Source organism: Labeo rohita, unplaced genomic scaffold (assembly GCF_022985175.1).
Source record: "Labeo rohita strain BAU-BD-2019 unplaced genomic scaffold, IGBB_LRoh.1.0 scaffold_290, whole genome shotgun sequence".
Taxonomy (NCBI): Eukaryota; Metazoa; Chordata; class Actinopteri; order Cypriniformes; family Cyprinidae; genus Labeo; species Labeo rohita.
In genome coordinates, this window is record NW_026129207.1 from 24,071 (window position 1) to 77,769 (window position 53,699).

General features: G+C 38.6%; 3 protein-coding genes across 3 annotated transcripts; all 3 read right to left on the minus strand.

Annotated features, from left to right (window-relative positions):
- Window positions 1–6,490: 6,490 nt before the first annotated feature.
- Window positions 6,491–12,760, minus strand: LOC127160129 (uncharacterized). The gene is made up of 6 exons (XM_051102781.1): window positions 12,684–12,760; window positions 11,143–11,457; window positions 10,722–11,020; window positions 7,272–7,329; window positions 6,721–6,801; window positions 6,491–6,546 (listed from the first exon to the last, which is right to left on the minus strand). Exons 1-6 carry the CDS (start codon window positions 12,742–12,744, stop codon window positions 6,491–6,493), a joined length of 870 nt encoding a protein of 289 aa, XP_050958738.1. The 5' UTR covers window positions 12,745–12,760.
- Window positions 12,761–21,775: 9,015 nt separating this feature from the next.
- Window positions 21,776–38,939, minus strand: LOC127160130 (uncharacterized). The gene is made up of 10 exons (XM_051102782.1): window positions 38,888–38,939; window positions 37,555–37,869; window positions 35,071–35,091; window positions 32,901–33,209; window positions 32,531–32,575; window positions 32,102–32,182; window positions 26,278–26,340; window positions 25,981–26,058; window positions 25,214–25,294; window positions 21,776–21,870 (listed from the first exon to the last, which is right to left on the minus strand). Exons 1-10 carry the CDS (start codon window positions 38,937–38,939, stop codon window positions 21,776–21,778), a joined length of 1,140 nt encoding a protein of 379 aa, XP_050958739.1.
- A 6,528-nt stretch (window positions 38,940–45,467) lies between these two features.
- On the minus strand, window positions 45,468–50,770 carry LOC127160132 (uncharacterized). The gene is made up of 9 exons (XM_051102783.1): window positions 50,710–50,770; window positions 50,104–50,415; window positions 49,692–50,000; window positions 48,933–49,025; window positions 48,002–48,058; window positions 47,491–47,583; window positions 46,674–46,702; window positions 46,344–46,412; window positions 45,468–46,148 (listed from the first exon to the last, which is right to left on the minus strand). The coding sequence occupies exons 1-9, from the start codon at window positions 50,768–50,770 to the stop codon at window positions 46,038–46,040; spliced, it is 1,134 nt and encodes a 377-aa protein (XP_050958740.1). The 3' UTR covers window positions 45,468–46,037.
- Window positions 50,771–53,699: the final 2,929 nt, after the last annotated feature.

Below are 53,699 nucleotides of genomic sequence, written 5' to 3' on the forward strand. Positions count from 1 at the left end.
GAAAGTGTAGTGTGAGAGCGGCATTTTTGGGTTTTTGCGAAGGGTCATGTCATGGTTGGTCGAAGGAAGGCAAGGAAGATGAAGGTAATCCACGTAAATTATTTTAATTAGAATCCACACGATACATGAAAGGTAAATATTTCAGGTTAAACAAACACATGTGACACTAAACAATGACTGACAGTCAACTAAACAAAAAGGAGACTTAAAATAAGTTAGCTGACGAGGGCAAAACAGGTGATGGGAGTTAACTAATAATGAACTAATGAGAACAGGAACATAACCAAATAAGGACAAACAGGAACTGGAAGAAACCAACACAAAGAACTAAACCAATACTATGTGAAACAAACCACAACAAAAGAGTTCAGAACTGTGAGAGTTTGCCCCCTCCTAGAAGGCGCTGTAGAAGGAGCAACCGTGGAGGGAGGGCAGGGGTTCAGAAGGAGGGGCTGAAGAAGGGCAGGCAGGGAGTCCCGCAGATGACCAGGGTGGCTCTGACGGAGGGAGGAGTCAGAGAGGAGATAGGAGGGACCACAAAGGCTTTGATGGAGGGAGGAACCAAGGAGGATCCCTGGAGGACCAGGTGCAGGAGGAGTCAGGCAAAGCCCAAGCCACCAGGCCACCATAGTGATGGTCCACAGTGGAGCTGATGGAGGGAGGAGCCATGGTGAAGGAAGGGCTGAAGACTCCAGGGGACAGACCGGCAGCGGCAGAGCAGGTGGTGGTGGAGCCTGAGGTGTAAACGGAGAGCCGATGAGCCAGGGTGAAGCCAAGGATTTGGAGGGGCAGGGTGGAGTGGGTGGCTTCGGTGACAGAGGCGTAGGCAGAGATCCGAAAGGCCGTGGCGGAGTGACAGAGGACTCATGTGGAACCCGACGGAGCCAGAGGGTGCACGAGGCACAGCCGGAGGAGTGCAGTCCCGAGGTGGAGGTAGGGGGACGACTGACCAAGGTGGAGCCAGAGCGACAAGGGAACCTGGTGGAGCTGGAGGACTGACAGACTCCAATGGAGACGAGGGAGCTGGAAGCCATGGTGAATAACATAGGTTTCATAGAAAATTGGACAAGTTTTTGGGGCAGACCTGACCTGTTAAAAAGAGATGGTCTTCATCCCTCCCTGGGTGGTACAACATTCTCTTGAACAGACTTGAAAATTATGTTGGCATTAGTGGTAGTGCATTGGCATGGTTCAAATCGTACTTATCTGACCGCCATCAATTCGTGGCAGTAAATGAAGAGGTATCATATCGGTCACAAGTGTAGTATGGAGTACCGCAAGGCTCAGTACTAGGGCCTTTACTTTTTACGCTTGACATGTTACCCTTTGGAGATATAATCATGAAATATGGTGTTAGCTTTCACTGTTATGCTGATGATATTCAGCTCTATATTTCTTCGTGACCAGGCAAAACATATCAATTTGATAAACTAACGGACTGTGTTAGTTTATCAAGTTTATCTGAACTGTGTTAGTTTATCTGAACTGTGTAGTTCAGATAAAAAACTGGATGACAAGTAATTTCTTACTGCTAAATTCTGAAAAAACAGAGGTGTTAATTATTGGACCTAAAACCTCTGTGTGTAATTACCTAAAACACTGTCTAATACTTGATGGCTGTTCTGTCAATTCTTTGTCATCAGTTAGGAACCTAGATTTGCTATTTGATGGCAATCTTTCCTTCGAAAACCATATCTCTAGTATTTGCAAAACTGCATTTTTCCATCTCAAAATATATCTAAATTATGACCTATACTCTCAATGTCAAATGCTGAAATGTTAATTCATGCATTTATGACCTCAAGGTTAGATTATTGTAATGCTTTATTGGGTGGTTGTTCTGCACACTTAATAAACAAACTCCAGCTGGTCCAAAATGCAGCAGCTAGAGTTCTTACTAGAACCAAAAAGTATGATCATCTTAGCCCGGTTCTGTCAACACTGCACTGGCTCCCTATTAAACATCGTATAGATTTTAAAAGCTTGCTAATTACTTATAAAGCCCTAAATGGTTTAGCTCCTCAGTACCTGAGCGAGCTCTTATTACATTATAGTCCCTCATGTCCACTGCGTTTTCAAAACTCTGGCAATTTGATAATACCTAGAATATCAAAATCAACCGCGGGCGGCAGATCATTTTATTATCTAACGCCCAAACTCTGAAACAATCTACCTAACACTGTTCGGGACACAGACACACTCTGTCAGTTCAAATCTAGATTAAAGACCCATCTCTTTAACCTTGCTTACACATAACACATCAACATATTCCTATAATTCAAATCCGTTAAAGGATTGTTAGGCTGCATTGATTAGGTCAACCGGAACCGGGAACACTTCCCATAACACCCAATGTACTCAGTGCATCGTCAGAAGAATGGCATCTATGCTAATATTAGTCTGTTTCTTTCTTATTCCGTATCCAGATCAGATGGTCACTGCAGTCCCCCAGATACAGTCCGTACCCAGCCCAGACGGTGGATCAGCACCTAGAGACGACCTCTACAGCCCTGAATGTCAGCGGAGACCACATCGACTAGATGAGCCCCAGAGACAGATCCCCAGTGAAGACCTCGTCACCTAGACGGCCGTCGGCACAAGACCACGGGAACCAGATGAGTCCTCTGCATCTGGCCAAAGGAGAACTGGCCCCCCGACTGAGCCTGGTTTCTCCCAAGGTTTTTTTCTCCATTTGTCACCGATGGAGTTTTGGTTCCTTGCCGCGGTCGCCTCTCACCTCTCGCTTGCTTAGTTGGGGACACTTTTTCTTCACACGATATTGTATTTTATTTGAACTGAACTGAGCTAGATGATGACATCATTGAATCCATTGATGAACTGCCTTTACCTGAAAATTGAGTGTTTACTGTTGCCCTTTTGCGTTATTGATGCACTATTTCCTATCTGATACTGTACAGCTGCTTTGTCACAATTCTGTATTGTTAAAGACGGTATATAAATAAAGGTGACTTGACTTGACTTGACTTGGAGCCGCTGGGTCACAGGATTGAGTCGGAGTCTGCGCCTCAGAGTCTGGAGGTGGAGTCGAAGGATCCTCCAGACTCAACACCAGTGGAGCTGGAGATGGGCAGATCCATGGCGAGCCCACGCCACAGATGGAGAGAACAGGGGCAAGTTCAAGCTCAAACTGGTGTGCAAAGTTTTGCTGCGGTTTCCGGGTTGAACGACATGTTTCCTGGAAACGGTGTGCAACGGGATTTGAGATACATTTTCTCTTGTTTGATGGGTGTGTCAAAATGTCAGCCCAATTAGCAGCAACATGTATATAAACCACGCGGTATTAAAGAGACACTGATTAATGTAACATAACAATACTATACATATTTATATATTTTGTTATTGTATTGTGGAGTGACACTTTTGTAAACTTACTTCTCTGATTATGTAATGGTAAATATTACAATATCATAGCACAACAACAGTGATCAGCAAAAATGATAAGCCTAACATTATAACACAGTCTCGGAGGTAAGGAGTGGATTATCCTTCACCTGAAATGTTTGTCTTTTCATCCTGAAATGTGAGGCAAATGTTGGATTACAATAATTAGGAACCACAGTTTCCACAAACCCCTTCACTCGACTGGGATGTTCTCTTTTTTTCTGGACGGTAAGGGCAGCGACTGTAACATTGGGTGTATTTTGCAGTATTAAACACATATTTATACAGACTTCATCAGGCTCTGAAAATTCTTCAAAAAGAACATAAAAAATGGCCTTCTCAGCTGCCATAGTCGCAACAGAACAGGATGTTCAATGCACCACCATTTCTGTTTGAAAAATGTTTTGCAACATTTTGTCAGGGCTGAAAGCAAAGATGGAACATAACCAAATAAGGACAAACAGGAACTGGAAGAAACCAACACAAAGGAGTAAACCAATACAGAAAACAGAACCTATGTGAAACAAAAGATTTCATAACTGTGACAGGTCAATTGCAATTAAAACAGTGTGTCACCTAGTCTATCTGTAATAAGGCCAAACATTCAAGGGTATGTAAATCAGGGCCATTTGGGTGAACACTGTTATGTTTATGATTTTAAAAGGTGCCAAATAACTTTATATATGATAATAAATGGTTTCATATGATCACCATCTTTAAATAAAAGACAATAAAAGAAAATAAAAGTTTTTTGCATGATCAGTCATATTTTCAAAATCATTGCCAAAATTGCACAACTTCTGCCATGGTATGCAAACTTTTGAGCACAACTGCAACTGTACCCATCAAAAACAAACACGCTGTAAACACAATTTATCTCAGTAACTCAACCATCCACCAGCTCTCAAAACACACAAGATGACTACCAAAACATTCAGGTTTAAAAATGTTATAATCAGCAAAGTCAGTAGTCTGTTAAGGAGCTTCAGATGTTGCCTTGCCTGCTAAGTGTTGTGTAACTAAAATGCAGTGGTAAAATGCATTTATTTATTTATTTATTTTGGAGCTTAGACTCAAAGGTGAAGGTTTCATCATCTCTGAACCAAGTTTAGACTGATGGCTGTGAATTTTCACATATTCTGATGCAGTTCCTCTTTTTTCTATAAGTGTTTTTCCTTTTATATATGTGCCTTTTTAGTTGCTATTGTTGCTACAAAACATTTACAAATGACTGTCAGTTTCAGTGGTGCAATGTCATAATGTTTCGTTACAAGTTTGTATCCAATAAAGCTAAAAAGTTCAAATTAGTTGATTCAGGTTTGTTTATTACAGTTAGAACTAAACTCAGTAAAAAGTGTCTCTCCTGGACCAGGAATGATAAACTTGATGTAAAGTCTGGTTCTGTGCACATACATTTTTTCACATTTAAGTAGTGGTTTCCAAACCTGTTTCTGGCGTTTAATAATGCACATTTGCATGTGTCCTTTGAATAAAACAAGCATTTCAGCTCTAGGAGTCTCTTTTAATAAGCTCATAATATGAATCAAGTGTGTGCACTGAGAGACACAAAAAACTTTGGTTAATGAATTAATAAGTAATAATGCTTAGTCATATGTGTTTAATAAGTTCATAATTAATATGAATGATATATAATGCATAATTATTTGTGAAGGTCATAGTAACCCATAAGTAATGACATCATCTTGAACATCCTTATTTGTCACTGACAAAGCATTTTTTTTTAAAGACCAGCTATAGATGGTTAAATAGATAAAGAGAAGGCCAATCACAATTCACCATACAAATATGCTAATGAAAAATATGCTAATTATATCACAATGACTAGTCAGTTATTGAACATCAGACATTTTATTTGTGTAAATCAACAGGCAATTTCCAACTTTAACCTCAGTTTCTTAGAAGTATAGTCTGAAAATATAGTCTGAAAGTAGGAAATCTGTACATTTAGCGGTTTGGGGAATTAATTGCAGACATTACATTTATTTGATTATGGGTTTAAAATGAACTAGAAAGTTCAGCACAGTGCTGTCCTGCAAAAATTACTAAAATTGTCATTCAACAAATTATTTGTCATCTAATAATGTTTCTGCCTGTGTTTGCGCTTTATTTCCTGAGAGTTTGATCCTAAAAAATCCTGGGGAGTCATACTTAAAAGTGTCTCCATGGGGGTGCCAGAATCCAAAAAGCTGAATCCACAAACTTTAACACTAGTACAGAGAAAAGCCAAAAAGCAAACTGGATTGTGGGAGTTAAGATGGATGCAGAAAAATAGTTGAGTGCAGGTGTTGTACTATAATGCTGACAACATGTCTCGCTTGGCCCAGATAAACTACAGCTTAAAGCAGCCTTGTTGTCTTACTCTGATTTCAGGACTTTACCTGGATGGGATGAAGAGTGATCCTCTCACTGTCTGCTCATATGAGTTTAACACTGGCAAATGCTAATGTGCTAGCTCAGTTATTAGCTGCAGTTTCTAGAGACATGGTAAATGTCTCAGATTTAAGACATATGGGGATATTAGGTCATCAAAGGTCAGATAACAACAAATATTTTTAAAGTTTTACATCGGTGTCTGCTAAATGACACATCATGATAATATGAACTACAATTTAAATTTAGTTTCAAGGAAATAGGACAAGGAGAAGTATTGATTAATTCTTCAAATTTATTCTCAATTGCAGGCCAGGAAGTCTGAGTCTGATATCACATTTTCACCACCGTTTGTAAACCAATAAAATAAAATACATTTATATTTATACTTAAAATACTTAACATAAAACATTTTAAAACATGTAAAATCTTTTTGCAAAAGAATATTTAATTTATTTTGAAGATAAAAATAAAACGACAATTTATATTATGATTTCTGTCTGTGTAAATGACCAATTCAGGTTTATGAATTCAAGGTACCTGTCTTTGTTGATCACTGTATTTAATATTGCATTTAAAGCAGTCTGTATAATATAGAGCACTGGAAAATGACATTAAAAGCTGTATGAAAATGTCTATAACATCCATATATATTAAAATAAATCTTGCTGTAATCTTATAATTTATAGAGGGTGTTTCATTGTAATACTGTAGCCATCTCTATTTCCTCTGGGTGGTGGGAGTTCTTCTTTCCTACAAAAAACAAAAACAAAAACAAAAAACAAAACAAAACATAACAAAACAAAACAAACAAACAAACAAAAAAAATACCCACCTCTGAAAGAATTTTTTTTTTTCCTACTGTCATGATTGCAGAGTGTTAGAGATTAATGTGAATAATTAGTTTTTGTGATGTTCAAAACTCACCAGCTCTAATTGCACAGATGATCTGAAGAAGAATCACAGTAGGAACAGCAAACACTGCAATCTCAACAATAATCACAATCACTATAGGAAAGATGTGTCGACAGATAGAAAAAAAAAACAAGAGAATGAATTTGTGAAACTGTAAATTGCTTATTAACAGGGTATGAAACAATAAACAATTATTAAACAACCATTCACAAATTCACTGATAGTTTCAATACATGCAAAGCCATTTCATACCTCTGAATAATGATCTGTGGATTTTGATCATTAGTTTAGTTCAAACATAATGTGACATGAGTAAGGCATGCATAAATACATTGTTGTGTAGTAACAGCAGGTGTGTGTGTGCAGCTGAAGTCATCTCAATGTTTGAGTTAGTGATTCATTTAATTATGTAGCTGTACAGTATGGAGGTTGGAGTTCAGATGCACCGTTTTGTGCAGCTATAAAAACCACCAATAATAAATACTAATTTTATCCCTGTATTTAGCTTAATTACATTATTTAATTTAAAAAAAAGTCAGTGTAAGAGACTTGAGAGGCTGAACCTTGTTGTGTATGAGCTGCTGCTGTAGTTTGGCTTGATTTCTTCTCAGATTTTGGAATCTGTGTTGTTGAATCAGTTAAACCTGCAGGGCATGAAAGTTAAGATGCATCATACTGTTGAACATTAATATTATATTTTCATACTTGATGATTATATCATGACATACAGTTTGTGATCCATCATTAATTTTGGTGTGCATTACCATCATGGCTGTTTATAGAAAAAGCTGCCAGGTTGTTTTTCATTCATTCATTCATTCATTCATTCAAATATACTAAAAGCTGCAAGTAAGACTTGTCCAGCTGTTATGGCTCAATTAGAAATTTCAGGACAAGGAGGAGAAGCGCAGACATAAATGTATAAATGTGAGCTGCTTCCTGGTTAGATGGAGTTTATTTGTTGTCATGCAGTACATTTTAAAAACTAGCAAATATTTTGTAGTTTTTCGAAGGGACATGTTTTCAGGGGTGCAGATGGCCCTAGGGACGGGGGGACATGACCCCCCCTTCCCCCAGATTCATAGTGACCCGGTCCATCCCCCTCATTGTCCCTGCCGCCACTCTTTGATTATTGCCGCCACTGCTTCAGAATCAGTTGCAGGCTGACCCCAATAGAGTCTGGCTGCACCTGCACTCTCAGACACCTGCACTTCCGGAAGTGACGTCATTTGCAGTCTATTTTATTTTTTACTTTCTTTTATATATTTATTATTTTTTCAATTGAATCTCTCAACATTTTACAACAGTAGCCAGGTGGTGAAGACAGGAAAAATAAACAAATTACAATGTCACTCTCAATCGCCACCTGCACGCTCAGCTACCTGCGATGTCACTTGCAATCCACACAAATGTTGCGTGTTGCCAGTGGAGACAAGAAGCTGTGGTGGTTAAACGTTCAAAACTAATTTAGCATAACATACAGGGTCCTGCAAGTCATCTGTAGGAAATAAAAACAAGACCCGCAAATCCGTGGCCACAGAACAGCAGAATATGAACATGAAGCAGAATATGAACGAAAGAATATGAAGTCTCTTGTTAAGCGTTTTCCTCCCGTAGAAAACCATTAAAACTTAATGTTGCAATTAAGATGCAATTAAAAGATCAAATTCGATATACAGGGTGGGCCATTTATATGGATACACCTTAATAAAATGGGAATGGTTGGTGATATTAACGTCCTGTTTGTGGCACATTATAAGTGGTCAGAAACTTGTAAATAACTCATGAAAGAATAAAGTTACGTTAAAACCAAGCACACCATTGTTTTTCTTGTGAAATTCCCAATAAGTTTGATGCGTGATGTATCCATATAAATGGCCCACCCTGTACAGTTTATTAATATAATGTATATGTAGGCTATATAGTGTTTTTTCCAAAACGTGGCATAATGATAAAGACTAAACTCAGTATGCTCCTATTCATTATTAAAACAACTACACACAAGCAGGTGAGCCCAGAATAAACGCAATGCCGCGTACATTCGCGTTTTCCCATAAAGAATAATCTCTACAGCTGTTTTATATCATTGTCTTTTGTTTATATTGATTTTCTATGGGAGGAAAATGTCTATTTAACGCATTACGTTCTGGGCACGTCTGCTTGCCTATGCAGAGTTGGTCCTTTTAATATCATCTAATGCCTTTCTTATGGCGCGTTCATACCTGCTGGTATATTGTTTGACAACAGTAAGGTTTATATTGAATTTGATCTTTATCATCTTAGTCCATTTTGCCACATTAAGCGTTTGCTGGGCAAGTATAAAAGTGAAAGTTTGCGCATTGTGTTCATGGTCATATGAAGTACATTAAATGAATAAACTATATTACAAATTTGATCGTTTAATGCCACTTAATGTATCTTAATACATTAAGCCATATCAAATCATGGTTTTGTACGGGAGGAAAAAGCTTAATGAGAGACTTTGCGCATCGGGTTCATATTCTGCTGTTCTGTGGCCACGGATTTGCGTGTCTTGTGTTTATCTCCTACAGATGACTTGCAGGACCCTGTACGTTATGCTATTAAATTAGTTTTAATCGTTTAACGACCACAGCGTCTTGTTTCTATTGGCAACATGCACCATTTGTGTGGAGGTAGCTGAGAGTGCAGGTGGCAATTGCGAGTGACATTGTAATTTAGTTTCTTTTTTCTTGTCTTCACCACCTGGCTACTGTTGTAAAATGTTGAGAGATTTAATTAAAAATAAACAAACAAATAAATAAATAAAGTAAAGTAAAAATAAAATCCACTGCAAGTGACGTCACTTCCGGAAGTGTAGTTGTCTGAGAGTGCAAGTGCATGTCTGCAGCCAGACCCTTCTCGGCTGACCAGGGCTCTAGACTCATTCTTTTTACGGGTCGCTCATTTGCGACTTACTTTCTCAGTCAGGAGCACATAAATTGGTCGCTTTTTTTTTTGCTATATTAACTTTAATCAGCCCATGCTGATTAACTTTTATCATAGTTTTTAGTTCTATGGTAACGAAAGTGGTTGACTCTCAACCCGTATGCTTTTTTTTTTCATCAGTAGTATTATTTTTGGTATGAATTTTGTAAACGGGACTTTTGCTTCAGTCGGCTTCAGATGCTTTCACTTTCAAATTCGCGATCTTGTCATGTTTTACAAGAAAAGATTATTGTCTGTTTTGCTTACATTTATACTCCTTTCACTTTTTAAGACTAAAACAAAAGATGGATTCACTGGTAACCTATTCTTTATTAAAAGCATAACAACAATAAAACGGGCTACAAAACGAATAAGATGAAGCATGGCATACACCACATGCTGTATGGCCTATACAGACCAATACATTACAGAATGTTTATTTTCAAAATGAAAACAAAAAGAAAAGTGGAACTCTGTCGGTGACAATGCTTGCATGTTTATTCTCCCACAATAATAACAACATGTTCACCTTCTTCCTCAATATTCGAGTCATTTTTGCCGCGAGCTGCGCGCACCTTCGCGCTCATGCTGACGGGCTAGTGGTATAAACCAGGCTCTACATCCGAAGCGATCGCATTGAATGCGCCTCTCTTTACGTGATCATTGAATTCTGACTCCTGCATTTGCTGACAGCTTGGTCCCCCCCAGTTAAAAAATCCCATCTGCGCCCCTGGGCATTTTTATACAGTACCTAAGTAACTAATGTGTAGACATGACGTGTAGCTATGAAGGCATCACTCTTGCCTCCATAAAGAAATTCTGTTCACTGATAATTGAGGTAAGTAGGATTTTTTTCTGAGGAACCCCTTATGCTTAGAAATGGCCCTGGTTACAATATAAACACATGAAGTTGTTTATATCGCATTTATATGAGCAGTGATCTGCAGCCCATAAACAGTCAGTCTGTCCTGAATGAATGACATTAATAATCATCATGTCATGTCTCTGTATTAGAGACTCTTCTGAAATTGATTAAAGAAATGTAGTTTCTTACCTAAATACTTGACAGTATATGTGACTGAGGTCTTTAGTTCATTCTTCTGTTTAACCTGACATCTCCACTCTCTGTTGTGATCTTCATTCAGGAGTGTTGTAGTCAGAGTGCTGTTACAGTGTGTTGAGGAGAATGATATCTGATATCTAGAGTCTGTCTGCAGATTCACACCAGCCTGATTCACCCAGATCAGCTGAATTCCCTCAGAACGGATCAAAATATCACAAGAGACTCCACAACATAAATACAACTGACAGGAGAGAGTCACAGAGCTGCCTGGTCTGATCTCAGTCTGTGAGGATGATGAAGTGACTGAAACAGAAAATAAGACAGAGATTGTGTGACAGACCTCACTGATTTCACTGAACATGTGAGTTTAAAGGTGTTTATTTTATAATAGAAAATTTAATCATAAAAATTGAAGAAACACTGACCATGGAGAAAATGCAGATAAGCAGGTGCATCAATTCCATTTTGTTGTCCATTCACATATTGTCGGCAGCTGTAAGATCCATAATCTTCTTTTGTGACTTTCTTGATGTTCAGAGAGCAGTGAGAGCGCAGACTCAGTCTCTCATGTCTCTCTATGTCATTCTTTTTTTTTCCTCCAGCAACCAGTTCAACTGTCTCTGAATGGTTGCTATAGATCCATGTAGTTGATGTGCAGTCAGAAAGAGCATTATTACAGGGCAGACGGACATTTTCACCAGAACTGCAGAACATATGAGTGTCATCCACTCCACTGCTACCTACGTATATATACATATATAAAAATAATAATAAAATCTGGGTTAACTACTTAATCTGAAATGTAGATATGGTCTTGATTATGAAATACAGTCTGTAAAAAGCACACTCTGTGCTTGCAATATCGCTGTGAGATGTATGACTTTTTTTTTATTTTAATTTTTTTTAATTACCTTATGAATGCCTTATGAAGGATGTGTGAGATGAGAAAAACATAAATAAATTAGATTAAAATCAAATTAACATTGCTTTATGCTATAATTGTGCCTTATGATTAAACAATAAAATATATAGATAAAAAATATATAATATTGTGTGACATTTGTCACACCGTCTGGGTGCTCATTAACAGGGGACGCACGTCCTAATTTTGCTAAGTTAGACGTGTTCCTGGGTCAACATATTTTGTTGACCCTGGAACAGCATTTTAATCCAAAAATTTAATCTTCCCCACAGGTAAACGTGATTTCGCCAAGTACACCATGTTCCTGGATCAACATCCTTGTTGATCCTGGAACAACATTTCAATCAGCCAATCAGAATTGAGGGGTAACTTTTCAGGAAATATGACTTTTAGACTTTCAATAACAGTTTGATGCTTCTACACCATCATTAATCAGCTATCATTTCCTTCTGATTTTAGGAATAAATTGTGGTTATGGTTAGGTTTAGGGGTAGGGATTGGGTTAAGTCTATATTTTTGGACAGTAATGTTGATCCAGGATCAACAAAACATGTTGATCCAGGAACATGTCTTACTTGGCAAAATCACGGCGACCACTGCAACAGGGCGACACTAGTGCTGAATACCTCTAAAAATGAACTAATAGGATATGACCTGCTCCAGAGCCGATTATGTTCAGAGACTGGGTTGCTATGGCTAAATACTCTGAAAGTTACTTCAGCTTTTAGAGCCAAAGTTGGATTATCTGTTTACTTAGTTGTAAACTTACCCAGACATGTCACATAACCTGCTATCTGGAATAGACACTCATTTTGAGTGTGACAGCAGTATACACACAATTCTAAACCTTCCTTTCAGAAATAAAACAGTATTTACACCACATGACTCTGAGATAATAACTAATTTACTGACTTAATGAATTTCATCACAATAAAACCAAACTCCAGACACTATGTCAGGGCAATTAAAACAAATTGTTTGGATAGATGGTTGTTCACATTATACACATCCTTTCTCTTATAGATCATACACAGATTTCTTTACCTGTGAGAAGCAGACAGAGAATGATCAGTCCCAGCAGACACATGTGACACTTATTAGCCATTTTCTGTTTCTGTCAGTCTTTCTTTTCATTATATAGTTACAGCTCTTACTTCTAACACCATCAGCTCCTCCTGTAGGTGTTAACTTCCTCTGATCTCACCAGCTGATTGTTTAGTTCTCACACTATACAGCTGCATTTCCCTCACACTATACTGATGAAGAAAATGAATGTCATATGATATATAATGCATAGTAGTTACTCAACCATCCACAAGCTCTTAAAACACACAAGATGATTACAAAACATTCAGTTCTAAAAATGTTTTAACCAGCAATATTTTTGTTTTGTTTAAGGAACTTCAAATGTTGTCTTGCATGATAATTATTGTGTAACTAAAAAGTAGTCATGTTTATTTATTTATAATTTTAATTTTTTTGTTCCTCATCAGTAATGCCTTTTGTCCTCTTTATTTTGTGGCCTGCTAAACTCCAAAAATAATGGTTCCAAAATGGTGTTTTTGCAGTGATGCCATAGAAGAACCATTTTTGGTTCCCCAAATAACCTTTCAGTGAACAGTTCCTAATATAACCATTTTGAAGAACATTTAAAAAATCTAAAGAACCTTTTTCGACTATGAAGAACCTTTTCTGCATTTGAAAGGTTCCATGGATGTTCAAGGTTCTTCACAGTACCAGGGATGCCAATAAAGAACCTTTTTTTTAAGAGTGTAGTGCATGGTTCTATTAACTTATTATTATTATTACTATTTTAAGATGTGACTCTCTGTGGAGGTTTGGAATCATGTTACTACAGATTGTGAGAACTCAGTTAGTTTGATCACTCTGGTTTAACCCACTGTGAACAATCTGGTCATCTCTGAACCCTGTTTAGACCAATGGCTGTGAATTCTCAAACATTCTAATGACAGTTCTTCTTTTTTTTTTTTTTATAGACCAGGAAGCTATATGCCGAGGCAGGACGGCAGTTTTGGTTGTGCGGATTACACATAGATCTATGGATGCAGTAGAGACGGGCTTGCCTTTTCTCTGCCATTCTCCATAGATCTAACACTCTCACTTGGGTTCGGAAGCCCACGCTGAGGTTCTTTCCCCTTTGAGTGAGAGCTTGCGGCGAAGCGGGCTGTGTCAGCTCTCGAGGGAGCTGACTGCCTGCACTCTCACCACATATGCTTTGCTCCCAGAGCTCTTTTCATGAGGGAGCCCTCATGATTCTCACGGCTCAGGTCCCGCTTTGCCGAGACGGAGTGGCGGCTGTGGTCGTGGGGATCACATATAGATCTACAGACGCGTAGAGACTCGCTGGCCTTTTCTCTGCCTTTCTCCCTAGATCTAGCGCTCTCTCTCGGGGTCGGAAGCCTGCGCTGTGGTTTCTTCCCCCTTTGAGCAAGAGTTTGTGGCGAGGCAGTCTGTGCAGCTCTCGAGGGAGCTCTCTCTTGTGACTCGGAAGCCCGCACTGCGGTTCTTCCTCCTTTGAGTGAGAGCTCGTGCTGCTGCAGCTGTCTTTCTCCGGGGAGATTGACGCTGTTCACTCATGAGCAGACTGCATATTAGATTGCCCTGCCTTCACAGGGGTGGGGATTCATGCAATTTATGTGTGGCTTGTTTGGGAGCTGAGTCTGCCCACCTGAAATAGCACAGTCCGCTCTTGAGGAGGACCCTCTGAGGAGGTTGATGTCTGGGCACAGTGACTTAGGCTGCTGGGCAGGAGCAGCCTCTGTAGAGCGGCCATTTACTGCACTCTCACCCTGTACTTTCACTAAGTGTGTGAATGCTGCTCTGGCATCTGTATCTGAACTATATTGACTTTTTGTCAATATTAGCTCATTCTGAACATCTGATGGCTCGACACTGAGATGTCGTCCTTGCCCATATGAAAGAACTGGGATTGCAACTGAACACCAGGAAAAATGTGCTTTCTCCATTACAAAGAACCACTTATCTGGGCATGGTGTGGGATTCGACCACGATGCAGGCCCATCTGTCTCCTGCTCGGATCGAGTCGATCCTCACAGCAGTCAAGACAGTGAGAGTAGGCCGGTCACTCGCTGTCAAACAGTTTTCAGAAACTATTGGGTCTGATTGCAGCTGCTTCCAGCGGTATATCTTTTGGCCTGCTGTGAGACCCCTGCAGTGGTGATTCAGAATCAAGGGTTTTTTCCTGAGAGGGAAACCCACCTCGCATGATCAAGGTCACGCGGTGCTGTCCACTTAGATTTGGAGAAAGCATTGGTTACGGTCTCAGGGCCTGGTGTTGGGGACTCGGCAGTTGCCTCCCTCACCAGTTGGTGAGTGGTCATGAGTGGCTGCTCACACTGTGGTCGGAGATGCTGGCCGTGTTTCATGCTCTGAAACACTTCTCCCGGATCTAAGAGGTCATCATGCATTCTGGACACCTGCCGTCTAGGACGTCTGAGGCCAGGCCCCTCTGGGGAAGAGCGGTGTACACCTCATCATTCGGTGCCCATCTCTCCTCAGTGCCCTCAGGAGATCAATCTGTTAACCCTGCCACCTCAGTGCTTCAGGGCAAAGCGGTCTCCAGCGAGCGTCCGGGTTCTACAGCCGTTACTTCACTGTTCCGAAGAAGGATGAGCAGGCGACTTGTCAAAGCCTGGGGGAGACTCCACCCGAGAGGGTGGCACTCATTTGGAGGAAGTTTGGCCGGTCTTAAGTGGATTTGCTGCGACTCAGTAGACTTCGCACTATCCCCTCTGGCCTCTCTGACTCACCCAGCTCCTCTTGGACTGGTTGCTTTGGTATAGACCTTGCCGAGGCTTTGTCTGTACGTCTAGGTAGAGCCCTACCTAGACGGTGCTCCCCCCCCCTGTGAGGGTTCCAAGTAACAGCCCACTCTGTGTGGTCTAGGTAACCTCCACTCCCCCTTCTGGTAGCCTTCCAGGCACATGGCTGAGGATATCTATGTGTTAGCTTGTGATCACTCCCCTTTTTAGGGTTTTAAGTAGTGGTTGCCCTGAGCTTTGCCTAGACAGTGCTATCTTCTCTGCTGGGTCATGAGTAGGTAGCCCACTCTCTGTGGCCTGGGTTTTGCAGAAGGTTTACCGAGAAGTAGTTTCCTTCTTCAACGTAGGTAGTCCCTATAGTATGCTTTGGGAGCAAATTGTATTGCTTGGGTTCTTGCCCTTGGCCTCACACTCTCACCCCACTCTTTTCACATTTTATGTAACATTGTTGTTGTTGTTAGCTCGATCAGAGCGATTGGTGGTCCAGCACTGAGATGCTGTTCTTGCCTACATGACAGAATTGGGGTTGTGACTGTACATTGAGCCTTTCCTCACCGCAGTCAAAAGAGTCAATAAGGCCAACTGGGCGCTAATAGGGTTGGGTGTTGTTGGGCTTCCTCTCGCTAAGGGAGTCATCTTACAGAAGCCTCTGTCTTGTGGCAGTAATATAACTGTAGGCCTTTTCTCTGAAGCTTCACGATCTGCCTCTGGCGTTGAGTGTATCTAGGTTTCCTCTCACTTAGAGGGTAGGTATGCTGAGACCTTCACTCTTAAGAGTTCCCCTATTAAGGCTGACTGTAGTTAGGCTTCCACTTGTTTTATTAGTCATTCTGCTAAAGCCTCTGCTCTGCTTGGCATCCCAACCAGGGAGCAGACTGCCTGTCAGGCGTCTGGGGGGGAAACTCCACCTTACGTGGTGGCACTCTTTGGAGAAAGTCTGGCTAGTCTTAAGTGGATTTGTTGCGACTCAGGAGATTTTGCACTATCCTCTCTGGCCTCTCTGACTCACCCAGCTCCTCCTGGACTGGTTGCTTTTGTACAGACCTCAGCGAGGCTTCTTCTGTACATTTGTCCCCCGATCGCTCTGCTCCAGGGAGTTCATAGCCTTCGGTTTCCCAACTGAGGTTGCGAAAACTGTTCTCCACTTCACATTTTGAAGTGGCCTTTCACTTTTTGGTGTGGCAATCACCAGTTCGACTCAGTCCACAGTCCACTGCCCAGTTTGTTCAGTGCTGAAGTTCCGGCAGAACCGGTTGCCATAGGGTTGACCTACTCCACCTTTAAGAATGTGGCGGCTATAGCTGGGAAGATACCCTCCCCTTGCATGTTTCCTCCACAGTACCTGTCCGATACGATTAGTGTCCCTATAGGGGACCTGCCGTGGCTAGAGGCTCTGCCCCCGTGAGACTTCTCGACACTAGTTGTCTTCCTTCTATCCATCTCTTCACTGAAGAGTTAGTGACTTCAGGCCCTTCTGTGGCCCTTTCTTTCTGTCTTGTGCCTGGTGGCCAAGCTTTTTCTAGTGCTTCCTCCATGCCACGGCCAATCATACCTCAGGTCTCTGCCTTTCCGGCCAGTAAAAGCTTAGTGTATGTGTCCAGTGCGAGCACTGACATGCACGTCCACAGATGGTGATGCATTTCTTCTTATTCGAGTCCTCTGATCTCTGCTCTCCTGGGGGTCAAGACTCACTCTACTGCAGTATGGCTTAGGTCTTCCTGTTAGTTGTTCCTGAAAAGACCTTTGTAATCCCATGGGCTGGTCCGCGCTGCTTCTGTGAGGTTCTATTCCTCAGTGTCTGAGAAACTCTGGCTCCCTGTTTCCACCCTAGTTGTGCACTCACACACTGGGCAGGGATTTGCAAGTCTGGTGGCATGGGCATATTGTTCCCAAAGCATTTTTCAATGCAGCTCAAGTTCCTGAAGGGGAACGTCCCGGGTTACGTATATAACCCTAGTTCCTCGAGGGAACCACACACTGTGTCTTTGAGCCCTTCTTCCAGCATCCCTGCAGTGCTTGCTTCTCTATTCAGAAACTGCTGGCTGCATTCGCTGCATGTGCTTTATAGCTTCCCGGTCTCTATGTCACCCCGCCCGTGACGTCTCACTTCTCTATTGGACTGATTACACATGTTTCTGAGCGTGGTTACCCTGAATGTGTTCCCAAAGCATTTTTCGATGCAGCATCTCGTTCCCTCGAGGAACTAGGGTTACATACATAACCTGGGATGTTTCTGGAGCTTTCCCAGCAGTGCATATTTTGAATCTGTCATTTGAATGAAACAACAATTTCAGCTCTTGGAGTCTATAATAATGAGATGATGACCTGAATCAAGTATGTTTAGTGAGAGATGCAATGTGTATACACTATTGGGAAGGATCCAGAAACAAGTTTGGAAAACAACTGGTACTGAAATGTAAAATATCTACTTATTCACAGTATTTCTTTGCAAATGCACTATTCAGCAGAATAACAGCAACAGATTTACACTAATTCAGATATGACACTGTCAAAATCTGTTTTCTAATGGTTTGAACCCACTCAATCAGAGGTTTCTCAGGAAGTTTCTGTGTGATGTCTACAGAGTTTGCAAAAGAATATATACTTGCACTCAAGTAAGTTTGACATGTCATTTATTTTTAATAAATAATAAAAAAAAAATGTTACAAGCATTAGTGAAAGAAGCTGTTCAAGCAAACTTATTATTTCTAACATATTGTTATAAACACTTACATTAAGTGTCTATGCCTATTTTCTTAATTAGCACAAACTGACAATTAATTAGTCTGCAGTAATCACTCAAGAAAAGTGATGACTTAATGAAAATGTTCTAAGAAAGAAACTGTCTTTCATTTTCTAGACTGTGCAAAGATGCAGATCCACACATCTACCTGAATTATTATAAAGAGACTAATTTATTGAAAAACAGACAGTTAATATGAAATAAACATCCCAAACTGACCAAAATACTAATAAATCACAGGGGTCTGTTTGGGAAAGGGACAGTTCACCTAAAAATCATCATCACCCTCATGTTGTTTCAAATCTGTATAACTTTCATGACAAACTAAGATTTTTTTAAAAGATATCCTCTCATAATTTTTGTCTATCCAATGAAAATCCAGGCAATCTAAATTGGTTTTGTGTTTTCAAGCTCAGTGTCTTATGAGTTTAGAACCACATGAGGGAGTAAACAATGACAGAATTTTAATGTTTGGGTGAACTATTCCTTTAATATATGGAAGACATTATTTACAATGACACTGAATTGAAATCTACGGAGTGAACTGACCCTTCACAAAAACGTGCCCTATTTTGTTACTGTTGTTATGTCTGACAAACAATGCTGTTCTCACACTACACATCACGTTTTTACACAGTGAAAAATACATCAAGGAGCAAAGAGGAAACTAACAACACGCCGACAGACAGAGCAAGTTACTTGTGGTAAGATGTCATTTTTGAAGGAATTCAAACAATAAATACTATTTTGTGGCTGTTTAATGTGTAGTGACAGTTCACTGTATTGCCTTATTAGATCAATCGACAGTTGAACTGATTGTCTTTTCTTATTGAAGCACAACATTAACATGAATAGACATCAGAATGTATTTTATTTCAACCGCAGAAAGACATAAATATACACAATTTGTCAAGTTTAAATTTACTGTAGTTAATCTACTCTCCTGTCTGTCTTGTTTAAAAAGGAACAAAATGGTGTTTCTGCATTATGATTGGTCAGATTGCCTGTCAGTCAAGCTGTTTGTGAAGGGTCAGTTATATAAGGTTGATATTCCTCTACACATGACACTATAATTGTATAATTATTGACTGTTTAACTTATTTGTGATGGTTCTTGTTCACAGATGCATAAAGTTGACTGCAGTCATCCTAAGGTTCAACTGTTGCTCCTCTGATGGAGGAATAAATCACTTTATCATCATCATACACCTGAATCAGCAAATTGAAAAGGAGTTGATAATGTTGGATGAGAAGTTTCAACCCACAATTAACACAGCATGTTGTGAAATGCTTAATTTTAAGATTTTGAAGAACTGCAAGTAAGAATAAAACAGATTTAGGTATCCAAGTTTAAGTTTAAGAAGATGGATGGCATCAGTTAACAATTTAGAAAAAAAAACAAAACAAAACAAAACAAGGAAGTGTTTTACTCACCTCTGCCTTTTTGTCTTGGATTTTACTATATGCAGCAACCTCAATATAAGTCACATCATCTTTCTGCTCCTAAACAGAAATCAATAAAAATATAGTAAACCAAGCTATTAAAGACATATCCATCCCTAGACAATGCAAGTTGGCCTGATTACTGTCAGAGTTTTGGACTGTTGTGTGTTGTTTGGTTTCTCACGTGTTTCAGGTCCTTGTTCTCCCCTTTGTCCTCCCATGCCCATATTTGGTTCTGTTCCTGTCCCTAATGCTATAGGGGTTCGGCCATAGTGGCCAAGCTGAGGGTCGAGGTTAAGGCCATGGAGGCTGCTCCGCAATGGCCTTAAGAGCTCTCTGACCCGCCATGGCTCCCAGAGTTGCCTGCTCCACTATGGGACCTGGATCCAGTACCGCCTTGGAGGCATTTTGTACCATCTAAGACTGTACTGAGGGACCTCCAAGGCGATTGGTTATTAAGGCACACGTGATCCATGTTAGCCGTTATGCTTTCTCCAATAGTAAGAAATACAGGCCCTCTTATCTCCCTATAGTAAGAAAATTTCTGGTTGAGAACACCTGTTTTATATGAATACAGTAGGTTCCTAGTGGCCACAATGACTTCAACTTCATTTCTACAGTGTTTCATACAATACAAATTCCATATTAAAGCAGCTTTACATAGATAACAACTGTGATGGAAATTTTTATTTAATGGCCTTAGAATACATTAAAAGGGTGTGTCCAACACAGACTTGTTTAGAAAAGTGCAGTCTAAGTGATGCTCAAACCAAAGACCATGTCTCCATGATTAAATAATCTATACTTACCCAAAAAGTGCTTAAACAGTAGAACTAAGTCATATGACAAACCAATGACCAGATCAGTGTAACCAATTACAGTGAAGAAGACTTCAGTGATATTGATTTTTACTCAACTACAAGGTATAAATGTACATATATCTTTCTGTTCAGGGAGTCTCTCTTGGCTGTTGTGACCAGTGGGCTCCCGGCCGTGAATAAAACATTCATTCCTGCAAAGAGCAACTTGGGAGTGGTGTCTGGTATGCTGCGCAGCTGCGGAATAGGAGTACTAAAGACTCAACGCTCAAAAGACCACCACAAAGACAGTGATAGTGTTGGATGACTATAGAGCCGTCCCTGAGCTGAGGTAACAGCATATACAGCTGAGAAGGGTGGTGAGAGTGTATAGATACTAAAGACCTGCATGCCTATGTGTGATTGAGGTAGTGATAGTAGCTTCTTGACGGGACACCGTCACCATATTTCAGGGAAGTATTGGATTATACTGTATTCGAGGAATTCTGGGAATTACCCCGAGATACTGTAGTTTATTTAGTTGTTTGAGTTGTCTGTGGTGAAGTCAGATTAGCTTTGAGAATTTCCACGACACAACTAAATAGCAGAATCAGTTATGGAAACTCAGCTATGGAGTCAGTAAAGATTCTGCTGTACTGCAGCTCTAAATGACAATAGTGTCATTATTTAGCTCAAGACAGTTCAGATCAGTACCAGCATGAGCAAAAGGCAGAAATGTCATTATTCAGCTCAAATCAGTTCAATGTTGATTCAGTTCAGTTCAGTACCACTGTTGATGTTGCAAGGTGCTATTCAGTAATAACAATAAAACAATACCAACAATATCTTCTTTTATGTGTGTAAAATGCTTGATTAGTTTAGAAACAAATCCTAAAATATTTGTTTAAAATCATAACACTATAAGTCAAATGTTATTTTCATATTTTAAATATCACTTTCAAATTCCTCATGATGATGTTATTCATTTAAGAATACTGATCCAAATAATTATTAATTCGTTCTGATGGATTTTGTAATAATTATTTTGTTATAATTTATATGTTTTTACTGTAGCATTTTTACAGTCTTTTACCATTAAAATCACAATAATTTTTATAGTGTACAATACGGCCCACAAGAAAAGTACCACAGAAACTGTTAAAAACAAATATGAAAATATACACAAATTACTAAAGATGAATCATAATTTTCACTTACATTATCACTGGGAGTAAGATGAATGGAACTGCTGATTGTACCATTAGTTCCATTATTCTTGTCTGTGAACTTTAGACGAGAAACAGTGCAAATATACTAACTTGTAATCTAGTTGATTTGTTAACTAACGTGACTAATAAGAGTGCACATTTTTCAGCTTATGGAACATCCTCACAGATCTTTGGTTTATGATACTTACCACAGAGCCATTAGTCCCTCTTCTGTTATCTGAAAAATAGGAATATTAGGAATAGGTTATCTGAAATTGAAATATTAATGATTACATACAGAACAGCGATGGTGCATCTTAATCAGCTTCACAGCTCAGGAGTCAGCACCTATATCGTGTACACATATTTGGGCACTGCTAAGGACACTGGCTCACTGTGCATTGGAACACTTGTTTCAGTAGCAACAGGCAGGAAAAATGGTCAAAACAGTTGAAAAATCTTAAAAAACAACCACTAGTAATGTAATTTAATGAGCAATCAATTTTGACCAATAGGTGATGCTGTTATCAAATCGATGTGGTGTGTTCAGAGAGAGAGGTGAGAATGACACACAAAGTTTGGTGTCAATATGTTGTTTTGCAAAGATAAAGCCTCAGAGTAATTTTGTCTCAAATTTGTTGCATTGCTATACACAAAACGTTTTCGTCTATCGACACAAAATCCATAACTTTGTGTCAGCACAGTCTGAAGATGATCTGACTCAATTTTGGTGAAAATCGGATGAACAGTTGTGGAGGAGTTATGTTAAAAAAGTAATTTTTTAACATAAATCAAAATGGCAGACAGGAGGTTCAGCCAACAATGGCATAATTGGCATCTATGTTGTCGGCATGACCCAAGGAATAATTTGAGACCAGTTTCATTACAAATACTAATGCTAATATAAACAAAAGTCATTAGGATTTTTGGAAATTTCATTATTAATGTTAAACAAATGGTGTATTACTTCTAACCAACAGGAGGTACCAAACTGATGTGGCATGGCAGTGTGAGATGACAATGGCACATACAAAATTTGTCAAAGCTTTGCAGAGATACAGCCTCAGATGCAGTTTGGCATCTTTTTTTTCTAGCCAATTTGTTGATGAACGAAAGCCGTTTCGTATATCGACATGAAATCCAAAACTTTTTGCCAGCATGGTCTGAAGATGATCCGAGTCAATTTGATGAAAATCAGACCAGCGATTTAGGAGAAGTTTGAAAAAGTAGGTTTCATCATTAATCAAAATGGCGGACAAGAAGTTGGGCCAATTTTGGCATAATTGGTATCGTTGTTCTCGGCATGACCCAAGGAATATATTGAGATCACTTTCATTACAATAGGCCAATTTATCCAAATGTTATTAGCATTTTTTAAAATTTCTTTATAACTTCTGGACACAAGGTGGCACTGCCCCTAAACATTTTGAGTGCTGTCAGGACATAGTACTGAAGACACATACTGAGTTAAGATACACCAATGAATATAGCATATTACCACAAAACTCAAAATGGCCGAAACCCAAAATGGCTCGACTCAGCATTGTCCACCAAATCTGAAGAGACCTGCAGGGCTGCTTTTGTAACTTTCTTAACAGAACGTCATTCTTAAGTTATACCTTAAGTTGTACCTTATCCTTAATATGTGTTTCCCCGAAATGTTTTTAGTTAAGTTTACCTTCGATAAGTCATAGTTTTGTAAGGTGGTCTGGACCATTCTTAGCTATACCTCATCACTTTTGACAGTTCACAGTTCTTTACATCTCAGAATATGAATATAATTCTTAAAAAATATATTAGCATAACATATAATGACTCTTTTAAAAACCAGTGAAGGCATAGTCCTATTGCCAGTTAATGATACATATGTTTGGGCATGAGGTTGCTGGCTCGAAATTATATAAAATGTTCAGGGTTGGATTTAGTTTGAGATTTGGACTATTTTTATAAGACCCCATGAGTCCTGATAAATGCAATTTCAACTAATTCTGAACTGCTTCTTGTTGGAAAGCACTCTTACCCAAATGTTTTTCTGTTGGACTTGTGTATGTATGTTTTTTTCCTCTTTGTTAAAGGAGACCTCCAATTTCAGAACAACAATTTACACAAAATTTACTCACCCCCTTATCATCCAAGATGTTCATGGAACGGAACGGAACTTAGGTGGAACTACAGACCTAGTGTTTACAAAGCAAATGCGCAAAGACTAAGGAAGTGCAAGTAAGTCAAACACTGTTTACAAACAAAAAGGTACAACAATGTCGGACAATTCTTAAGTTGTAGGAAGAAATGAGATGGAGTTTTTTCGCCATATTCTACTTTTTTGAGCCGGAGTACACAGACGATGAACTTAGACGTGATTCGTAGTGTCGTGGATGCGCATCTCAGACCCTGTGCTACATAAGCTTTTGTGCTTAAAAAGTATATTAATTTTTATTTTCTGAAAAAAAATGGCTGATCGTTTTTACTAGATAAGACCCTTCTTCCTCAGCTGGGATTGTTTAGAGCCCTTTGAAGCTGCGTTTAAACTACATTTTAGAAGTTTAAATTCGGGGCTCCAATGAAATCTGTTATATGGAGAAAAATCCTGAAATGCTTTTCTCAAAAAACATCATTTCTTCATGACAGACAGAAAGACATGAACATCTTTGATGACAAGGGGGTGAGTAAATTATTTGTAAATTGTTGTTCTGGAAGTGAAGTTCTCCTTTAAAAGCTGTTAAATTCTTAAGCAGTGTCTCATGTACGTTTGCTCAGCGCATATATTTTTCTTTCTTCTTTTTTTCCCCTGACGTGATGTATATTGCAAAGCGAAAATAAAAGTTTCCCGCAAGTTTGCTGCGTTCTAACAGGACAGAGTGCCATGTATTTATTTAAAATCAACATTGATTTTATAAAGAACACCGCTTTCTCTCATAACGCACTAAAGCAGACCCTGCATAGAGTGAATAATCGATTTTTGAGCCATCGATATCAACCAATTTTTGGTTTCAAACTTGGTTTCATATAGGACAAGTTCGAAAAAGTATGTTTTTTGAACTATTAAAAATAGTGTAAAAACTAAACCATACAATTTGTACATTTTGGTGTTCTTTCTAACTCGTCCTAGATGGTTTGTCTGATTTTCACCAAAATTGGCTCAGATCATCTTCAGATCATGCTGGCAAAAAGTTTTGGAATTCAAGTTGATTAGTCAAACCGTTTAAAAAACTATTAAAGATAGCGAAAAAACTAAACCATACAATTTTTACATTTTATTGTTCTTTCTACTCTGCATTAGCCAAGGATTCAGAGGAAATTTTCCTTCTGTGCCTAACGGTTAAAAAGTAATTAGTAAGTGAGTAATTTCAACAAGTGGTGGCATAAGACACTTTGAGTTAGAGACTCCAAAATTGCTGTGGTTAATGTTCAGACTGTCCTCTACTGTGCCAAATTACACAACCTTCCCACTAACTCACTGTTTTTTTTTCACTTATCAACGGAATTCTGTCAAAATATTCACACTATACATTTATCCTAAAGTCACATGCTTTTAAATGTTTGTCTGTTGTTGCAAAATAAGGGAAACTCAACAAACTCACCAGCTTTTTTTTTACAAATCACACAGAGAATAACAGCAGGAAGGAGAACAGCTATCACAGCAGCAACAACAATCCCAATCACTGAGGAAAGACATATAGGGACACATACAAGATTCATCAGTATATTTACTTTATATTATTGTTTAACTAAATATATAAAAACAACATCTATTGACAGACAAATTATGAATAGCATTTGACAGCATAATTATCCATATTTATCATACTTATGATTGATGGTGATGATTTTTATAGAACGTTTCTACCAGAGTTTGTTAAAACTGTGACTGAGGAGCCTCATGGTCCTATACATTATATTACATTTATGCATTTAGACACTTTTATCCAAAGTGATATACAAAACAAGGGGGAAACACCTTTTTTTCATGGAATTTGGTGTGGTATGTGCAATTATAATAAATGTGGCGTCTGTCACTGTAGTTGATCTTATTTTAATGCATAAACACAACATCAATACATTACAAACTGAATTTATTTCAGCTGCTGTAGTCAGAAGTAATTTCATATCACTGAGACTCTGTGGTGCTGGAAGGCCTTGTACAGTTTCTTAAATGCTCACTATGATTTTAGTCATTTAATGTAAAAAAACCCAATTCACTAAAATAATTTATTTACATTGGCTTTACATGCTGACATTCTGTTTGTGAGGGGAAAGTAAATTATTTACAAATTAAATAAGGTTTATTAAGCTCTTTCTTTGTAATTGTCATCTTAAACAATGACAATGAGAAAGAATACACAAATACCTTGCTGTGTAGTATTTACAGCACTGTGTGCAGCTGAAGTCATCTTGGGGGTTTGGGTAGTCCATGAATTTAGTTTTTCTGTACAAATTAAAAGAAAGATTTTAGTTCAAATTCATCACATTGTGAAAACACACAAAACAGATGTAACTTGTTGTATAATCATTTTAAAAAATAAATGTTTATGCATCAGACAACAGACTGTACAAGAGTATATTACAGCCATGACTCATTTTGGAGTTTTAACCAGTGTAAACCACTAAAGTGTGTTACCGATAATGTGTGATAGTAAACATTTACTTTGTTTTGTAGGAGCTGCAGTCGTAGTTTGGGTTGATTTCTTCTCAGAGTTTGAGCTGCTGACTGGAATAGGTGTTGTTAAATCTACTGGAGCTGCAGAAGATGAACGTTTAGATGCATCATGCTGTTGAACATAGAAAGTTTCTACCAGAGTTTGTTAAAACTATGACTGAGGAGCCTCCTGGTCCTCTGTGTTACTGTTGCCACTTTATACATTACATTACATTTATGCATTGAGACACTTTTATCCAAAGTGATTTACAAAAGAGGAGGAAACATGCCTTTTTTTCAGGGAGTTTGGTGTGGTATCTGCAATTATGATAAATGTGGTATCTGTCACTGTAGTTGATCTTATTATAATGCATAAACACAGCATCAGTACATTACAAACTGAAATTCATTTCAGCTGCTGTAGTCAGGAGTAGTCATATCACCGAGACCCTCAGTTTTGGTGCTGGAAGGCCTGCTGGAATGCTCACTATGATTTGAATCATATAATCTGAAAAACCCAATTCACTAAAATAATTTATTTACAGTAGCTTTTATGTTGATATCCTGTTTGTGAGGGGAAAGTTAATTATTTTCAAATTAAATAAGGTTTATTAAGCTCTTTCTTTGTAATTGTCATCTTAAACAATGACAGTGAGAAAGAATACACAAATACCTTGCTGTGTAGTAATTACAGCAGTGTGTGCAGCTGAAGTCGTCTTGGGGGTTTGGGAAGTCCATGGATTTAATTTTTCTGTACAATTTAAAGGACAGATTTTTGTTCAGATTCATCATATTGTGAAAGCATACAAAAGAGGTGTTACTTGTGCGTCACATTTCTTGTATAATCATTTTGAAAATTAAATGTTTATGCATCAGACAACAGGCTTTACAAGAGTATAGTATAGCCGTGACTCAGTTTATGTTTTTTATCCAGTTGAAAAGTACTAAAGTGTGATACCCTTAATGTGTGATAGTGATCATGCACCTGCTTTTGTAGGAGCTACTGCTGTAGTTTGCCTTGATTTCTTCTCAGAGTTGAAGCTACTGACTCGAATCAGTGTTTTTGAAATGACTGCAGAAGATGAATGTTCATACTTAATCATTACATCACATGGCATACAGTTTGTGTTCAATTATCACTGTTTACAGTAACAGTTTTTGGGATGAAAGGTGTTACCATATAATAATCAAATAATCAAAGACATTTTTTATTACCTGAATACTTGATAGTATATGTGGTCTTCACTTCATTACTCTGAGTAACCTGACGTCTCCACTCTCTGTTGTGATCTTCATTCAGGAGTGTTGTAGTCAGAGTGCTGTTACAGTGTGTTGAGGAGAATGATATCTGATATCTAGAGTCTGTCTGCAGATTCACACCAGCCTGATTCACCCAGATCAGCTGAATTCCCTCAGTACGGACCAAAGTATCACAAGAGAATCTACAACATAAATACAACTGACAGGAGAGAGTCACAGAGCTGCCTGATCTGATCTCAGTCTGTGAGGATGATGAAGAGACTGAAACAGAAAATAAAACAGAAATAGCATGACAGACCTCACTCTTTTTACTGAACATGTGAGTTTAAAGACAGAATGGTGTTTCTTTTATAATTAATAATGTAATAATAAAACTTGAAAAAACACTGACCATGAAGAACATGCAGATAAACATGTGCATCAGTTCCTTGTGGTTGTTCATTCACAAATTGTCGGCAGGTACAAGATCCATAATCCTCTTTTGTGGCTTTCTTGATGGTCAGAGAGCAGTTAGAGCCCAGACTCAGTCTCTCATGTCTCTCTGTGTCATTCTTCTTTTCCCCTCCAGCAACCAGTTCATCTGTCCCTGAATTTTTGCTGTAGAACCATGTAGTTGATGTACAGTCAGAAAGAGCATTATTACAGGGCAGACTGACATTTTCACCAGAACTGCAGAACACTGAAGTGTCATCCACTCCAATGCTACCTACAAAAAAAGTTATTTAATCTTAAATAACATACTGTCTGTAATAACTCATGCTGCAATACTTAAAAGACACTCTTTAGTTTAAGTGGAAAATAAACAATGCAGACCAAATTGGTGTTAAACAGGTGTTAGCAGTTTAGATCACACTTAACATGAACAGACCCTTTGCATCAGACCTCTGAGTGTGTTCAGGAATAAAACAGGTATTTACAAACACTGTGACTCTAAGATAATGACATGAATTTGAAACAGATTGGATCTTCACATTATACAGATCTTTCACAATATCTTACAGATCACATATACATTTCTTTACCTGTGAGAAGTAGACAAAGAATAATCAGTCCCAGCAGACACATGTGACACTTATCAGCCATTTTCTGTTTCTGTCAGTCTTTCTTTTTATTAGATAGTCACAGCTCTTCCTTTAAACAACATCAGCCCCTCCTGTGGTTGTTAACCCCATCTGAACTGAAACAAGTATCAGATGGGTGGCCAGTGTCACAGCTGCATTTCGCTCACACTATACTGATGTGTGATAAAGAAGTATCTTTAAACATGTACTTTATATAGTAAGTTATTTTTGTAAATTCTGACTTAGCAAGTGATCCCTGAAACTCATGACTGATGATACATAACTGAAAAAAGAGGAAAATTGTAAAATTACAGGATAAAGTGATCATATAAAGCTCATTTATATATATATATATATATATATATATAAATATATAATTTTTTGGTAACACTTTACAATACTTGTGCACAAATATGCATAATTCATGCTTAATTAATGCACAGATAATCATGAGTTAATGTATAATTGAAGACATATTAATTTACACATTAATTAATAAAATAAGTTATTAGGGAATTAATACATTATGTCACATTAAACTAATAACAATTTATTGATTATTTAATCTATGAATCAAACAGAATGTCATTTGTTGCTGATGAAATAATTATTAATAAATGGTTTAGTTCTTCATGAGTTATATATTAACTCATGATTATCTCTGCATTAGTTAAGCATTAATTAATGCATATTTGTACACATATTTTAAAGTCTTACCAATTTTTTTTTTTTTTTTTTTTACTTTTATTTCATTCACTAATGATTACTATTACTACAATGTAAAAGTTGGTTTCCTCAGTCCTAATGTTTGTCTTTTGTCCTCTTTTATACTCAGGGGTTTTGTTCTAGTGTTTTGTGCTGTGAGCTCAATTTTGAGGTTAGGAAACATTTTATCCCTCAGTGTGAGTTCAGTTAGACCACACTGGTTCAGACCACACAGAACTGTGATCGTTGCTGAACCCAGTTTAGACTAAGGTGTGCCATCACACGTTCAGTTCCTCTTCTTTCTGTAAGTGGGCTGCTGCATGACTTTAAGCTCTTTGTCTTTTCAGTTCATGAAGGGATATGTAGAGCCTGTTTAATAAACAAAAGTTAAACCTAGTTTTAACTGAATTAGCCAAACAACTTGCAATCACTGAAACTGTTTAACAGCAGGATGCTTATTGTTACACTGTAAAATCTAATTAGTTGGGCTTACTTAAAGAAAGCATGGAAATCAATAGCCTTAAAAAAAACCTAAGTAAAGTGAAATAGGAATAGTATGTTGTGCTGACAAATGCTTAGTTAGTATAGTTTATTTTTACAGTTCTAGTAACTAAAAAAGAACTGTAGGGGGTACTTGATCCTTTACTTTAGGTTTCCTCTTGACTTAGTATAGCTACTCACTCACTCCCAGAGTGCACTGCGGCATGAATAAATTATGCAATTGCTTTGTTTTACTGTTGTTGCTTTTATTAGCTCATTTTATGTACTGTCTTAAGTCAGTAGTAGCACAACAAAAAGAGAAAGTAAAACAATAAAATGGTTATTGACACAATTAATAAAAATAAGTAAAACTGAATTTTTACCATTGTTGTGATTTGCGCTCCGAATGTTGAAGTCTGTCTGTGACTTAAGCACATCACCATAAATATTAAAGTATGCATCAACTCAATTAAGTTTCTCAAGATGTTTATGAAGAACAATGAAATTGTAAAAGATCATTAATAAATATCAAAAATACATTAGCTAATGATTTAATTTAAAACATTTAAAAAAAAAAAAAAAGTTACTTTCTAAAAGCAACCTAATCAAAAATTCTGATTTCATGTTACATTGCTGCACCAAAAAAAAAAAATATAATAAAATCAACAAAGTTCCAAATGCCCAACCAAAGGGAACATTAATCACTATAATGGTAAAGTTGTTGTAACTTAATAAAAACTAATAAGTATAACAACTAAGTAAAGATAACTAATTATATCTAAGTAAGGTAAACTATTGGGTTTTACAGTGCAGAAATGAACTTTTCCATGGTAATATTTGCCTCCGGAATTGATTTCCAGGGTTTTTTTTTTTACACTTTTAAGGGCAATTTTTATAATTACCTTATACTAACTTATACTATGTTGTCTTTAATGTCCAATACTTACATTTATACAATTACTTTAATCAATATTTTAAACTGTTGTCAATAACAACAGACTGTTTAAAATTGTATCTAAATTAATTTAGCTTGAGAAACTTATCTGCTATATAAGCTTCTTCTTCTTCTAAATCTAAACCAAAACTTCCTCCTACAGCCTTAAAGCTACAAACACCAAACTCGGATCAGACCTTCAGACTGGTCTGAAGTTAGTTGCTATGTATTTTTTCTAACTGATCCGGTTTGCGGTTGTCGAAAACCAGACTATCAAAACCATTTAGTTATGCAACTCCAGTTATAACCACTGAAGCTACAAAATTAATATTTTAATTACATTGTATCTGCACTGTGTTGTTTATGATGAGGGGATTCAGAGCATGCACACTCAACAACGGCTCTGGCGTTTTCAGGGGTGACTAATCTAAGCGCCTCTGACTGGTCAATGCATTCTTAAGTTCAACAGAAAAGCATCTGATTGGTTATAAGGCGCAACATAAAAGCAATCTGATGCAGTGTGAGCAAATCTAAAAGTAATTTTGTGAATTGACACTTTTTATTCATTTTATATTTTATATTTTAATCACAACAGCCATAATACGTTGTTTAATTGGGCAGGGGTATTTTTTTGGCCTTTTGACTTGAATTCATGGGGCATTTTTGTTCATTTTGGTGGCATTTTTGTTAATTTCCGACACTGTAGTCTGCTCTCACTGTCTTTATATTGCTTCTCACTCTCAGCTGCCCTTCAACTCAGGAATCACCACAAAATACCATAGCAAGACTATGTCAAGTATTACTGACCAGAAATTGAGCAAACATCAGGGCAAAAACACTAAACTGTTGGTAAAAACAGCGACCCCTGGTGGTCACTTAAAAAGTCACGATTAACTTTCAATCACGTTTATCTATTACACATGAAGAAAGACTTCCACAGTTTCTGTAGCTGACATGACACTGATGCATCTTTACCACTTATTTATATTATGATTTCTGTCTGTTTAAATAATCATTCATGTTTATTAAAAGTACAAATGTTTCTGTTTTTAATCACTGTGATTCATATTTAAAGTCTTTAGCGCACCAGAAAATTATTTTGAAAGCTGTCCAAATGTATATAATATCCATACACTTGAAAACAAATCTTGCTGGTTATGTGTAGAGAGTATTTTATTCTAATATTGTAGGTATTTCTATTTCCTCTGGGTAGTAGGAGTCCTTCCTCCCTAAAAAATAATTAAACACAAAATAACTCACTGAACTCTCATCTTTACATTTTACATATCATTAAATACATTTCGATTCATTTTTATACTTTTTTTTTCCACCATGACTACAGATTGTTAAAGATCAGTGTGAATTCTCAGATTTTGTGATGTTCAAAACTCACCAGCTCTTCTTGCACAGATGATCTGAAGAAGAATCACAGTAGGCGCAGCAAACGCTGCAATCTCAACAATAATCACCATCACTGTAAGAAAGATGTGTGGACAGAATAGAGATAAAGAAGAGAATGAATTTGTGAGAACATAAAGTACTTTGTAGATTAAATCAAGGGTATAAAAAACGAACAATTACTGTCAACCCACTAACAGTTTCAATAATATAAAGTTATCAGCATAAATGAATTGCAGTATTTCTGAATAATGACCCAAAGCAAAGCAAGGAGCCTGTTATGGCTCAATTAGATAGTTATAAGAGAGAGGGTAGCTTTAAAGAGTTCAAGTTTATGATCAGCTGCATATGATCATCTCCTGTTTCTAGAAGAAGCCCAGAATGTGAATAAAACCACTGAAATGAGAAACATTCACATACAAACCTCGATATAGAGAGTTTGGAGTGGTAACTGGAATCTGTGTTGTTGCTGTGGAGGATAAATTTACAATTTTAGATGTGCCGGATTGTGGAAATACAGAGATACTATTTAAATGTGTGAAAACATAAAATTACAGTTTAGATTTTAATAACAGCGCCTAAATTTTCTTCAGCAGCTCTGAATAGCAAAAACAAGCTCATATCATAGATGATTATATTATAAACTGTTTGTGAGAGCAACTGTAAACCACTGAAAGGAGAGACTGACAGTGATGTGCCAGTGATCATGTACCTTGTTGTGTCACAGCTGCTGCTGTAGTTTGGCTTGAAATTAAGTTTTGTCTGAAAATGATTAAAGAAATGTAGATTCTTACCTGGATACTTGACAGTATATGTGACTGAGGTCTTCTGTTCATTTCTCTGAATAACCTGACATCTCCACTCTCTGTTGTGATCTTCATTCAGGAGTGTTGTAGTCAGAGTGCTGTTACAGTGTGTTGAGGAGAATGATATCTGATATCTGGAGTCTGTCTGCAGATTCACACCAGCCTGATTCACCCAGATCAGATGAATTCCCTCAGTACGGACCAAGGTATCACAAGAGACTCCATCATAATACAACTGACAGGAGAGAGTGACAGAGCTGCCTGGTCTAATCTCAGTCTGTGAGGATGATGAAGAGACTGAAACAGAAAATAAGACAAAAGATTTGTCATTATGAAAGTTCAAAGAGAGAAGAGTGTAATGGTTTAAATATAATCATATTGTTATATATTTAGTAGCTAGTAAGGAGTTCATTCCCCTTTAAGAAAGCTGATGCACTATGGGTAGATATATAGTTCCTATACTGTTCTCTTTATATGTTTTGCTTTCGAAGCGTGTAATACAAATAAACAGCAAGCCAAACTCTGTTCAAGAGCCAGGATATGAGCGCCTTGCTCCTTTAATAGTTCAATTGTGGTTTACACAATCACTCTGCGGCCAATGAACCGCCGAGTAAAACTGTAAATGAAATGAAAGGAATATAGAAAATTATCTAACTGTAACAAACTTATCCGTTTAACAAGTAAAATACAGATATATCGCTAGTTAGGCGCATTCTCAATGCAGAGCACTAGTGCAATTTGAGATCGGCAATCACAAACATAGTTGATTACATCACCTTTAAACTGAACATACGCTTCTGCAATATAAACTGGACATAATAATGATTTAAATGAACTTACAGCCAGTGCTTTCAAAAGGATTTAGAAGAAGGGTGCGGCACTAACATGTCAAGGCTCATTGCATCACGAGCTCGCTGCCTCACGAGTTCGCTGCTTCCCGTTACCTAATATGCGTCACTCGCGAAAACACGTCAAAATAAGAGTCCACGTTGCCACCTAGCGGCAGGTGAAAATGAAACTTATACCAAACATTAAAGTATCACAAAAATGTAATATTGGTTAATGCAAATGTCCATCATAAATTGTACACAGCCCTCTAATAGAGGCAGAACAGTTCCTGTTTCCCCTTCAGGAACTCGAGCCGCGTCGAAACGCTATGGGAACGCCTTCAGCGTGACCGCGCTCTGAATCACATGTGTAATCAGTCCAATGAAAGAGCGAGACGTCATAGGCGGGTGACGTCACCGACCAGGAAGCTATAAAAGCATGTGCACCGGAACCGGCGTCAGCTTCTGTCTTTCAGCAGCGCTCTGTGTGTGTCTTTGTTGTGCTCGTTTTTGGTGCTAGTTTGCACCCCTTTTATTTTGGGCACAATGTCTAAAAAAACAAGAGAAATCTAAGCATGTTAGCAAGCCATGTTATAGAGTGTGGGTCTCTGGGGCCGCTAGTTCATGACACCGTTCTAGCGGCCCAAACAACACCAGAGGCCAGTCTCGAGAGACTGGTTCCCTTAGATCATTTGGCAGCGTGGAAACTACTGCCCAATGTGTCTGCTTGGGTCCTGCACACTGTAGAGCGAGGCTATCGCATTCAGTTCGGCGCACCTCCTCCGCCGTTCAACGGGGTCTCTCCCACTCTGGTGGGCCCCGAGCAGGGTCTGGTAATGGAACAGGAAGTAGCCACTCTCCTGAGGAAGGAGGCCATCGAGGTGGTGCCTCCTCACGAAAGAGAGTCCGGGTTCTACAGCCGGTACTTCATTGTTCCGAAGAAGAATGGGGGCCTGCATCCTATTTTAGATCTGCATCTGTTGAACCGCTCAGTCATGCGACTGAAGTTCAAGATGCTCACCATCAAACAAGTCATGTCTCAAATCAGGTCCGAGGACTAGTTTGTCATGATAGATCTAAAAGACGCATACTTCCACGTCTCCATCCTTCCTCAACACAGGAAGTTCCTGAGGTTTGCTTTCAGGGGCGAAGCTTACCAATACCGGGTTCTTCTAGCACTCTCCCCCCGCACTTTCACGAAGTGTGTGGATGCAGCTCTGGCTCCTTTGCGACTCCAGGGCATCCGCATACTCAATTACATCGATGACTGGCTGATCCTGGCCCAGTCGGAACAAGTGGCGGCTGAGCATCAAGATATTGTGCTCGCTCACATGAAAGTGTTGGGGTTGAGACTGAACGCCAAGAAAAGTGTGCTTTCTCCATTACAGAGGACCACTTATCTAGGTGTGGTGTGGGATTCGACCACGATGCAGGCACGTTTGTCTCCTGCTCGGATCAAGTTGATCCTCACTGCAGTCGCGAGAGTGAAAGAGGGCCGGTCACTCACTGTCAAGCAGTTCCAACAACTGCTGGGTCTCATGGCAGCTGCGTCCAACGTGATACCTTTTGGCCTGCTGTACATGAGACCCCTACAGTGGTGGCTCAAGACCAGGGGTCTCTCCCCGAGGGGGAACCCACTCTGCATGATCAAGGTTACACGGCGATTCCTACGTGCCTTGGACATGTGGAGAAAACCCTGGTTCTTGTCTCTCTTCTCCCTTGTACAAGCTGGCGCACCAGATCCTTGTACGGTCCCAGGACAAACTCCTCTACCTGAGAGCAGTTTATGTACCTGGGCATCTCAACTTGGGAGCAGACATCCTGTCGAGGCAGGGGCCGAGGCCCGGGGAATGGATGCTTCACCCTGAGGTGGTGAAGCAGATTTGGAGAGTATTTGGCCAGGCTCAGGTGGACCTCTTCGCGACTCAGGAGAATGCGCAATGTCTCCGCTGGTACTCTCTGACTCATCCAGCTCCACAGGGGCTGGATGCCATGGTACAGACGTGGCCGAGGCTTCGTCTGTATGCCTTTCCCCCGATCGCTCTGCTCCCGGGAGTTCTAGAGAGAGTGCGTCGGGTTGGGGTGTCCCTTCTTCTATTATCCCCGTTCTGGCCGGGCCGAGTATGATTCTCAGACCTGATTTCTCTCCTGGACGGCTCTCCCTGGGAGATTCCCGTCAGGAGAGATCTCCTCTCACAAGCAGGGGGTTCCATTCTTCACCCCCGGCCGGAGCTGTGGAAGCTTTGGGTGTGGCCTCTGAGGGGGCGCACCTCTTAGCTTCCGGTCTCTCAACCGAGGTTGTTGAGACCATCCTCCAATCTAGAGCTCCCTCTAAGAGGAAACTATACGCCTTGAAGTAGAGACTCTTCACTTCTTGGTGCGGACGCCACCAGCAAGACCCAGTTAACTGCCCAGTTGGTACAGTGCTGGAGTTCCTGCAGGATAGGCTCTCCGCAGGGTTAACCCACTCCACCTTGAATGTTTACATGGCGGCTATTGCGGCCTACCACGCCCCTCTTGGTGGTCTCTCCGTGGGTAAGAGCCCCCTTTGTTTCACGTTTCCTCCATGGTGCACTGAGGCTGAGGCCTCCTGTACGGCCTCGCGTTCCCCCATGAGACTTGTCGGTGGTGCTAGAGGCTCTCTATAGGCCTCCCTTCGAGCCTATTGAGGAAGTTTCTGACCGTCACCTTTCCATTAAAACGGTTCTTCTCCTTGCCCTTTCTTCCTTAAAGAGAGTTGGGGACCTCCAGGCCCTCTCTGTGGCCCCCTCCTTTCTGGAATTTGCGCCAGGCCTGGCTAAAGCCTTTTTGTACCCCCGGGCGGGGTACGTCCCTAAAGTCCATTCCTCAACACCACGGCCAGTCGTACTTCAGGCCTTTTGTCCTCCTCCCTTTCGGGAGCCCGGCCAGCAGAAGCTTAATTGTATGTGTCCAGTTCGAGCTCTGGACACATACGTCCACAGAGCTGCCACGTGGAGAAAGTCGGACCAACTTTTTGTATGTTATGGCCCGGCTAAGAGAGGTCATCCTGCTACCAAGCAGACCTTAAGCCGCTGGATAGTGGATGCTATGGTGTGTGCATACGAGTCCTCTGGCCTCTCTCCACCTTTGGGGGTCAAGGCTCATTCTACTCAGAGCATGGCTGCCTCCAAAGCATTTCTTGCAGGCGTTTCTATGCAGGACATCTGCAACCCTGCGGGATGGTCCACGCCCCTTACTTTCGCCAGGTTTTATGACCTGGACCTGCGAGTCTCTCCTGGCTCTTCTGTCCTTCGCCCTAGCTCTTTCTAGGCAGGGACTTGGATCCTGGCGGCATGGGCATCTTGTTCCCATAGCGTTTCGACACGGCTCGAGTTCCTAAAGGGGAACGTCTCAGGTTACATATGTAACCCTGGTTCCCCGAGGGAACAAGACGCCGCGTCTCGAGGCCATGCTCCTGCATCCCTGCGAGCGCTGCTTCTCTTTCTGAAGCTGACGCCGGTTCCGGCCCACGTGCTTTTATAGCTTCCTGGTCGGTGACGTCACCCGCCTATGATGTCTCGCTCTTTCATTGGACTGATTACACATGTGATTCAGAGCGCGGTCACGCTGAAGGCGTTCCCATAGCGTTTCGATGCGGCGTCTTGTTCCCTCGGGGAACCAGGGTTACATACGTAACCTGAGATGTTCTCCTGTGTCGAAATGTACTTGTTCAGATTTCATCATTCTGATTCATATTATGCCAGGAAGACTGAATGCATAGTAAACTGTATGGAATAGCTGTTTCCTCCTCTTTCTATACAGATTTCATACATGTGATTTACAGAAACACTGACCATGAAGAAAATGCAGATAAACACGTGCATCAGTTCCTTGTTGTTGTCCATTCACATATTGTCGGCAGCTGTAAGATCCATAATCTTCTTCTGTGACTTTCTTGATGTTCAGAGAGCAGTCAGAGCCCACACTCAGTCTCTCATGTCTCTCTATGCCATTCTTCTTTTTCTCTCCAGAAACCAGTTCAACTGCACTTGAATATCTGTTATAGTTCCATGTAGTTGATGTGCAGTCAGAAAGAGCATTATTACAGGGCAGATGGACATTTTCACCAGAACTGCAGAACACATGAGTCAGTTCTGCTCCATTCATACCTGAAACACAGAACATCTAAGTGATAACTGGAAAAATCAGGGTTAGTTATTTAAACCTTTAATGACATAAAACACATACTTGCTCAGTTAGTAGAAAGTGGAAAACTTAAATGATACACTCTTTTTTGTTTTGTTTGAATGATAAAATGATAAAATACTAATTTGCAATGTAAAGCATAGTGGACTGTTTTTGTACATGCAAAATAATTAGAAGCTTATGTCACCAGAAGCCTTGCAGAAGTTATGGCTGTGCCCACTTATGGAAAAAAAAAAAAAAAAAAAAAAAAAAAAAATATATATATATATAAAAAAAAATAAGGTGGATACAGTATATACACACAAGATAACAAGGAACTAAACAAAGCACAGGTCACACTAATATGTAACCAAGGAAACAAACTCAACACAGGAAGTGAAAACAAAAGCAATGGGAACAAATAACTAAAAGGCAAAGATGACATAGACAATGGCCGCATCGAAAATTGCATACTTTCATACTATAGGCAAAAAAAAAGTATGCAAAAACAAGTAGTGTAGTCGAATTCACAATTGTCATAAAAGAGTAGGCAAAAAATACCTGGACGACTTATACTACTTTTGGCAAGATTCTGAAGTGTGAATCCAACAGACACTTGAGGCCACAGGAGAGGATTTGTGAATGGCACTGAAGTGATGCAACTGATGCTGGTAAGTCACATGACATGGTACAGTAAATGTAGTATGTATGAATAGTATTCAACATTTTTTTTATTTTTTTTGCGGTGACAAAGTAATTACTTACTGAAAAAAGTACTTAGTAAGTATGTCACAATACAGTGGTTTATGTTACTGTATTACAGACTTAAATAGAGCAGAACTGTGCAACAGCCAAGTTAACTATATTCAAGTTAACTCTCAGTCAGACTCTGTGCCACAAATTAAAATGAGTAAATGAATGAATTAATTCTTTTTAATTGACTTGATCTTCATATTATACAGATCTTTCACTATCTTATAGATCATATACAGATTTCTTTACCTGTGAGAAGTGGACAGAGAATAATCAGTCCCAGCAGACACTTATCAGCCATTTTCTGTTTCTGTCAGTCCTTCTTTTCATCATATTGTTATAGCTCTTCCTTTAAACATCATCAGCCCCTCCTGTGGTTGTTAACTTCCTCCAGAGGCGGATAGTATAGTGTAGTATTTTTACTCTGCTTTAAAAGTGCTTTTCAAATGTCTGTACTTTATCAGGGTGACTTTATCATTTGCATTACTTCACAACATTCCAAAGCATAATATTGTACTTTTTTACTGCAATGCATTTCATATCAAATGATATTTAATACTTAAGTACATTAGAAGTATTAGTACTTTATTTTATTCAAGTAAAAGTAATTCAATTACTTGAGTTACTTGAGTTACTTGAGTACAAGAAAGTACTACATTTGTAATGTTCTTAATTATTAAAGGTAAAAACAAACAAACAAACAAACAAAAACTTTTATTTCTGTCATGACAACTCTCAGAGGGATTGGCATGGAAATGTACATGACAATATTAATGTATTTTGTCTTGGCGGAATAGATCTGCTATGCTGCTGCAATACATCCACAACAAGCTGCTGTAGGCATGTAAGAAATACTGCTGCTGCACATATAACACAAATGAATAATCCCCAAATAGCATACATGAATCACCCCATAGCAGATCTATACAGGTGGAGCTGGAGAAAGGTGGAGGGTTTCTGAAAAGCACTGCAAACTGCTACAGCAATCAAAAGCCAGGTATTTGAATATTGAACAGTAAGCTCATTGGCTATCGATACAGGAGAGAACCAGTCAGCTGCTATGAGACAACAATGTCGCCAGGTCAGATTGAACTAGAACTATTGGACTGCGAGTTTCATGCCAGAACTCTGTATTTATGAAATGCAGTGCAGTAAAAAGTATGACATTATGCTTTGAAATGTAGTGAAATAAAAGTTTTCCAAAGAGAAACACTCTGATAAAGTACAGATGCTTTTTAAATTTACTTGAGTAATGTAAAAATGCTTCACTACTGTCCACCTCTGACACTGTAAATAAACAACTCAAACTTAGACAGAGTTTGTGACTGAGTCTCCCACACTGTAAAAAATAAAAAACACAATTTGTTGAGTCAGCTTAAAATGATTTGTTACCCTGCTGCCTTAAAATTTTAAGTTCAGTCAACTAAAATAGGTTTGGTTAACTTGAAATGTTAAGTTGTACTAAGTAACAACTTAGATATTTGTGTTTGCTAAACTTAACAGATGGGTAAGTAACCCAGCTGCCTTATTTTAATTTTTTTTTAAATTAAATTTTAAGCTGATTCATCTCAAATATCTAAGTTGTCACGTAGTATAATTTAACATTTCAAGTTGAGGCCGGTCCCCACAATGTCAAAAATTTCAGGTTTTACTATCCTTGTGGGGACATTTGGTCCCCACAATGTAGCAAAAACAAGTACACACACACACACACACACACACACACACACACACACACAAACAGACACACCATGTTGCCTTTTATTTGTGTATGCTGCTGTAACATGAAGTAGCAGATTCAATTTATTGCAAGATTTTTTTTTTTCCCTCAACCCCACTGGTTGTCTTTTATCCTCTTTGTGGTCTGACTTTGAGTTCTGTGAGCTCACCGTTGATCACTACAAAGTGTGAAAACTCAGTTAGTTTGCCCACACTGGTTCAACCCACAGAGAACAGTGTGGTCATCTCCGAACCCAGTTTAGACTGATGGGTGTGAATTTTCACACTTTCTGAAGTCAGTTCCTCTTCTTCTTTGTGTGGGTTTCTACAACAAATTGAATCTTGCAAAATCTTCCTTGGTATATGGTTTTTCCTGTAGGTGCTAAAACACTATAATAAAAATAGTCAAATAATACTACTCAGTATGTTCCTCTAGAAATGTGTGATGGTGTTTGTGTCTACAGAGACACTGTCCTCTGCCTGTATTTTGTTGTATTGTTTTATTCTTCTATTGCTGTACTCTGGACATTATTGGTGTGCAATGCCCCAAAAGAATAACGGTACGCAGACTCTGTTCTGCCCAAACTACTATTACTGTTTCTGTCACAGACTGCTATCTCAAACAATTAATGGGCATTGTAATTGTGGTTTTATGATGACACATGATTATTGTTTATTAGCGAGATAGACCAACGACGACTAAACTCACTCACATATTACAGCCAGTTGTCTAACTATTGGAACAGCTGTTCATACACACAAAAAGCTATTTATTCAAGATAAACACAATATTTGAAAAAATATTTGAGAAAAACCTCATCATAATCAGCAAATATATTCCGGGGGATGGGCATGGATGAACAGAGGGTGGTGGTGTGGCCAAAGGGCATGCTTGTTTTGGTCTGAGATGTGGTTTTTCTGTGTAGCATTTTGTTACAAATGAGGCTCCCGCATCGTCTCTCCCGCACCACCAGAGGGAGCCATCACCCGAGTTCTAGCCATCCCATTCAGACTCTGTTTCCCATGTGCCCCATGCCTAGGACACCCTTTAGCCTATCACCCACTTCCTATAAAGAGGCCTGTTTCCTGTTAGTCTTTGCGAAGTCTTGATTTGCCACGGTGATCAATTCCGAGCGTTTTTCCCTGTTTGTCTTAAGGTTACCTGATCTGGATTGCTATTTCGTATTTAATTCTGCCGCCTGCCCCGACCTTTCCGCTTGTTTATTGGACTCTGTATACTGCCGCCTGCCCCGACCATTACGCCTGTTCTCTGGATTACGACTCTGATCGCCCCTGTAGTTTGTTGTTGCACTAATAAACTTTGCTGCAAATGGATCCAAACGCCTCTGACTCTTCGTCACACATTTAGTGTTTAAAAAAATTGTATATAGCACCTTTAAAGGGCAACTATTATACAAAATTCACTTTTACATGTTTGAACATAAATGTGTGTTGAAGTGTGTGTACACAACCACCCTATAATGATGAAAATCCACAAACAATTTTTTAATGCCCATAAAACATAAGCAGTGTCTCAGAACAAGCCGTTTAAGAATCTGTAAAATGTTATGTCACATTTTGCAGGCTCTGCTCACAACTGTTGATGCACAATCAACCATTTTTATCTTTACGCTAAAGCATTTAAAAGCAGCATTCAAGTAAGAAATGTCTTTTTATTAAAGCTGTAGAAGTTATTCCATCTTGAGTGATTTTCTGTTTTTATATTATGGTTTGGGTCATATTAACAGCGTAGATAGCAATATATGTACTGTATGCTGCTGTCACTTAATACACAGATCTTATATAACACACGGACACACGGAGCCTGTGGCAAGCCATTCAGACCATCACTGATTACAAGCCCCTGCCACAGGCCTGCGATGATGACACAACCCTCCCAGACGCACTCAATGAGTTCTATGCACGGTTTGAAATGCAGAATGACACACCTGCACAAAAACTACCCACACCTCCCAACAACCAGGCACTCTGTCTGTCTTCAGCCGATGTAAGGAAGACTCTATCCAGGGTTAACCCACGCAAGGCTGCGGGTCCTGACAACATACCTGGCCGTGTACTGAGAGACTGTGCTGCACAGCTGACAGATGTCCTAACAGACATCTTCAACACCTCGCTAAGCCAGGCAGTAGTCCCCACATGTCTCAAATCCACCTCTATAATTCCAGTACCAAAGAAGTCCCCTGTGTCTTGTCTGAATGACTACCGTCCCATAGCACTGACTCCAATCATGATGAAGTGCTTTGAGAGATTAGTTATGCACAATATCAAAACCAGCCTCCCCAACACACTCGATCCGCTCCAGTTTGCATACCGTCCAAACCGTTCCACGGACGATGCTATTTCCTCCACCCTCCACCTGGCTCTTACTCACTTAGAAAACAAAGACTCTTATGTTAGAATGCTGTTCATTGACTTCAGCTCAGCATTCAATACAATAATCCCACAACAGCTGATCAACAAACTAAACCTTCTGGGCCTTAACACCTCCCTTTGCAACTGGATCTTGGACTTTTTTAACTGGAAGACCTCAGTCAGTCCGTGTCGGCCACAACACCTCGAGCACTACCACACTGAGCACAGGTGCCCCACAGGGCTGTGTGCTCAGCCCACTGCTCTTCACGCTGCTGACCCACGACTGCACTGCCAAGTTCAGCTCCAACCACATCATCAAGTTTGCTGATGACACAACGGTGGTAGGTCTCATTAGCAACAACGATGAAACACCCTACAGAGAGGAAGTGGCACAACTGGTTGAATGGTGTGGTGCAAACAACCTGTCCCTCAGTGTGAGTAAGACAAAGGAGGTTGTGATGGACTTCAGGAGGAACTCTGCTGACCACCCCCCACTGACCATTGACAGCTCAGCTGTGGAGAGAGTCAGCAGCACTAAATTCCTGGGGGTGCACATCACGGAGGATCTCACCTGGACCACCAACACCATGTCACTCTCCAAGAAGGCACAACAGCGCCTACACTTTCTCCGCCGGCTGAAAAGGGCAAGTCTCCCTCCACCCATCCTCACCACATTCTACAGGGGAACCATTGAGAGTGTGCTGACCAGCTGCATCACTGTCTGGTACGGGAACTGCAGTGCTGCTGACCGCAAGACCCAACAACGGACAGTGAACACAGCTGCAAAGATCATCAGTGCCCCTCTCCCCTCCCTTCTGGACATTTTCCTTGCACGATGCTCAGGTAAAGCCACCAGTATCGTGAAGGACTCCACCCACCCCTCCCATCATCTCTTCCAGCTCCTGCCATCAGGAAGACGCTACAGGAGCATCAGAGCCCACTCTGCAAGACTGCTCAACAGCTTTTTCCCCCAGGCTGTGAGAACCCTCAATTCCAACCACCTCACCCCCCTCTGAAACCTTATCCACAATGTAAACTGTTGAAAAACTCAAAACACAGTTTTTGCAATTCTGAGTGTACACACAGGTGAGTGGGCTGGACAAACCACCTGTAGTAGAGCATTCTTTCATCTCTATATGCACCAGACACTTTCTTATTAACACTTATTAACATGTTACAAGGACATAATAAAGACTTAACAAATGTTTACTTGTCAACGCACCACAAATCATTTTGCACTATTTGCTTCTTAACCTTTACTGCACATTATCATGCACAGTTATTATGTAAACTACTTGTATAGTCTGTCTTAGGTTATGTGTATGTATAGTCAATTATTTATAGTATAGTATTATGTATAGTTACAAGTATAGGTTTAAAAATTTCTACGTCTAGTGTATTTATGTTCATATTTATGTTTATTTATGTAGCACCGTGGTCCTGCGAGACACGACATTTCGTTCCACTGTATGTCCACACATGTAGCGGAATGACAATAAAGCTTGACTTGGCTTGACTTGACTTGATATAAATGTGATTTCTTTCCCAGCTGTTTACCTTCACAGACATAACCGACTGTGTTTTGGTAACTTGCATGTGTTTTTAACATGAACTTGTGTGTATTTGACAGTTTAAGCACAATAAGATATGAAAAAGAGCTTAATTTAGTACTCACACCATGTGACAGACACTTTCTGTGTGTGTGGTTCGGATGTGTGAGATAAGAAAATCTTATGTCAGAAGTTTAAACCAGAATGGCTTTAAAACGCATGATTTCAGCGCTATTGACATGATATTCGAAACCAAACAGAAGTTTTCAGCAGAGTATCTGAGGTGTGAGCTGTAAAGACAAAGTCCTATTTTGGAAAAGCGGGAAAAACAGTTCATTTGCATTTAAAGATACAGAAATAGTGTATTTCTGCTTCCACTAAAAAAAAAAAAAAAAAAAAAAAAAAAAAAATATCACTGATTATACAGTCATTATTACAGTGCATTATAAAATGTATTTTATAATGTTCATTACCATTTTGGTGACCACTACAAATGGCTGTCTCCTCAAATAGGGTATAAGCAATGATTTCAGACTCAATCTCTGTCTTTGACAGAGTCCTTTTGGAAACAAATAGTCTAATTACTTATTTTTGTCAAAAATATATATTGTATATGAAAAGTTAAGATGCAAAACCAGCTAAAAGCCATCTTGGTCAAAAATGAGATAATGATATGGGGTGAATGCTCCTGACACATATTATACGTCCATCAATACTTTTTACTTCAAACTTGCTAAGTTCCAGCCTCAGAAGTACCAGTACTTACATAGAAACCTATACAAAGTAGCCAGAAAGAAATGCCAATTTTAAAGAAATATGTCAGATGGATATATATGTATATAATGTATATCAGTGTAGTTTGATTCCCAAACAAAGGACTCTTATGAGACACACACAGCCAATAACTAACTACAATGGTGCAAAAAAAAAAAAAAAAAAAAAAAAGATACTGCAAGAATTGTAAGAGAAATGTATTTATTATTAAAATTATCTCATCATTTGGCAGTGGATTTATTTTTAAATATTTCTTCCTTGACATACTTAAATAATAGTCATAGAACCATTAAAGTAATGGAATCATTAAATCATGAAATGATTCATAAATATTATCTCTTCTGTTTCTTTAAAACTAATTCTCAGTTCTTCTATACAGCTATTAAATTAAGCATTTCTAAACATTTCTGCATCAGACAAATACCTCAAGCACAGAAATAGTTTAAATAAGGATGTGATAACAGTTACGTTGCACTATATTTACAATGAAAAACCACCTACAATCAAGTTCCTCACAGGCACAATCTGCACATTAACACTAACAATGTAAATATACATTTGATATAGGTTGCTTCATGTCTTAAATTTTTATTGACAAATAAAATCTGATATTACAAGTATTTCTGAAAGCAGCTGCTCAAAGGGGTACAAACACCAAATTATCATTCATGTCATATTGCGATAAACATTTAAATCATTACACAACTCTTTCTGTTTTCTGTTTTCTTTGTACAAGCATAAGGAATGATTTTTCATCCAGAACTAATAAAAAAAGGCACTGACATTAATTCATCAAGCAGACAGCTACTTTGAATAAGCATTGCAAACTGACCAAAATACTATAATCAGATCACCACTCTGGTTTGTTTGTTAAAATGTGAATGACAGCATTTATTATGGGACTGACTGAAATCCTTAGGAGTCAATTAAATTCCTTTATGACTGATATTATGAGCTCTTTGTATAATTATTGTCTGTTTGAGTTATTTGTGATGGTTCTTGTTCACAGAGGCATAAAGCTGACTGCAGTCATCCTGAGGTTCAGCTGTTGCTCCTCTGATAGAAGAATAAGTCACTTTATCATCATCATGAACCTAAATGAACATCACAAATATGGTCAAACAAAGTGCAAGAGTTGACCCACAAATGTACCATGATGTTAGATAACTCAAGATACAAAATAGAGGACCTGCATCTAAGAATAAAACTGATTTGCAAACTGTCCTGTTAGTTGAAGGTGGATGGCATTAGAGGACATTGAAAGAAGAACAGGAATGTGTTTTACTCACCTTGTTCTTTTTGGCTTGGATTTTACAGTATGTGGCAACCTCAGTATAAGTAACATCATCTTTATGCTCCTTAACATCAATGGAAACATTTTGAAGTTAATTTATAAAAGACCTCAAATGTTAATTGCATCATTGGTTCCATTATTGTTATATGTGACATAAATAAGAAACAGTACAAATATACTAACTTTTCATTCAGCTGATGCATTTATCTAACCTGACCTATAAAAGTGCACATATATCGGACACACTCAGCCCTGGAGCTGTAAATATAGACACAATAACAACTAATGTATCAACCTCATGGATATTTGGCATTATGACACTTACCACAGGGTCATTAGTCTCTCTTCTGTTATCTGAAAAATAATGGTGCCATATAATGGGAATATTTGTGATAACTCATCACCAAAACACAGAATGTCTCCAAAGCAAATGATACACTGATAAATAATAAATGCATATTTATATCTATACAGTTGAGGTCAATATCCTCCTTATCTCCTTTCAGAATCTGCAAAATGTTAATTATTTTACCAAAATAAGAGGAATCATACAAAATGCATGTTATTGTCTATTTAGTAGTGACCTGAAAAAAATATTTTTACATAAAAGACGTTTATGTATATTCCACAAGAGAAAATAATAGTTGAATTTATAAAAATGACCCCGTTCAAAAGTCACATCCGCTTGATTCTTAATATTGTGTTCTTACCTGAATGATCCACAGGTGTTTTTTTATTTAGTGATAGTTGTTCATGGGTCACTTGTTTGTCCTGAACAGTTAAACTGCCTGCTGTTCTTCAGAAAAATCCTTCAGGTCATACAAATTCTTATTTGTAAATTCAGTATTAAAAACCAAGCAAATGTAAAAGTTTGAACGAGGAAATTTATATAAATTCAGCTATTATTTTCTGTTGAGGACTATATGTAAACATCTTTCATGTGAAATATCTTATTCAGGTCAGTATCAAATAAACAATAACATGCAGTTTGTATGATCACTCTTATTTTGGTAAAATAATTAACATTTTACAGATTCTGAAAGGTTGGATGTAAAAGTTAACCTCAACTGTATCTGTAAATACTTAGTCATATATTTTGAAATGCTTGTTTATTGTAACACCTGTGAACTCTGAAACCTCACCAGCTCTTTTTTTACAAATCACCCAGAAAATAACAGCAGGAAGGAGAACAGCTAATGCAGCAGCAACGACAATCCCAATCACTGAGGGAGAGACTATATAGAGAGAAACATTCAGATTCACCATTTCAAAGATTATATTTAAGTGCATGAACAAAAAAGAAATATTACAGACATTCCTTTTACAGTACTGAGTTTATTTTATTTCAACTGCTAGTTTGGAGCAGCTCCATATCAGTCTCTGCTGAGGTGCTATCTGACATAGAATGATTTTTAATAAGTGCTCACTATGATTGTAATAGTTTATGCTGAAAAACTAAAATAACTAAAGTCTCATTGCTGCTTTCAGGTAGACTTGCTTTTTTTGAGGGGGGAAACAAGTGCTTGAGGTCTACAAATTAAACAAGACCAGTGATAAGTTTCTCGTAAAGTCTATAACAAATCAGTTGTGTCAATACCAATTCTACTGTAACTGTTATGTTAAACCACTGAAATTAGTGAGATGCATAAATACCTTGCTGTGTAGTAATTGGAGCTGAAGTTGTCTCAGGGGTTGGGGTAATCTGTGTATCTGTATAAAGTGCAGGATTTTAGTTCAGATGCACCATATTTTATAAAATACATAAGCTTCTTCGGGTCATTGGATTCTAAGTTCACTTTTTCATGTTGTTTGAACATTAATGTGTGGTGGCAGTGTATGTACAAATTTATCCTATAATGATAAAAATCCATGCAGTGGTTTTTAATTAATCTGTAAAAATAATATCCCCTTTATCAATTCACATCGACAGAGGCCGCTCCCATGATAGTTGATTGACATGAGCGTCTTACCTCAGATCAGCTGTAACAGTCAGACCTCCATTGTTTCGATGCCGGAGCAGGGATGTAAGTTAGACAAGAATATCTCTGACTGAGTGATCAAGGTGTTGTGTTGCTGGATGTAATAATGAACATAGTGGTCGTCATTTACTCCCAACATCTGAGCCACTGAAGATGCAGTGGATTACGTTTGTTTGTAAAAGGAATGCGGCTCCCGATCTACATATATCCGTCTATATTCGCGTGAATCATTCGTGATCCAGCTTCACTTACAGCAAAAGTGAGTATAAGGTGTTTTTTTTTTTTATGAATCTTTGTGATTGCCTGTCCTAATAATGTGCTAGTTAGCAAGTGTAGGCGGGGCGAGCAGAGCTCATTTGCATTTAAAGGAGCAATCCCCTCAGAACGGGATGATTTTTGCAGAGCTCATTTTGACAAGGTAAAAAGGGTGCTGTTTTACACAACCACTGAGAATTTTTAACCAAAGTATATTATAGACTTTTCATTAAGACCCTAAAGAATCATATCAGCTTGTGGAAAATGGGCATCCTATGACCCTTTTAAGTTTAAGTAATGAAAATTTACCGTAGCCCTGTTTGATTTCATGCGTGTCAATGATCATGTACCTTGTTGTGTAGGAACTGCTGCGGTAGTTTGGCTTGATTTCTTCTCAGAGTTTGAGCTGCTGACTGGAATCAGTGTTGTTGTATCAACTGGAGCTGCAGATGATAAATGCTCAGATGTATTGTACTTTTAAACATTAAGATCATATTTTCATACTTAATCCTTACATCACATGACATACAATTTGTGTTTATCACAATTTACAGAGTTAATTATGCCTCTGTTATATGTGAGTGAATACAGTGAGCTGCAGCCCATAAACCTTCAGTTTTTCCTGAATCAATTACATTATTAGTCATCATATATATATATATATATATATATATATATTTTTTTTTTTACCTAAATACTTGACAGTATATGTGGCTGAGGTCTTCAGTTCATTTCTCTGAGTAACCTGACATCTCCACTCTCTGTTGTGATCTTCATTCAGAAGTGTTGTAGTCACAGTGATGTTACAGTTTGTTGAGGAGAATAATATCTGATATCTGGAGTCTGTCTGCAGATTCACACCAGCCTGATTCATCATATTGTTATACGTGATCATTATGTTACATACAGTTTGTTTTTCCATAATCACTGTTTACAGCAGCAGTTTTTGGGAAGAGAGGTGTTACCATATAACCACATTCTCATTTATATGTCTGTCAAACACAGTGTCACTGTGAGCTGCAGCCCATAAATTTGACATTATTAATAATAAGTCTTTTCTTTGTATCAGAGATTTTTCTGAAATTAATTGAAGAAATTTAGTTTCTTACCTGAATAATTGACAGTATATGTGACTGAGGTCTTCAGTTCATTCCTCTGTTTAACCTGACATCTCCACTCTCTGTTGTGATCTTCATTCAGGAGTGTTGTAGTCAGAGTGCTGTTACAGTGTGTTGAGGAGAATGATATCTGATATCTGGAGTCTGTCTGCAGATTCACACCAGCCTGATTCACCCAGATCAGCTGAATTCCCTCAGTACGGACCAAAGTATCACAAGAGACTCCATCATAATACAACTGACAGGAGAGAGTCACAGAGCTGCCTGGTCTCATCTCAGTCTGTGAGGATGATGAAGATACTGAAACAGAAAATAAGACTAAGATTACATGACTGATTTCAGTTTTTTCAGGGACAACAATATTACTGTTTAAATCAACATATACATTCACAGAAACACTGACCATCAAGAAAATGCAGATAAACACATGCATCAGTTCCTTGTTGTTGTCCATTCACATATTGTCGGCAGCTGTAAAATCCATAATCTTCTTTTGTGACTTTCTTGATGTTCAGAGAGCAGTCAGAGCCCAGACTCAGTCTCTCATGTCTCTCTATGTCATTCTTCTTTTCTCCTCCAGCAACCAGTTCAACTGTCCCTGAATGTTTCTTATAGATCCATGTAGTTGAATTGCAGTCAGAAAGAGCATTATTACAGGGCAGACGGACATTTTCACCAGAATTGCAGAACACAGTGTCATTCACTCCACTGCTACCTACAAAAAAATTAAAAAAAAAAAAAAAGAAGAAGAAGAAAAAAAGAGGTATTTTTTTTCTGCAAAGTTTAGCTCCAACCCTTATCAAATACACATAAACAAGCTAATCAAGGTCTTCAGGGTCACTAGAAAGTTGTGTGATCAGCAATAAAACAGCATCTGCAAACACCACATTTTGCACATTCAAACTCCAGCCAGACTCATTGCAAGAGTGATTATATTAATTAAATCATTTTTGAAATAATTGTTCACCTTATACAGATTGTCTTACAGATCATAGACAGATTTCTTTACCTGTGAAGAGTGGACAGAGAATGATCAGTCCCAGCAGACACATGTGACACTTATCAGCCATTTTCTGTTTCTGTCAGTCCTTCTTTTCATTATATAGTCACAACTCTTCCTTTAAACATCATCAGCCCCTCCTGTGGGTGTTAACCTCCCTTGATCTGAAACAACTGACTGTTTAGTCTTGACACTATGATATAGCTGCATTGTGGTTATAAGAACCTAGTGAGTTTTACCACACTTGTTCAAACCCCGAGACACAAGACTTTTTAAATGTTTTTTAAAAGAAATCCTAAATTATGAAATATATAGGGGAAAATAATATTTTATTGAACTGAAAAACAAAATGCGAACAATGTGAACTGAACTTGTACTTTATGAAGTTAAACTTCTGTTTTAATGAATTATATGCAGTAATAAACATGTAAAGTGAAGCTGCATGATTCTGGATATTTTTCTGGATTTATTTATTTATTTATTTATTTATTTTTTTTTTTTTATAAATTAGAGATTCACAATTCTCTGACAAAATGTTCACTGCCTAATCTATATACAGTATTTTTATATATATATATATATATAAAATTGATAGTGGAACAAAATTTAAAAAAGAAGATGGTGTCTCAATTAATAAATACTTGTTTCAGTGTTTGAATAGAAATCGCGATCTTTTAGCTGGGACGACCCTGATCACAACACAGGGCTATGCGGTACAGACCAAATTCGAGAAGACTTCACCGTGACGTCATTTGCAGCAGCTTGCATAGTGGTTGCAGAAAAACACTGGTAGCAAGTGGAGGTAAATGTGTAAACTCCATGGAATAAGAGAAAAAAAATATATTTTTGATGTCAAAATCGGAATGCAAATAATTTTTATACAATACTGTAGTCAAAGACCCCATTTGAAGCTAAACGCAGACGTTTAAACGGACATACTATTGATGAAAATGCTATGATTACTCTACTTTTAAAGCATAAATGTGATTTAAACAATAGGTCTACATAATTTTCAAATATGCTGTTCATAGGGGATGTACTGTATTAGCCCTACAGTTACAGCATGAAATATCCCACTAAACATTGGACGTCGGATAGACGTGCAGATCATGTCTATATTGGGTCCTTCGGTCAGGGTCACGTCACTACGACGTCACATTGCGCAGTGGGATTATTTAAACCTATTACTATTAACTTTTTAACATAACATTTTTTTATTTTATCTCACAATTCTGATTTTTGTTTCTCACAAATGCAAGTTTATATCACCTAATTTGGACTTTATAACTTGATTTAACAAAACTAGTGAGTTTGTTAATTCTGAGGGAAAGAAGCAGTAGTGTGGGATATAAACTCTGACCTGAGGGGAGAATGACGAGTTTTTTTTTCCTCTAGAGTTGTGGGATATAATCTTGGAATTGCGAAAATAAAGTCTTTGAAATATAATTTTGAAATATAAAATCAAATTTAGTATTTTTTTTAAATCTAAGTATTTTATTCCATATCCTTGTAATTCTCCAGCTGAAAGGCGATCTCTCCGGCGGGAACGTTTTCCCGAATGTTTACAAACAGGTTTGGTCTATTGATGGATAAGATGGTCCTAGATGGCTTTACATTCATCATTGTTTCGCCACTGCTCATCTGGATGCTTGATTTTGCTATTTGGATTGTAGATATACTCTATTGTTATGCCGGCCAACCACCGTGGAATCAATCCTACTTCATTAATTACTATATCCTGTGCTCCGTATCTATCTGCTCTACACATACGCAATGATTGCGCGCTACGTCCTGCATTAGTGGTGTTTAACTGTTGTTCACTCACAAACAAGGCTACTGTGCTTTCCACGCTGCTAACTGAGAAAGACCTGGATTTTTTGATGTTTACTGATACATGGCAAATACCTAACGACTATTTCCACCTAAATCTCCTCACTCCCTCTGGATACAGCTACCTGGCCAAACCCCAGACATCTAGGGATGGTGGTCTGGCTGCTGTCTCGCGCATCCATTCCTGTCAAAACCATTAACTTGGTGGGTGAACCTTTGAATACCTAGTTCTCAAAATGGACATTTCCTATGATTGTCATTCTCTTGTATGGGGCACCCAAATCTATGTCAAATTTTTTCACTGAACTGCATGACCTAATAACCCTTACTTGCATGATGTCGTCTTCTGTTATCTTACTTGGTGATTTCAACATACATTTTAATATGGATTGTACAGATTCCCGCAAACTCATGTCAGTTTTTGAATGTTTTAATTTTGTACAGCACATTCACTTTCCTACAAATCTAAAAGGTCACACACTGGATTTGATTTGTACTACCTTGCAATGCCTTTGGCCTGTCTGTTTCACATCTCTTTCAGATGTGACTAAGAGTGATATAACTCTGGTGCCATTTCATATTTCTGGGTGCCTGCCCATTGTTGTTATGGCACGTGGACTAACAGGTTTGGAGTTTTTTCACAAGTGCTTCAGACACTGGTCCTGCTAGCAGCATCCCCCAAAGCATCCACTAGAGGATGCAGCATCTTGTTCCTTCTCAAAGGAACCATGATTACATGTGTAACCCAAGATGTTCGGCATGCAATCTTTGACAGAGCTGCCAAATAACATGTGATTTTGTCATTTTTCCATGGTTAGGTCTGGTTTTCAATACAGTAAATTACTGAACTGATACTTTTTTTTTCTAATTACAAGTTGTGTTTCTTAGTACTGTGACACATGTTCTGATCAGTCTACAGGTTATTTAGTTCTATAATACATCCTAAAGTTTTTTCAGAGTTTTTCAGTACAAAACTGGGTTTAAATGTCAAGAGTTCCTGTTGGTATGAAAGTAACACTTGTTACTTTTGTCCCGCTACAGTAACAAGTGTTTCATTTGTCCAGCTGCTAATGTGGTGACTTTCTATGTCTTGCAGCATTTATTAAAATATGTTTGTCACTGACTCAAGGACAAACAAGAGCATGTAAATCAGCTAAACAGTGATTTAT

Excerpts from the sequence above, each read along its gene's own strand:
- LOC127160129 (XM_051102781.1), bottom strand. The coding sequence starts at position 12,744 with ATGGCTAATAAGTGTCACATGTGTCTGCTGGGACTGATCATTCTCTGT. Across the intron at positions 11,458-12,683 it reads TCTCTGTCTGCTTCTCACAG|GTAGCAGTGGAGTGGATGAC; the intron begins GTAAAGAAATCT and ends ATATATACGTAG. Across the intron at positions 6,802-7,271 it reads AGCAGCTCATACACAACAAG|TGATTGTGATTATTGTTGAG; the intron begins GTTCAGCCTCTC and ends TCTTTCCTATAG.
- LOC127160130 (XM_051102782.1), bottom strand. The coding sequence starts at position 38,939 with ATGGCTGATAAGTGTCTGCTGGGACTGATTATTCTCTGTCCACTTCTC. Across the intron at positions 32,183-32,530 it reads TCCAAACTCTCTATATCGAG|TGATGGTGATTATTGTTGAG; the intron begins GTTTGTATGTGA and ends TCTTTCTTACAG. Across the intron at positions 21,871-25,213 it reads GATTTGTAAAAAAAAAGCTG|ATAACAGAAGAGGGACTAAT; the intron begins GTGAGTTTGTTG and ends CCTATTTTTCAG.
- LOC127160132 (XM_051102783.1), bottom strand. The coding sequence starts at position 50,770 with ATGGCTGATAAGTGTCACATGTGTCTGCTGGGACTGATCATTCTCTGT. Across the intron at positions 47,584-48,001 it reads TCCAATTACTACACAGCAAG|TCTCTCCCTCAGTGATTGGG; the intron begins GTATTTATGCAT and ends CTCTCTATATAG. Across the intron at positions 46,149-46,343 it reads TCCAAGCCAAAAAGAACAAG|GTTCATGATGATGATAAAGT; the intron begins GTGAGTAAAACA and ends ATGTTCATTTAG.